Genomic DNA, 70,247 nt, shown 5'->3' with positions numbered 1-70,247 from the left:
TTAAATATTCCAGAAAAGGCCAAACTGAAAATGTTTTTAGTTTTAGGGCCACAAACAACTCAATTTCATTTTGAGTGAACTGGACCAGTAAAGTAGTGCCATAATATCATGTATACGTGATGAAAATGTCTATATTTTTACTATAAAAAAACAAACAAACAAACAAACAATTCCAAAATAAAGCATAATGAAACCCTTTTGTGCAAAATACAGTGAAATGTCCAACAAAACTCTGGAGCTGTTACATTATGCATGTTTTTACAGATTCCCCCTGACATCGCAGCATCACCGAGTTTTGTTGCATCTGCTACTCTAAAGAAATTTGTGGGGAAAACAATTGATGTTTTCTTCAAATTGTTTACTATTTGCTTTGTGGTTTGGCCGGATTGGAGTCTCTTGCGGCCCGGTTTAGCCCACAGGCCTTATGTTTGACACCTCTGGTGTCGAGTCTTTATATTCTCCATGTGCATGAATTTGAGATTTTTGGAGTTTTCTGCACGATGAGATCAAAACACTTTTACGCGAGAATCTCTTTAATATCTCAACTTTGACCATTCCACCATTAAGTATCTGTGTTATATTAATTTTCACACATTATGAATGATCCCCCCCCCCCCCCCTCCCCAATCTGCCAATTAAGCAAATCCTACAAGCATTTATTTTTCGAGCCTGTGTGAGCAAATAAATAACACTAACAACCCTCCTCGTGAAACACAACGACAGTAAGGTAATGAATTTAACAACATCACTACAAACATGCTCTGTACAACGAAAGGAGGCTGTGATAGACACACGGTTTGTGCAGTGCGGCCTGCTTAGGCATGCTCAGGTATAATTATCATAAATTAACACAGGCCTAATTATGTTTCACCTGTCAAACTCCATATGGTCCCCAATTCTCTACAAAATAATTAGGTGAATAAAACCCAATCAAACAATTACCCAGTGAAACCTCAGTAAAACAATTACCGTGTCATATCCTCACAATGATATTTGACTGCTGAGCAGAGGAGCGCTGAGGCCAGCACACAGTAATTCACAAGCATGTAGGCAAAATGTGCTACATCAAAGAAAAGGTGACCATTTCATGTCTGCCAAAGAAATACAAAGCTTTTCGTCATGCATAATTCAGCTTGTGCTCCAGAAAAGCATAAAATTGATACATCCCGCCTTCGTGTGAGGAGAATGACATCAGCGTCGGCGGAGACGTTCGAGAGCAGTGATGTTTATGCTGGAGGACAGGGGAGAGAGGGACGGAGGGGAGGAGAGAGGGATGGAGGGGAGAGCAGAGAGGGATGGAGGGGAGGAGAGAGGGCACCTGCTGGGTTGTGATGAGGTAAAATCCTCTGGGACTCAAAATGACATCATTGAAACACCATCTGAAGTGGAACAATAGCGACCCCTACTGGCCACTCTCACCACCACCTCTTTGTGACGAACACTCCACGGATGCATGTGACAGTGTGTTTACCTGTTTCACCTCTCTGTTGTCTCCTCTTTGCTTTGCATTAAAGTCCGTGAAGCTGTAGCTGTAGGGCTGGCTCTGGACAATAGAAGACCTCCTGTTGTCTGGAATAGAAAAGACAAAGCGGCGTCGATCTCAAGTCAGCATCGTTTGAACTGCATGCCAGCCCTTCTGACACAATGCTTTTAATCACAATGCCCTGTTTAACCCTTGTCTCAGGGACAAGGTTGGGGCATCAGTATGGGGCAACAGGCCACAGATCCCCGAGGCCCAGCGGTGATCAGCACAGCCCGGCAGATGGAGGGCGGTCTTCCTGCAATGGTGCACAGTGCGCCCCCACACAGAAACCGTGGAGGAGAGAATGGGGGGGGGGGGGGGGGGGGGTAGTTTTACGGATGACTGACTGCTGCAGCAAGGTTAAAGGAACCAATCTCTGACACTTGACTTTCTCCCCCATTCTGCGTCTTCCAGCAGCCGGGCCCCCTGCCTTCCTTCAGTACCTGCACCCTGCAGAGGAAAACAGCTCCTCTCACAAACCAGCAAATCTGCACACACAAGGCCACTGCAGGAAAGCAAGTATATGTAATTTTTTTAGTATGCAATTGATTGTGGGCTTTTTTTTTTCTGTATGTTCACCCATCTTTTTCACTTATATGTGTGAAAAGATATTATATGTGTGGTAAAACATGGACAGATCACCTGTCAATCCAGAGAGGTGAGCATCCACACACACATTGTTCAATTCAAATAGGGGTGTCAAACATAAGGCCCGTGGACCGAAACTGGTCCCCATGAGGTTCCAATCCTGCCAACGCTCCAAGCAAATAGTAAACATGTGAAAGAAAACCTTGATTTCTTTTAAATAAATTTCTTATCAAGTGGACACAACAAAACACTGAGACCTGAGCTGCGATATCAGCGATGCTGCCATAATATGGCAGCTTCCATGTTGCTATCAGACGAGCCTCAAAGAAATACTGTCAGGAGGAGTTTGTAAAAAAAAAAGTATTTAATTTATAGGAGAAGTTCTTTGGACATTTCACTATATTTTTTACATAATTGAAATTGGCTTTATGATGAGATTGTTGTAATTTTCTGTAGTAACTGCTCGATATTTTGTGAAAGTATAGACGTTTTTCATCAGGTATATGCCACAGCAAAGGAAAAACTCACTCAAGATGTCATTGGGATGTTTAGTATGTGGCCACTGAACTAAAGAATGTGTCTGACACCCCTGATTTAAAGTCACCTATTAATCTATTTCAACCCAGAAACTGGAGAACATGCATGCTCTATCCACTACAGCACTCTGTGTCGTACTATTTATACGTATGAAATCCATATCCACCTGACGACGCTCCTCCGGCGCTCGGTTTTGTCAAATTGTCCACTTTGCCGTGGTGGTCGGTTTTCTCTTTGACGTCCGAGACGCTCTCATTGGTGATGTGGAGAGGAGCGGGGAAGATGAAGGAGAGGAGGGAGTCACCCTGCTCACCCGTCCTGAGTGTCGGCTCCTTCAGGCTCTGGCGGAGGTCAGTGAGCGGGTCCCGGTGGGTCTCAGTGGGGTCACACGGTGGGTTATCACTGGAGGACAGCTTCTCCTGTCTGCAGAGCTCACGAGCTTTCTGAGCACATATGAAGTCAAATATTAGACTTAAAGTAAATACTGTATTGCAATAATTGTTCATTTCTAAGTAGCTACCAGTGGAATTTCTCTTCCCGGGACACAATCAGACATGGAAGTTCTGCTGAAGCTGAATATTTGTGAAGTGATGCATTCTGCTTGAAGCTGCTGCTTGACGGACACTGATTCTCCTTCACCTGTTTTTGCATAAAACCATCCGTAGAGTGACATAAACCTCCTGTCATCATATTTTTTGGAAACTTAACCAAACAGCGCACTCACCGCTGTCAGGAGGAATGAAGTCAGACTCTGATTGGCTGTCGGCAGACTGGACATCCAACCTGAGACTGGAGACAAAGGACAGATGTTTTTAAAGTTGGTCACCATGGAGGGATGTGATGAATCGAATGAAATCTCACCTTGTGTTTGGGAGATTTTTATCAGTGGAGGGTGCTGATGAAAGAGATTGAAAGCTGAAGAGATCCCCTCCATGGAAAACATCCTCTAAAGATAAACAGCCAGAAGTCCCAGGTAAGACATGAAAAATACAGCAGAGCAAGAACACAATTTCTTCATTTTACTAGTGAAGCTTAACACATTTTCATTGTAAAACCCTAACAAATAATTCCAGTTTATTAACATTTGATTTCGAGAGAACTGGGTTTTATCCCACAATCCATCAACATGTGTTTTAGATAAATAGTTACATGGACACTGTATTTTTCTTCACTTCAGAACATTCGATACTGAAAACGTGTGCAAACATGTTAAGGTTTTTTCCCCATGTTACCATTAATTCCTGCCATTATGAATTCAAAAAAGCTCACCCTCTGTTAAAAGGCCTTTCTTGAGCCGGTGGTCTTCATCCAGGCTGTGTGTGACTGAGTCTGTAGCGTCATCTGGTGTCTGCAGCAGCTCATAGCGGTCTGTCGAGCTAACAGTGGATGACTCGGTTTCACTATTGTCCTCCTCTTCCTCCTCTTCCTCCTCCTCCTCCTCCTCTTCTTCACTGCTTTGGTTCTCTCCATCAGTGAGCAGAGAGGAAATCCTCTGCAGGGTCAAAGTTCTCTCGTACACGTAGGAGTGGTCCCGTTTCAGCAGAAGCGGGTACGACGCTGAGGTGAAGGACGAGGCGGACACGGACCTCAGGTCCTCAGAAGAAGACATGAGGTCCTGACTGTCAAACTGCAGCTGCAGCAAAAACACGCAAAACTGATTATTCACAAACTGCCTCTTCATGATAGCGTCATTAAACACTATAATATTAAGTACATTATGAATAACAGGTGGCTCCTCCTCTGTGTGCTGTGTTTCCTCGGCCATGTCCACGGGAGCAGGGCTGATGGACAGATGACGCAGTGCCTGAGTCGACAGAGAAATCTCTCTGCTGTTTGGTTTTTCCTCTGCGATCTCCGGCCACACCACATGGCTGGAAACGAGCACACAAGCTCTGAAATCTCCAAAGTACAGTTCATCCACATTTAGCCACCTTGATAATGCATATCCGCTCGGTACCTCGTCACGGGACGCGGTCTCCTCACTTCCCTCGCGGCCTTTCTCACGAGTTTGACAAGGTCGTCCGAGGACAGCGCGCTCGCTTTCTGAGCCTGATACAGGCTGGCAGACAGCGGACAAGGCGGCCTCTCTGCATCACAGTCTGGGGAAAGGAGTCATAATCAATGAGTTCTCACTCCCATAGAGCACCTCGGTGCCTTTAGAAACTCAGAACTAAGTGATCATCATTATCAAGGTCACATTCATATCATGGAGTAAAACTTGGTTTCAAAACAATCTATCAATATGAATAAAAGCAAACACAGAAAACGTTTTTAGGAAAGTACCAATAGTTAAAGAGCTTTATTTTGCAATAAGATAAATAGTCTGTGATATTAAATGTCCATAAAATCCCTTATATGTTATCTATTTATGATAAACACAGTGGAAATTATGAAATTGACTAAAATCACAAAAAAAATTTCCGACCTGTAAATTCTAAATTCTGTAAATTGAACAAATCTATACCAGTGGCCTAGACCGGCCCACAAGAGGCTCCAATCCAGCAATCAAATTGTAAAAATTGCAAAGAAAACATTGAATGTTCATCACAGCTTTCACAAGAGCAGCGGCTATAATGCAACAACAAGATGTCGGCGATGCTGCCATGACGGCGAGCAACCTTGTTGCCATGAAATTATCCTCAAAAAGCCATGCTGTCATGGTGAATTTGTAAAAAACATGCATGCGAAAGGCTGCAAAATGCAACAGTCATAGATGTTTTTTGGACATTTCCCTGTAAGCGGCATAACTAACATTTGCTTTATGTTAAGATTGCAGTAATTTTTTTGTACAAACGGCTCAGATTTGCAAAAATGTTGACCTTTTCCAAATGTATACTCTGTAAATTCAAAGGTTATTATGGCACTATTTTACCGATCTGGCTGTATCTGGCCCCTGAACTGAAATGTGTTTCACATCTTTGACCTGTAGACTATCTATTACATTGTCCCACCATAAAAAACATCATTTTCCATACATATGACTTCCATATTAGATGCACGGGGTGTGTGTGTGGATTTAACAGAGAACCCTGAGCTCTGTGACTTCGGATGGAAGAAACATCAGATAATAACTAAAAATGCACGAGACCCTCATAAACCACCAGATGGCACTCCATAGTCTCGGATAATCTACTTCAGTGTACAAACAAAGATCCATCTGTGTTTCTCTGAACCAAAGTCGAATTCTCACAATTTGCAAGTGAAGTTGGGTGCAGTATCCTCACAGTGAGACCAATGAAGGGAACAACACTGATCGTCTGTAATTTTAGACATCAAATGGATGTGTCGGAAAACCAAGGAAAACTGTTTGAGGCCTTGGCTGGAATTCTCCAGATTAGAATTCAATCCAATGTGGGATGTGCTCGACAGACAAATTCGAAGTTAAAAGAAATCCACTCCTGGATCTATTTCAGTTGAAAAATGAACTGTTCTGTTTTCTCACCTGTTTTTCTCTGCAGCAATTCTTTGGTCTCAACTGTGTAGTTTTCTTTACCCTGAAAGAGATTATTGACAACATCCTAGCTTGTATTTTGTCATTCTTCACAGTGGATGTTGCTGCCTGTGGGTTTCACTCACATTGCATCCTGCAGGGATGTACTTTAAAGCCCCTGCACACAAACTAAATCCCTCACAAGCCTGGATGAAGTGCGTGGCCATGTCTTCGCTTTCTGTGTGACCTTTCTTCAACAGAGCCCAGGTTTCAGAAACACAGCTGCTGGTTGTTGGACACATGGAATGAATGAACAGGCCATGAAGGTTTTAGAAAATCTGCATTGGGTAACAAAAAGTACCTGCTCTGAAGAAACACGTCAGCACAGAGCTTGGCGTCTCCAGGGGTCTGTATTGTCGGTCTGGTCCACTGTAGGTATTTTAATGCAACGCGAGGCTGTTTCCTCTTCAGGAGAGAGTGAATGATGCAGCGATGCTGCCAGGAGAGGCAGGGAACCATCGATCTGGGACTCAGAAGGATCTCCATCGAGGCCTAATGCAATAGACAAGGATGGATGGATGGATGGATGGATGGATGGATGAAGGCAGGTTATAGCTGAACAGGTCACCAGTCCATCACAGGACAAAAACTCGCACATTCACTTTTTATAGACAATTTAACCTCAAACACCTGTTTTACGGAGGTTTTCTCACTATGAAGGAAGAATGCTAACCACTCCACCACCCTCTGGTCCTGAGAGCCCATCATTCACCCAATACATAAAACATGTTCCCCTTCTCGGATACAGACCTTGATGTGTCCATGATCAAACATCCAGAAGGCTTTGATTTGCTGGGAAAAGCTGGAGGGGATGGTGAAGGCGAGGCAGAAGGACTGGAGAAGGTCGTCTTTACACTGAAGGAAATTTGCTACGTCCAGGATAAAGTACATGAGCTGAAACGTGGGAGTTAAGAGCTATAAAACCAGGATTGACTGTGTGTGCGAGAGCGAGGACTGAGCAGCATGGTTTGCGAGGATACAATGGCCTGGACTGACGTGTTGTCGATATGAGGCACCAGCACAAGCTTCAGCAGGCCCTGCAGATTAGGTGGAGGATAACACTGATCTGCACCGTCTTCAGAAGACCAAATGCAGCCATGTTGTCTGTTGAGATGCATCACCATGCACTGTATTAGAGAGCTAAATCTCTCTTTTTCTCTCTCATCTCTACCGGGAATGGATGGGGAAGGAAGGGAATCAAGTTTAGAGAGAAAAGAAATAGCAGAATATCTAAAAAACATTCTGGATTAAATCCTGTCAGAGGTACCCATGTGATCCAAGACGAGCCTTCCGGTGGCTGTGCTCCATGTCCCTCCACATCTGGGCAATCCGCTTCACCTCCTGGGCCTCTGACCGAAACAGGAGCGAACATCATTTAGACACATGACAAACATTCCTCGTGTCAGTTCTTTGGTGTGTGTGTGTGTGTGTGTGTGATGACAATCATACCAGGAAACTTGGGTAGAAGCCCCATGATGCCCCACCACTGAACCAGCTGCCCCAGCCAGATGTGCTGCTTCAGAGTCCAGTGTGCTCGGGTCCAGCAGCCCCGTCGGGCCTCGGAGGAGCCACACGAGTCCCTGCAGGCCACACAGGGGACCCCGACTCCTGCACAGAAAACACACAACCAATCACATTCTGAAAGTAAATGGGTGTGTGGTTGGAAGAATCTTCAGAATCAGATTATTCTTTTAAACTTTACACATGTGGAGCTTCAGTGGGAGCAGTTATTAAATGATAAGCCTGATATGACAATCTTTAATGCCATCTTAAATGCCGTTTCGACCCTTTATTGTTTCATCAAAAGGAAATAAAATTCCACCTGATAATGGTGGTTTAGAGTTATTACATCCTTGACTTTACTTAAAACTATTTCAGTATGTCTTTTGCCGGTTAAAAGGAAAATAATAACTGAAATGAATGGTTCACACACACACACACACACACACACACACACACACACACACACACACACACACACACACACACACACACACACACACACACACATGCACACACACATACATGCAATGTTTTGTTTATATCTGTATTTTTTATGTTTCTGGAAAGTATTGATAATTAAAAAAAAATAATAATTTTACTGTTGCCTGTGAAATATAAAGATGTTGTCTGTCATTTCTTTACAAATAGAAATCAACTGGACAGTTAAAAAGGCTTTATCGGCTCGCGGTACCGTGCCATAGATGAGCAGAATAGAGCCGCCGTCGTGCCCACTGGGCCAATGTCAGCAGATTCCTCAGTCTTTGGAGCAACATGTGAACTCTGGTGAAAGAGTTCCGGTCAAGAAACATCCACAGACCCTGACAGCGGCTGAAGCCTGTCAGAACAAAGAAAAACACCTGTAACAAATCGTGCAACTGAAAGAGATACTGGAGTGATTCAATATATACAGGTTAGACTTTCATTTCATCCACAAATCAGTGATGTGCTCCTCCATGTCTGATTCATACTTACATAAGGTTAATAGCTCCTTTTTGGCAAACTCTGAGGTCCTCTGAACCCAGCAGCTGAACGCAGGCAGATTTCTATCCACGTGCACATCACCTAGGAGATACAACAATGAGTCCCTCCCTTGTGTGAGACCAGTACAATTATCTGGTGTGATGTTCCCTGCGGTACCTTCAGCTGTGCGGCTCTCCAGCCAGCAGATGATGGATCTGATGTCGTTGCTGGCCAAAGCCTCAGACCAACAACCTTCAGTTTCCAGCATGATGCTTGAATCAAGGAACCACTATAGAAACATTTTTTCGATTTTCTCATTAGAGGAAAGGAGCGGCGTATGTAGGCCAATGCCTTCTACAGATGTTTTAACCAGAGCACATGTAACGTCCTAATGAGGGGTTGAATAACTTGCACACTTAAGCTCAGAGAACCGCTCTTACACAAGGTTTCGTTCCTTTCGAGATCAAAGTAATGACTTGTAGCAATGACTGTGAAGCCAGTGCTGGATGTTCAGTACTTACTGGGTGCAGCGATGGTGGTTTACTTGCTGGTAGTGGTTGAAGCGTCCGTCTCAGTCTGTGCAGTGGCGAACTCCGTCTGCTCCCTGGATTTGCTGACTGGCCTGGTGGCTAAGGTAACATTCTCTTCTTACACAAGCTACTTTCGTACACGTTAATCCGATAATCTTACCCTCAGTTAACGTTTCATTGGCTGATTTGCAGCATGGCTGGGAGAGTATATTTGTGCGTGTGTTTATGTACCGGGAAGTGGAAACAGAATAGGGTCGAACCAGCAGACGACAGTAGGAGGTGAAAATGAACTTCTCAGATGACTGAGGCAGGAAATCAAGCCGGCTCATTACAATTTGAAACTCTCCGACATTTGGCATTTTTGGCTACATCCCAGTCTCTGATGTCAAGTTCATTTCTCACCGTTTGGCTCCTGCTATGTTACCGAGAAGAGTCTCTCTGCTCACAGGGGTAACTGGAGAAAGAAGGTGTGTCCGATTCTGGTCAAACTTACACCAAGAACCACAGCAGGTTAGTAAAGCCGGAGCCTGTTTGTCTTCTGAAAACATCCACACACAGACAGACTGACACCTGCCGACGCTGAGATGGTTAAAATCTTCCTCACAAATGAACCGTTTTTACATTTATTCACATCATTATAGGTTATTTTTCATCTCAAGCTGTTCTCTTACTCTACAAACCATCATGTTGAGGCATTTACTTAGGCTATATGGAGGAATTCTGGATACCCCTTTACATTTGCCCAATGACTCATTTTTTGAATGTTTCTTTGGTATCTGCAAGTTTCTGTTGACAGATAATCCTGTGTACAAATGAACAGGGTCCCCAAGAGATGCATCACAGTTGTAAAACTTCAGGGGGGAATGGTAAAAAATAAAGAAGGTATATGCAACCCTATAACATAACTCTAAGCCCATTTGCACAGCAAGGATTTCAAGTGAAAATGCAAAACATTTGTTGCATTTTGGGTGTTTGTACACACAACAGTGGTGGTCGGCGCGACTGGTAACGCAACGTTTTGAAAAATGCTCTGACTCGGTTGTGTAAATGTAAGAAACGCTGCTACTGCACATGATAACCGAAGCCAGGTTAAATAGTTGTTGCACAAATTCAGTAGATTAACAATAACAACAATGGCGGCTTCCAGAGTGTCACAAGCTCCAAGTCCATATTCTCCGGGGACTTGGTAGGTTTATATTTGACAGTCACCGTAATAAGAATCCAACTTTGTTGTCTGTCCATACGAATGTCCATGAACTACCTGTTCTCTGTATGCATGCGTGTGTGTGGTTTCAATAACCAATAGTGGCCAAACAGGAAACCGACATCATTTTCATGAGGTTATTGTGAAAACGCTACACTTTTCTGAAACAGCATTGTTTTCACTTGAAACGTCGGGAAGCATACAAAAGTTAGTCTATAAACAAATGTTGTATAATCAAAATGTTTATACCATCTTAGTGGGTTGAATTCGGAAGCATCGTCTTCACATTTCTATACTTTCTTTCTCAGAAAACCTGATATTATTATTATTATTATTATTATTATTATTATACCTGCAAGTCTCAGTCCAGTCTTAACCCACTGACACGTCTCATTTTATTGGGACTTATACATCTGAAGTTAATCTAAGAACATAACCAGTTGAATTGATAAGGCGCAAATCACTTTTACCTTTGACACAAATAAAAACACACAAATCCATAGACAGACACACACACAGACACATACACACACACAGGTCGCCTGCCGTTACTTTCACAGTGCGGCCAGATTTGCGTAGGTGGCAGAAGGTACAAATCCCTTGCAGGGCCCAGGGCTGATTAATGATTAAAAGGGATTAGGAGGAGGGTTAGGACTTGGCCACTCGGCTCACTCCGATGCTACTGCGGCTGCCTTCATGCTATCTGTGTCACCGTGACCACCCGGCTCCTCCACGAATAAATCTGAGGATGTGATAAAGTCAACAAACTGAGAGTAAGGGAAGACGAATGTTAGATGTTGAAGGTAATTCCTGTCCATGCCGAGGTGAGTACTCTCAACTGCTTGACTCCTTTTCCACTGTGCCGGCTGAGTAAATCATTATTGATCATCTATTGGTTTTAAGAATTAAGCAGCTGATTGATTTACAGTAGTCTAGGATTATTGGTTTAAAAACAAAGCGAGACTGATGCTTTCTATTTTTAAACAAAGTTGTATGTCGACGATCTTGTTTTCTTCCGTCTTATTTGTTCATTTGGCAAATCCTCCTTGAGCTCACCTGATTAGCCATCACAGTGTCACACAGTTGCTTTTCAACTTTCTTTTTCACATTCTCAACATTCTATTCTCACAGAGACGCTGCAGGACATAATGCAGCATCCACACACTATCGATCATGAGCAGCAGGCTAAGCTGCTTATAGGAAGACCTTCAGAGAGCCGCAGAGCCAGCCCCCCACACCCCCTGCAGGATAACCTGTTCCCCTCCCCTCCGCTACCTGTGTCCTACCCTTAATCCCACTCTGGACATAAAAGAAAAGGAAAAAGAAACAACATACCTGATGGCAGTATTGAAATTTAAGTTCACCAAGACCAAGAGGGACAAGTTGGCCCAGGTGCTATGGATCCTCAACTGGATCTCAGTGGTTACGGGGGTCATCCTCTTCAGCCTGGGCCTCTTCCTCAAGGTGGAGATCAACAAGCGAGAGGAGCTGATGGCCGAGAGAGACATCCAGTATGTGCCCAACATGCTCATCACCGTGGGCCTCATCGCCTGTGCCATCAACTTCCTGGGCGGGAAGATCTGCTACGACTGCGTGGACACGACCAAGTTCCTGCGCTGGAAGCTGATCATGCTGCCGTACATCATATGCACCTTCTTCTTCACCTTCTGTGTGCTGGTGGGGGCCCTGATGTGCTACAGCATGCACGGGGAGCTGGAGGAGGCCCTGAGGCTTGGGCTGACGGAGGCCATGAAGTTCTACAAGGACACTGACACACCGGGACGCTGCTTCCTCAAGCGTACCGTGGACATGCTGCAGATACAGTTCCAGTGCTGTGGGAACAGTGGCTATAGGGACTGGTTTCAGATCCAGTGGATAAGCAACCGATACCTGGATATGTCCCATAAGGAGGTGATGGAGTAAGTACACTGTTCAGTCCTCTTACATGTAAACTAATCAATATTCTATTCAATGGTTGTCACCATAAGGGGGTGAAACTGAAAGCTTCAATGTCTTACATACTCGTGGTTCACTTCTTCTCTACAAAGGTCTGATTAGATTATGATTGGGAAAGATTAAGTCTAGCATTGAAGATTTTTCTGCAAATATTGTAGTGACTTCATGCGAACCTGTTCAGATTTTGGCAGCTGTCACTTTAGGCGAATGAGGAAATCATCATATTTGATACTTTAGAGTACTCACTATAGAGTAGATACTTCCTTCGGTCATCCTTCAATCGACTCTTTTCTCATCATGGCACGTCTTGTTTAGCGGAAAGTAGGGATTTTATCCATAAAGTTAGAAGACGAGGCAGATACAGTTCCTGTGCTGTGGGAACAGTGGCTCCTTTGAACGGGCGACAGCATTGTGCTGATCCAAATTTCATTGCCGTTCATGGAGAGAAAAGGTGCATATTCAGCAGATGAGCTCCTGCTTTGGTCAATCAGTCAAGGGACTCATGATAAGACTTTTGCACCACTGAAGCACTGCCAGCAACAGAACTGCTCCACATGGCAATAACACAAGGTGGACTGCTATGGTGCACCATGATGCTGCGAGCTTACGGAGGTCAGTCATGACACCATGGTGAAAAGATGGTGAGTCAATGGAGGCTGCCTGAGGCTTCAGATACTGTTTTAGGAGAAACACCTTTGGTCAATTCTCCCATGTCGATGCTTCTTTCACACATCATGTCTACACTTTCATAGAAGCTTTGTTAGCTTTGTGGTGCTAGGTAGGACAGGCATGAAATTGTGGTTGTACAAAGACTAATAGATGTTCTCATTAGCTCAGAAAGAAAATGAAAATGGACAATAGACGAGAGTTAAGAATGAGACAGACAATCAAGAGGCAAAGTCTTCAATTCTCAAAATTAATCCCGCAAATTCTCACAAAGTCTCAGCCCAGTCAGCTCAAAACCCATGGGCACTGAATTTGTTTTGTTTTCTAGCCGATTGAGGAGTAATGTGGAGGGCAAGTACCTGATGGACGGCGTCCCGTTCAGCTGCTGTAACATCGACTCCCCGCGGCCCTGCATCCAGCAGCAGGTCACCAACAACTCTGCTCACTTCAACTACGAGCATCAGACCGAGGAGCTGAACCTGTGGATGAAGGGCTGCCGGCAGGCGCTGCTGGAGTACTACACCCACATCGTGCAGTCCATCGGCCTCACGGTGCTCATCACCTGGCTGTTTGAGGTCAGTGACTGACCAATTGACTAGTGAGGATGGAGAAGAACTCAACTATGTTTCACATTAGGACTGGATTTAGGTGTATTGGGCAGGAGAAAGAAGGTGTAAAACATTGCGGCTCAGAGACTTAAAGTCTGATACATTCCCTTACAAGGGACAGTTCACGGTGTTTGGAAACCATTTGCAATGTGAGAAACGTGGAGCATAGTGTCTTGTCCACAAGTTTGAATCCCATAGTGGACAAGTTACCACTGTGGGTCCCTGAGCAAGACCCTTGACCCCCATCAGCTCCCTGGACTGGGCCAACATGGCTGTGTTCCCACTGTCTTCCAGGAATAGGATTGGTGAATGCGGAAAAGGGATAATTAAAGTGTGATGAGTTAGTTAGTTAGTTAGTTAGTTAGTTAGTTAGTTAGTTAGTTAGTTAGTTAGTTAGTTAGTTAGTTGGATGGTTATGTGGTTGTGCAAAGAAATTATGACCTCTATTAAAACGTATGTGAAGGTGTACCTCAGGGAACCATTCTGGATCCCCTCAAGGTTTAAGTCTATATCGCTTTCTCATTTTTCTCTGGCCTTTCAAGAAATTATGTAACTTAAGTAATTGAAGCCATTATGCTGTCAGTTCACTTTCTGTACTGATACTTGAGTCTACAAAGTCATCCATGCATCAACCATTAGTATTGTTTAAACATATATTTTTTGGGGGGGAGGGGGAGGTGATCCTCTCAGTAATCTGGACTCATTGGTTGTTTCAGCTGTCGGTGTTGACGGGGGTACGCTACCTTCAGACCTCTCTGGAAAATGTGCTAATACAGGGAGACCCCAACTCTGAGTCGGAAGGCTGGCTCCTGGAAAACAGCTTCATGGAAACGGCTCGCATCAACCTGAACATCATCAAGAACCTCGGGAAGAACAACCAGATAGACACAGCCAACAACGGCGATCCCAACATCGATGTTCCCTGCACCTCCAAAGCTCAATACGGACCGGACAACGTTCCCCTCAAGCAAATAGCCGAGGGCAGTTGAGTTGAGCATCTTGAAGGACACAACTGAAAGACCTTTTTCATGTTCTGTTGGTGAGATCAAGAAACAAGCATGAAGGATGGGGGTACAATGAACGTGTGTGATGAATTAAACTACAATGATGTATCAGGACCACGGCTTAAAAATGAGTTTTGCATTTTGAGAAAATTAAGTCAAAAGTTTTTTCAGATCAAAGCCTCGGCTTTACGGAGAAAACTGGTGTAAAATTTCAGGAGTGAAGCTAAATAATGTGCCGTATAATTTATCAGTGGTTCCCAACACAGGGTGACACCAGATTAAAATCATACTGCAAGCATCATTGTCATATAAACAGACTTAAAAACTGTGGTTATAAGCGACAATCCGCTGAAGAAATCTCACACAGGCTCAGGTAAAACATGAAAACTGCCCAATAAAAGCAGGTTTAACCAGAATGAAACTTTATTTCCAGTCGTTAAAATGTGCATTTTATACAAACAGCTTGATTTCACTCATGATGTGTTCATCTTTATTGTCACAATATCATCTGTGACTGCAGAACAAAGTGAACATTTTCCAGTAACCAATTTATGTCCTGTGTCTCTGATACGTTGTTGTGGTGAAACAAATCGAGGGGATTGTTACTGATCCATTCTCCTGAACCACGGGGTACATTTTCTGCTAATGATGCCTTGTACGCAACCACAAGTGAGCCACAACCTGTCTGTATTCGATATCTCTGGTACAAACATCTTTCCTTTTTGTACACACTTAAGAACTTCACTGTCATGTACTGTTTACAAATCATTTCTTGTTGCCTGCATGTTGTGTGGTCTTGCAACAAGTGGCCTGAACAGCTCCAATACATCCGTTTATTACAGGACTTAAGTTATAGATAAGATACTTTCCGTTCAAACAAATGAATGAAATGGGTCAGAAAATTAACTTTACATCTGTGCTTATTAGTAAATCCACCTCAAGGAGAATAAAAGCAGGAATTTGCAGTGTTTATAGTTATTTTTGATTAGATTCTGGAATATTTAGAAACGTTTTCCGATTCTGAGTGTACATTTTCCTGACATGCCTCGCTGCGTCAATGATAGAAAGCATTGTGTAATTAATTGTGTTGGTTAAATTCCAAATGAGCCCAGAAAAAGAGAAAAGTGTGACTGATGGTGTAGACTGAAGGTTTTCAAAGTGTGGGAGGAGGACTCTTTTCTCTCCAAACTCTCACGCTGTTGTCATTAAGAGTGTTTGGGATCCATAGATGATAAAAAGCTTCTGCAAATCGTCTGCAACGGTCATACATGTTATATGTATGGTTCTGTCCTGAAGCTTACTTTCTATTAACACTCCTGACAAATTCAGCTTCATAAAGTGAGAAATTTAATATGATATCTAGAGGTTTTACCAAAAAAATTCATTAGGAAAAAAAAAAAAACATGGAGGAAAAGGGCATCCCCCTTGACCTTGCTACTTGAAGCTCTCGAGCTCCCCCTATGGGAGCTCCGCCCCACACTTTGAAGACCCTGCAGGAGAATATCAAAGCTCCAATGAATGTCAATGTTCCTCAGCACTGCCACCACTTCAACAGAACTCTCTCAGCTGGGACAATAAACCATTTTAAACCTTCCTGTGTTTGTCTCTTTTAACATACAAAGCCTTTGTTTTTCAGCTCCTTGTGTTGTTTTTAATTCATGATTCTAAACTAATATGTGGCTTTGCAGTCCTGCTCTGTTTCTTTAAGTCAGTGATCAAGAGTTGAAGATCTCTAAAAACACAATAGGGTCCTGGCCTTTCATGCTCGGTCTCTAATGAATAAAAAGAGAGAGTCATCCAAATGAGCAATTTGTTTTTTGTTTTTCTTAATTTACATCAAAAATTGTCTTATCATGCGCCAAAATAACACAACAGTGATGATTTATCCAGATTGTTTGTCCTCCACCATGACAGAGCAACACCGTGGGCGTGACCGTGGCTCAGGTGGTAGAGTGGTCGTCTTTCGGAGTGAGAGGTCGGAGGTTCGATCCCAGTCTACACTGGTCTATGAGTCGAAGTGTCCTTGGGCAAGACACTGAACCCTAAATTGCTCCCAGTGGTCGACTAGCGCCTTGCATGGCAGCTCTGTCCCATTGGTGTGTGAATGTGAGCGTGAATGGGTGAATGACTGATATGTGAAGCGCTTTGGGACTGCACTCAGTGTGGTTAGTTATATAAATCTAGACCATTTACCATTTTACCATTTACAAGCCCCTTTTCTCATGGCAAATCCCTGAACCACCAGAATCAGCTCTTTATATCTATAGTTCTATTTTTGTAAGTTTGACAATTGTTTAATCTCTGTACATAAATTATTCCATCATTTTACACCACAGATGGTGATACAGAAGCTTGTCTGGGTGGTGCAGGTCTTCTGTTTTTAAATGTAATCCCAGTCATAAGCGATGAATCATCTTTAAAATAATTGAAACACCATCTGAGGCTTTGTTGGCTTTTGTATTTATTTCCATGGCTGAAAATCTGCAGCAGTGTCATACAACAAACAAAGAAAAAGAAAATGGCTTAAAAATAATGAACTAAAAAGATATGCGGTTTTCTTTCATGTACATCTTTTTAAAGGAATACTGCAGCATCTTCAATGAGTTGTGTTAAAGTGAATTAACTCCAGAATGGTCCCTCCATCAGGATTTCATCAATACAGGCATACAACGGAGAAACACTTTGGCCTCATAGTAACTTCTCAAAAAAGTGGCTTTATAATAGTTTTTTACTGGAAATGCTTATATATAGAATTCAATCAATAATTCTGAAGGTCAGTGATGTCTTTTTACTATATAAATATGGATAAATTCAATATAATTTGACAAATATGGCAAATTCTCAGGGAAGTGAAACTGTTTCAATGAAAACTTAAAAATACTGTTGATCCTGTATGTTTTGTTACATAAATGCCATTATAGGAGTGAAGGGTCGGCAGGTTATGGGTCAATTATTAGGACCATTTACATAGTTATGGAGTAAAACAAAAAAAAAGTGTGAAAGAACCTGTGAGACCCCTAAAAACACAGACGACTATAACTTAACATCCTCATTTGTAGCAGAAAGAGAGAATGCAGCAAATTCACAGCATCACTGAGAACAATCTAATCCAGGAAGTGACCGAAGTAAGTAACCGAAACGTCTTCCGTTACGTTTGACTTTATTTGAACGAGTCTCTTTGCAAAGTGACATTACTGAAGGAGAAACTCATTCTCACAGCACACAATCAAATCCAAACAAGGCGACTTGTGTTTTAATCATCATCCATCGGCCTCCCTTGTTTTTCCCTCCTTCTCCATCTTTCTCTCTGCACCCCAGCAGGGATTCATCTGGGGGGGGTGGGGGGGCTCCGCTGATTGCAGGGAAGGTTGGGTGTGTGTGTGTGTGTGTGTGTGTGTGTGTGTGTGTGTGTGTGTGTGTGTGTGTGTGTGTGTGTGTGTGTGTGTGTGTGTGTGTATTGAGCACGTGTTCTGTAATAGTCAGTCAGCACAGCTGGGGCGATCATCACAACATCTGCCACTCGAAGGCGAACATGACGTTGACCACCTCCAGGCTGCGGGCGATCTCCTCCAGGATGCAGTGCTGCTGCCACAGCTGGTTCAGCTTCCTGTAGCGCTCGGGGCAGAGGTGCAGTGGATTGCCCCTTCTACCAAAAAAACAACATGAGAGAAAGAAAAAAAAACAACCCAAGAGGAGCCTGATTTATGAAACAGTTGACAGAATCCACAATGAAATCCATAATGACCACATCCTTTTACTAGCGTTAAATAAGGGACAAATAATTTTGTTGTGTAAACATGGTTGGGGGTCTGCAAAACATGTTACCGTTTAAATGAAAGCAAACACAGCTTATATACTTGTGTTTATTTTAACTGTGAAAATCTGGTTTGTGTTGCATTTTCTAAATTTGAGGAAGTACAATTTTTTTCTACATTTTTCTTTCATTTCTTTGTAAAGCACTGTGAATTGCCCAGTGTTTCAATGGTGCTCTATGAATAAACTTGCCTTGTCTTACAATGTTAACCTGCTAACGTTTTATTAAAGTTTCTATTTTAAGCCGTTTTAGCCTGGAAGGTTTTAACTGTTTTTGGTGTTTGTTTTTTTGACAGTATTGCCTGTTTTAGCTACTTTCACACATCTTCAACCATCTTAGCTGTTTTGTCCTTTTGGGCTATCTTTAGTAAACTGACAATTTAATAATGGCCAATAATGGAATACCTGCCAATAACAATCATTTTAGTCATTTTAAATGAAATAATTTCCCAATATTCCAATTAAAAAAAGTTGGGGGGGAAACGACAAAGGCAACTTATTTATCGCAACAGTAATAAGTAACCACATTCAGAAAGAGTTGCACTGTATGTGTAGGATGTACATTGGAACTGCTTCACACTTTCCTGTTTTCACATGAAATTAAAATCCGACGTGTGTTTTGGTATTATTGTTTATATTCGGTCTTGTAAAGCATTTAGCTGTATGTGAGTAATTTGACAAAGATCCAATGTGGTTTATAATTAGAAGTGTTCAAAGTGCAGATAAGTCCTTACCCCAGGTGAGGATCAGTCTCTCCATAATCATCCAAGTAAGGAGACGGATACGTGCTTCCCCGAGTCTTACTGGCCATCAGCACGATCTCACACTCTCGTATCCTGTCGACCAAGAATTAGACGTCGTCTTATATTGGACACAAACTAAACGTAATGTTCCTCCGCGCTGCGGGCGACTGACCGGAGGAACATTCCCACGCCGGCCCCGCAAGTGGCGGCGTGCGCCGTGCACGCCCCCACGTCCTCGCCGTCCAGCTGGCTGAGGCAGCAGGAGCTGTGCGAGCAGAGCATCGCGCCACAGATCAGGCACAGCGTCGGATGCTTCCGCTCGTCGTCCGCCGACCTCGGGCACCTGAGGGCAGAGGGCGGAGGGGTCAGGGCGGCGGCGCGCCGCGAGCAGAGTGAGACGCGGCGAATTCGACAAAGTTTCACCCGCTCACTGGAAGTGGCTGGCTTGATTGAGGAGCACGCTGTAATCCTCGGGGAGATCAATCAACCGATTCCTTCTCCTGGGGTATCTGTGGGACCAGAGGGGTTATTAACCCTTCACAGGTCAACCACAAACTGAAAATACTATTTCATAAGATATAGGAAATGTTCTAATGCTCTTCAGATGAGCTCCAGATTCCAAAATGGGACGTCACTCAAGTTCATAGGCAGGCGAAGGCAGCTGAGCAAATACTTATATACATATATATATATATATATAACAGATATAAACTATTCAAATACTGTGTGAGCTGTACCGGACAGCTTGTGTTTTTCCTTTCAGGACTTTGGTTACAGCGGGGCTCCCACACCACCTGAAGGAGGAACAACAGTTACAGTTACAGTTACAGTTACAGTTACAGTTACAGTTACAGTTACAGCTCCACGGTGAAGAACAAGAGGAGACTCCAGGATTTGCAGCACCTCTGCAGCAGTGGAGTCACAGTGTTTCTGTGCTCCTGGAAGAGCTGGAACAGGTTGGAGGGAAGTGCCAAATAACTGCATAGTGCCTCCGTCTGTCCGTGAGAGGTAACTGCAACAGACAGGAAGCTTCAGCACCTTAAGCTGTATTTATACACAAACACACTCGATGGTTTGACGTACCAGAAGAGGTGGAGAGCTCCTCGGGAGGTTGCACTCCGGTAAGGCAATTAAAAAAAAGAACAGCACAGCGAAGGAACGGTTGGATTCCCGTTTTCACTCTTTCTGACACAGAGCTGCCGCTCACCTCTGGAACCAGCCTGACGAGCAAACAACAGCAACATCTGTTAGATCGGCTGGAAATGTGTCTATGTCAACACGCACACGCACACACACACACACACACACACACACACACACACAATTTGCCTTTATCACAAGTTAATGTGATTTTAAAAGAGGTTCACACATTCTCCGATTCATTCTTCATGGATTAAACTATTGGCAGTAGTAATAAATAATAAATAAGTAAATAACCTACAAAAGACTGGAAATTCAGTTTTTGCATTAGTTAACTCCTGAATAACATTATCTGGACACTGGAACATTTAAAACTTGTCATGTCAATGTGCTCGAAGTTAACTGGTGTCTCAAACTGCAGATATGAGTGAGTGAGTGTTTGATCTGTGACAGTCTGGTGAGCTGGACTCAATCAGGGATTCAAGCTGGATTCAATCATCGTACCTTCCAGTGTGTTGTGACACCATCGCGTACAACTCTGCAGCCGCTCTCGCCTCCTCCGTCTCCTCTCCACCTCCCGCTGCTGGGAAATCTGCACACAGCACGTGCAAACCCACTTTATTACCCGTCAAAGTGGCGAGTTTCTGGGCGTTGAGCTTTTAAATCAGATCGTCCATCAAGGTTTTTACCTGGAGAAGACAAAAGGAGCTGCACCACGTGAGCCATGGTGACCAGGTGTAAAATGTGCAGGTGGTTGTAGGCGGAGCTGACGGCGGACGGATGCAAGTCCACAGCCTCCTCCTGATACAGTGAAGGGATGGACAGCACCAGTCCCACCTGACAAGACACAAAGGCAGCACACACACTAGAACTACATCTCACTGAGCTTTAACGTCTTCAGCTGGAGCAGTGATTCCCAATGGAGATGCCTTCATTTAAGGCATTGGTGATAAACGTAAGGCCTGTGGGCCAAAACCGGCACCGAGATGAAAACAACTCGCTCCCTCATTGCTATCAAACGAGCCTCAAAGTCGTGCCGTCAGGCGGAATTTGTAAAAACATTTATAATGCAACAGCTATAGGTGTTTTTTGGGCATTTCAATGTATTTCGTACCAGAAGGTTTCACTAAAATTGCCGTTGTGTTAAGCTTTGAGTCCATTTTGAAAAAGTATCGACATTCTCATCGAGTAAACTCTGCATCAAAACAAAGAAAATCTTTAAAGTTTAAATTTAAAGGTAATTATGGCACTATTTTACCAGTCCAGCCCACTTGAGATAAAACTGGGTTGTTTGTGGGCCCTGAACTAAAATGTGTTTGACTCCCCCTTTTGTTTAAGTCCTTCAAAAGAAGTGATTTTGCCCTGAATTGATTTATGGAACCAAACCTTTACATTTAAGCATTGGAATGTAAGCAGCGGGGGGGGGGGGGGGGGTATTTGAAGCGGATCCAGTCCACCAAACACCCGAGACGGAGTGTCAACCCAAAGAGTTCATCCTCGGGGGGGAAAAGGAACTCATCGTTATTGGATATACCAAAGAATTGGGATTTCACAGATTCTGTGTTTGTTGAAGTTCTTGAATTTTCTTCCCCGCAAGAAAAGGGTTGGGAACCACTGCTCAAGAGGACAATTTTTGTTTTCATTAATTCTGAGTCTGACCGACCATAAGATGGAAGAAGTCCACGTCCAGAAGAGACGGCGTGTTCTTCCTGCTCATGACGGGCAGCAACACTGAAGAGAGACGTCACAGGCATGACAACAAGAAATGAAGCAGCTGACACATTCAGGGGCAGTTCGGTTGGACTACGTACCCCCCAGCAAGTGTGTGAAGTGCCTTTGGATCACCCCCTGCGAGCTCTTCAGTCTCTGTGACGCTGAAAACTGAACTATGGCCTTCAGACCTGCCAGCTGAAGCGCCGACATCAAGGCAGGTTAGTCACAAAGACAAACATTCGTCGTTTATGTTGTTTACTGGTGAGCGGCGTCGTACCTGTCTGTTCTGTAGGGAACCAAACAGCGGCTTGTCCTCCTCCTGCAGGATGTTTTCTGTCAAGATTTGCAAACGTGCTTTAAAAGCTGCGACAGGAAGACGTGACGGATAAACCTCGAGGCGAGTCGGGCCGTACCTATGGCCTGAATAGTGAAGGCACATGTGTCCCAGGCCATGAGGGGCACGAGGGGGGACAGCTCGTTGGGGGCCGTCTTGAGCCCCACCCGGTGAACCGTGACGGCGCACACAACCAGCATCTCCGCGATGCTGTCCGAGAACTTCCTCCTGACGGGGAACAAAACGCAGAAGCGGATCGTTGTTCCGGGTGACTGTTGATTAGAAAACCACCAAGTCCCAGGAGAATAGCCACTGGGAGTCATGACACTCTGTAGGCAAATGGTTCAATATTTGAGAATTTCCAGAAAATGTCATTTCCGCCCGTTCACATGAAGACAGTTACTGTACTTTCAAAAATTTCCGTTTTCCGTCGTCTTGTAACAGACAGGCAAAACCAAAGTTTTGTGTTTTCACTTGGAAACGTTGCCAGGTACGCGGGCCCTCAGACATGTGACGTCCTTCAACAACGAGACACGAGTTATCCTGGAGGAGTGACACCAAGCTCATACATCAGACATGTGATCCCATTTCCAAAAACTCCTTAATGACTGATTTCATGGATGATTTTCCATTCCGAGCATATTTGATCCACGTATCAATTGAAATCAACCTAATTTACTTCATTACTGTTTAAAAAGAATCTTAAACGCACACCCTCAGTCTAGTTCTGATGATGTTTTTCCAACATTATTATTTTTTGTTTATCATATCGACTTAGTAAAATGTGACCTATAAGGTTGTTGAACGTTCCTCTGTGGTCAAACTGAATGTTCACCACAACTTCCTCCCACATGAGATACATAAAGAACCTCCAACCTCGTTTTAACAGTTTGACTCACGGTTCTTGTACGCCGTAGCTCAGAATGGATCTGAAGTCCGGTTGGCCTTCTCCACACAGCCCAGTGTGACCTTCAGCACTCCCACTCTCTGAGTTGCATTCTGTCAGACAGACAAGTTGATATTTTATTGCCGAGTAACAACATTCGGAAAATATGACAAACGACCAACTGGGAGGGATGATTAAAAAAAAAAAGGAGAAAAAAGTAAGTGAACCAAATATTCAATACTGGATCAAGAGCTGCCACTGTTTGTTTCAGTGAATGTCACGATGGCTGCAGTACACCAATCAGCCACAATTCAGGAAAAGCAGAGAAAAGCCCTACAGCAGACGTGGGCATCATGAGGCCGGGGGCCACATGTGGCCCTTCAGCTCTGCTTGACCGGCTTTCAGGGAATCACTGGGAAATCCTCCGTCAAATGAAACTGACAATTTTTGGCTTTATTACATCTAAAATGATCAGAATGTTCATGTCATTGACTATTATTACATCCCTTGTTTTGTCCAGCACCTTGGCGAGCAGAACTGGCATTCGGCCTGGTATCTCGTGAAATTGGTGTTGCACAGTGGAACATAAAGGCTGTCAATGGGAAAATATAGTTTGTATTTACTCAACTCAAAAATTTTGAGTTGTAATCATGATGTCCAGACAAAGACTGGGAAAGACAAAGTGACGCAGAGCAACAGTGGCTCCTAAAAGTCATGTTACCGGTATAAGAACTGCTTTTATCAAGAGATTCTTATTGAGCAAAACTCAAGTCAACTTAAGTCTCAGCCTTCAATATTATGGAGAATTGTTTATGTCTACATGGCTGAAAAGCAGAATGGAAATTAGAAAACCCCTCAGGAGTTGTTCGGACATGTTCGATTATTATACATCTTGGTTTTTAATATGATTTAAAACATGGCCAGAGAGTTGTCAATGACATAACAGCACCATGTTATAATAGTCTATATATTTTCTAACATACTGAAAATATACTACCACAATCAAATCTGAATGTTGTGATTTTTGCCCTCTGCTATTCACACTTTCTCACCGTTATCCTGAGTGACTGACTTGAGTCCTTTAACCCTGGCTGACAGGATCTGGATCCAGCGAGTCAGTGTCAAATGCTGTCCAATTATTTCTGCATTTTCACTACAGACGGGGGGGAAAAAAAGAAGCTCAGATTAGTTTCTTAACCGCAGTACAATAAACAGGATGATTTAAGGTTTGCCAGAGTGACTTACTAGTTAAACGTCAGTGGTTCTAGCGGGATGAGTGGGACCACCGTGTTGCACAGAGACTTGCAGAGGGGACACAGGTACTCTCCATTCTCCAGGTCGATGATCAGCTCAGTATGGAGCCGGTTCCTGGTCGAGTTTTGGACAGCCTCGAAATATCTGGAAGAAAAAAAGAATTTATATTATCTGAACGTTAAAACTGCTGATTGTGCATACGACCATTACGAGTACCATCAAAATGATCATTAATCTAACTGGCGCTCCTTTGTGACTTACTTCTGCCAACATGTGGCGTGCATTACGTGTCCACAGCTGCCAGTGTGCGTCCCCACGGCCAATTCGGGAGGCATGAAGAGAGGATAAAACGCCAGTGGATCTTTAACGGATGGACATAACAAAACAAGTCAGACGTTGAGCTTTGAACAGAATTCTGGGACAAATTAGACGTTGCGATCGGGGATTGAAGGCTCACCATCTGCTTTGCTGGCTGGCATCTTCCCCCTGCACTGCGTCAACACCGTGGACCTTTGGACACAGGCGGTCAGAACCATCGCCGGAGCCTGAGCCGCCACCTCCTGCTCCTCCTGACACAGGATGCAGGTCAGCACCTCCCTCTCAGCCGGCGTGGAGCCCCGGTGAGGACCCACGGCGATGCACAGCTCCCTCTGCTCATTGGCGCTACTGCAAAAACAAAACAAAACACCACTCCTTTCAAATCGACCAAAATAACACTTTTTCTCAAGTTCCTGTAGCAGACTGACAGGTATACCTCTCGGTACACATCGCGGGCTCTCCCTGCGTCCCGCTCTCGGGCATGTTGTCGTACAGCATCTTGTTGGACTCGATGAAGTTCTTCTGCATTGCCGACATCTGAGCCATGATCTTCTGTCGGTGGAGTTTGGCTGCTTCGGCCTTTCTTTTCCGCTCGGCTTTCTCTTTGTCCTGAACGCTCTGGGTCGAGTAGAAAAAGATAAATTGGTTGGATCAGTCTGTATCCACGAGGGACAAGTTAGGAGGTGTTCAAGTGTGAGGATTTACCTCTTCCGGCTTATTTGTTTCCATGTTCATGGACGCTGTTGGGGTGGACTTCTCTCTGAGGCACTTCACAATCTCAAACATCTGCAAGAAAAACATGAACATAAGAGTCAGTAGAAAATAAACATACAAGTCTGTTTAGTGAACAGAGCAGCTCACCTGCAGGACCCATTTGATCATGTCTTTCTGGGCTTCAAGGGAAGGCAGAGCCTTGATCTTGGACAGCAGGAGAAACACCGACTTGCCTTGTTCTGAACCCGTCACTGAAACAGCAAAAAAGACCATTATCTCAAAAAAAAAAAAAAAAAAAGGGCAATGCATAGATTTATCGAATGTCTTCCACTTACTGCGCGCCTTCAGGCTGAAATCAAAGGTGACTTCCTCCACAGTGCTGTCCTCCAGTTGGGTTTTCTCCTCCAGCAGTGCTTGACCAATCAGGTGCAAGGCCTGTTCAACAGAGGTTTGATTTTCCTGGTTGCATTAGAAATGATCGGGATGGATCCATCAAAGAACACCGTCAATACAACACGCACCCTCTGGATCATGGCTTCTGTCCAACAGGTGGGCCGGTCCTCCGCTGCTCTCTGCAGGACGTGTCTCAGGACGTGGATGAGGATGTCACAGCAGAGGAGATTCACAATGCTGGAGAAAGCCGGGCAGAAGGCGGGAGGCAGCGGAGGACGCAGAGCTGACAAAGAGCAGAAGTTCAGTGCTGCTTACTGATGAGCAAACACAGTAGAGAAGACAGTGACAGTCACCTTTATCGCTTCCATCCTGAGATCTCCTCTTCTTCTGAGACTCCTCCGCCTGTAACAAGTCCGAAAATAAGCAATTAATTTGAGGGAACTCAAACCAAACCGTTAAGTTCCTTTAAGAAACTGAACTACCTTGCTGTGCTGGGACCGTGAGTAATGGTAGAAAAAAGGGTTGAATTCTACCAGACGCTCTTTTTTCACTTCATATAATCCATGTCCCGACACTCCTGGTTTCCTAAAAGAAACAGGTTAAACTGTCAGACATTTCAACTTACGAAAACATGGTTTTTACGAGTATCTAAAACTATTTTAGGAAGGAAGTCAAGCTGGATTCTTCCAGAGAATTAAATGTGATTCAAATGATAAATAATGCACATAATGAAATAAATACAAGACTAGTATCACTTGATGAAGGACCGAAGTCGTGCAACAAACACACAAATATATATATATTAAAGCAAAATGGGAAAATGAGATTCAAGTGTTGAATTGGTTCAATATGTTGGAAACACACCAATCCACCATCCATCTCACTAATCTGGAGGAAATTCTCCTGGAAGACTCCAGTTCGCTTCTTTTAATATTATAAAAGAAAATACTGAATTACAAACAATGAGCAATGTATTAACCTGTCTGTAAGAACAGAGTAACATGACGGTATTTCTCAAGAGACTTTGGTTCTTTAGCTTTTTTATGTATGAAAATGTGTTTTCTAATGAAGATTTGTGAAGAAAAAAAAACCCAGAAGTGGCTTTTCTACTCACTTGAAAGTGGAAACTTTGGTGATTACGCCCTCGAGGCCTGTTTCATGGCTTTCCTATAATGAAAAAAGAAAAGAAGAAGTGTAAAAGTTTCCTCCTTGCTGAGTGACAGGAAAGTGTATTTAGGAGTTTAGAAACGTGGCGTTGTGAAGCGTACATTCTCTGGCAGGCCTCTGGCCAGGCTACTATGAGCCATGGGCTCAATGCACAGCAGGTGAATCACCTCCCTCATCGTCACGTCCTCTTTGGTCACCCGACTGACTCCGGGGACGTAACGTTCGCCTTCAGACGAAGCAAGAAGTTGGAGACTTTCAGAGTCAGGTAAGAACAGATTACCCCCCTCCTCCCCCAGGAGAAGCTCATCCTACATTTTAAAAACTACTGATTATTAGATCATTCAAAAAGCTGATTGATAAAGGCTGATACTGTACCGATAATGACGATCAGCAGATAAAGCATCTCTTCAGTCAAACGATTCCACTGCACCAGCTCATCCTGCAAATGAATTTTTTTTTTAATAATGCCAGAAGTCATTTGAATAGTAGTCCTTCATGAAAGACTAACTTAGTTTTTACCTGGTCTTTGCTTGAACAGCTTCCATTAAAGTAGTCAAAGAGCTCAAATCTCAACAAGATGAGCATGAGGAAGTGGTTGGGCTCCATTTTGGAAGCAGCGATCTGTAAAACAACACGAAGGGGGTGGGTCATTTTCGTTTTCACAAAGCAGGCTGAGACACGACTGACGTTTGATTGACACCAACCTGGAGCATGAGAATGTCCTTATCGTACATTTCTTCCCTGCATTTCACATCCGTGTAATAGTACACCTGAAGGAGAGAAAGAAACATGCATCTCGTGAAAAGGGCGAATAAATACTGTACAAGAACAAACACAAACACCTTGTGGATCCGAACGTTACCTGGCTGACCATCGAAAGTCCATTTCTTCGCCACATCTCAGCAGAGACCTGAGCTGCCAGGACCACACAGCGCAGAGGAAGTTCAGCCAGCAGGGTCAGGTTGTAGCTCTCCTGCAAGACAAATAAGGGGAAAAAAAAGCAAGTGACGCTCACTTGGTTCAGATAGTAGCTAAAACATAGCACAAAACAAACATTTGCTTGTAGATTTACACAAGAGCTTCATTTTTCTGTCTCTGGAATTAAAATTCGTGCCGTTTTAGCTGAAGTGGGCGAAGCAGATCAGCTTTAGCTATAATTAGGGCCGTCAAAATAAACGTCTTAATATGGTAATCTATCATTGTGATTACTCTAGTTACAATTTTTTTTATGTACTGTGGCATGAAAAGGTGTTCGCCCCCTTCCTGATTTATTACATTTTTGCACATTTTCCACACTTAAATGTTGGCAGATCAAACAAATGACTAACAAACATTAGTCAAAGACAACACAAGTTGTCAGTTTTTAAATGAAGGGTTTTATTAATGAGGAAGAAAGAAATCCAAAGCTTCGTGGCCCTGTGTGGAAAAAGTGTTTGCCTGTTTCCTGTTAAAACGTCACCGTGGTTTATCACACCTGAGTTCAATTTCTGTAGCCCAGTCCTGATTACTGCACACCTGTTTGTTGTGAAAGAGTTTTTAGTTAACGAGAACTGTTAAGGTGTTTAATAAATGTGTTTGTATTCCTTTCCTTCTTCAGTGGGTTTGCTCATGCAAAATGAAATGTGATTAATATAAATCAAAAATGATCATTTGTGATTAATTGAAATGAATCCACATCAAGCCGAAAATGCTGGAATTATGCTACATAGTTGCTCCTACACAGATAAACATTAGGAAAATAAATCACATTGGGAAGAATAAATACCGTTTCTCTCATTGTACTTACAGGATTATCAAGACGTTCGATCATCCCAGTCGAACACAGAAGCACGTACAGACCTACAAATCAAAGAAGACATGGTAATAAGGTCGTAGCTTTCAAAACAATATTAATGTGACTTTGACTTATTAGTCCTCCTACCAGCCAACATCCGGGAAATGGGCAGATGTATGCTGACGGGCTCCTGTGACACTTTGTACGGACGGACGTAGAGAATGTGCTTGCACATGTAGAAGTCGGTGGCCTCCCTGTGGAAGGGCTGGTTGTTACACTGCATCAGGGCCGTGTGGCACTCCTGAAACGCCAGCAGCAGGATCGCTTCCTGAGGGGCCAGAAACGAGCAGCAACTGAGCACTGCCATGCACATCATTTACACATGCTCTGGCTGCTCCGAGTCCCGGAAATCTACATTTGTACACTGAAGTTTGAAATTACAAGTGGCGTAATAAAGGACAAATGTACTCGTGAAAGTTAACTCACATCAGACGAACACCAGTCCTGAAACATAGCCAGGATGTGGCGCAGCTGGATCTGCAGAGTGAAGCCGGCTTCCCATTCTGGCTCCACTGCAATGTGCTGGCCGAGCTGCCGCTTCACCTCCTCCATGCCCTGAGAGAGAAAAACAAGAGACCACTTGAAAGGTTCGTCTACCATTTGGTTTGCTCAGTTACATAACTCACATTGATCGCATTATTTTGTACCTGCATGCATTTCAGAAGCCCAAGAAAGACTTTGAAACCCTCTAGAAACTGCTCCCGCAGCTCCTGAGTCCAAACCGAGGGTTTACTGATCAGAATGTACCTGAGAGTGACGGGAGAGTCGCAGGTTAGACAAAAGTCAACTGTCAGAGAAGGAGGATTGCTGAGTCGAGGGCGTTTCCTCTCTTCGTCACCTGAGGTCATGGAAGATGACCTGGATGCGGGAGAACTCGTCTGAGTTGTAGCCCAGGAAGAAGAAGCGGTTGTTGTCATCCAGATGTTCACACAGCAGTTCCATGACCGTGTCCACGATGACTTTAATGACATTGCCCTCCTCGATCAGCTGCCTGGCCTATAGGGGGAAATATGACAAACGACGGATGACATATTCTCGTGTGAGGCTGCATTAACTACTACACAGATGGAGGCGCCGGCTCATGTTGAGAGATGAATTAATTGTTCTCGTCGATATTTAATCATGTTTATTGGCTCAATGAGAGACACATAGAGGACCTCTTTTGTGGTATATAAACAAACACAACCTAATGAGTTTTTAAATTGTTTGCATGCAAAGGGAAAGCCATTAATGGCATCTACTGAAGCCAAAAATTAAAACCAGACATAAACAAACTACTCCAAATGTTGAAACAAACCTGACAATAGAGAGAAAAAAATCTTTTTCAGTGTCAACAAAACTACCAGCAGATGTGACCAGTAGAAATACTGTAAGACGAAGAAAAATGCATTTTTAAGGTAGCCGTAGTTCATCATAGCTTTGTAGTATATTAATAATCTGCAATCATAAGTACAAAATGTTTTTTGTTTATATCTCATCGATCTTTCTATTTGAGAAAGAGGTTATATCATGGATGTTTCGATCGGGTTTTACGATTCTGATACGGATCATTCATGAGTGCTGATCACTGCCAATCACCAACACCAACCACATGGATCACAGACTGTCAATTTTTCGATATAGTTATGATGAAGCAGCTAAGTTAGTATTTGTACTTTAAACAAGCAGTAACGGTGCACTCCTACTTTGATGAATCACATTTTTCTAAATTGTAAATCGCAGGAGTCTGTGTTGAGAAAATAAGTGCTGGTAACAGTTCGTTGTGCGAATAAGACACAGCGGCAGCACCGGATTCAAATAAAAGAGGCATGGGGGGGGGGGGGGGTCATCATTTTAGCTGCCTGATCCACAGATAGGAGGAACAAGGTTTTTCAACTACAAATTACACTTTATTTAGTCTAATATCTTGATTTAATCCGTTATATATGTATTTACGGGTACTGCGAAGTAATAATCACTGTTTTCACTCACAAAGGATTATGAACTATTCTTTCTCATCTTCAGGCAAGTTTGTCAATGATTAGATCAAAACATCAGATCCGATTTAATGTAAATTCAAATGGTTCACACCCATCTTCCTTTCCACCGTACAAACACTACGAGTAACTCACGAGTGTGGGGACGGTGAAGATCTGAACAGACAGGGCCGTGATGGATATACTCCTCTCATGGTCATCGCTGATGAAGTCCTTCTGCAGCTGCTTGTAGTGCTGAGAGTGTTAAGATAGAAAGTATATTAAGTGGGTGGAAAAAAAAAGCCACATGCCAAAAGTATTATAATCATTTATGTTTGATTACCTTCGTAAACTCGATGGCAAAAAGTCTCTTGAATTCGGTTTCCATCAGCAGGCTGCAGAAAATCAGCTCATGCACGATCTTGCGAGCTCCTTGAGGAGATAAAAAGGTTTTCTTCATGTTAGCGACATGTGCGCCAAACTCAGCTCCGATATGACAGAGGCAAGGTTTAATGGGCTTGCCTTTGAACATCCTGGCATCGTGCAACATGAGCCTGCTGATGAGACACGGCCGATCTCTGTCGGGGTTCGGCTCCAGTGCCACCTGGCAGAAGGCCTGCCTGAAGCCCACTGCACTCCACACAGCGCACACACCACTCAGCACAATTTAAATATGTACAAATACACAAATATACTCACTGGCCAATTTATTAACCACACCTGTTTAACTACTGGGCGCTAATCAAACAAACATGGTTGATTTACTCATGTGGATGAAGCTGAGCTGCTGGAGTTCTCAAAAGGGGGAAAAGCTGGTGTGAAAAGGTGAAAATCTTCAGTGAGCATCAGTTCTCTGGGTTAAAAAAAATGTCTTTTGGTGTAAACAACTGGTGATATGTCTGGATATTCACATAATGGGCGTTTCAATCTGCAGCAAACATATGATGTTATGTTAATATGAGTCAAAATCTGAGAAATGTTTCCAACAACTTGTTGAATGAATGCCACAAAGATTTATGCAGTTCTTAAACCAAAAGCAGGTCCGACCCTGTACTGGCAAGGTGTAGCGAACAAAGTGGCCAGTGAGTGTGAAGTTAGTAATGGCAGCAGCACCTGAGTAGCCAATGATCTTCTGGAACCAGGAGCCAAGGCGGAGCACAAAGCTTTGATGAGCCATCACAGCATAATGAAGAATCTCCACACGCAGCGGCTGAAGTGAAATGTGCTCCGAGTTGGACTGTGAAGCAGCAGAAGGAAATCATTTTCGAAAGTTTTCTTTTGAAACGCAAATGAAAAACTGAACAAAGCTGTAGGAGCCGTTTCATGTTTTATTGTTTATTTTTGTTCCTGTGTTCGCCTGTAAACTGACTTTATGTGCAAGGCTTCTGTTCCTCCACTAGGGGGAGCTTGGGATATGCAAGTCGGTTATAACACCTCCAGGTAACTGATGCCAGGACTTTGAGAGCAATCAGTTTCTAGACCATGGGTATGGCCAAAATGTCCCTCCTATCTCCTTATCTATCGACTTTTCCTTAACCCCGGAAGCATTTTGCGTGGCGTCCATGATAATGACTGTCTGAATTCTAACTAAACAAAGGAAAGGAGGCTCGTTGCTTCCTTCAGAGCCTTTTTTAGCATAGGAACCACCGATGCATCCTTTCGCAAAGGAGACGAGCTCATGCTGCCCCACAATTCCTTGCGGCGACAAAATTTAAAGGGACCCGCTCATCCAGGCGTTCGGGGAAACTCATAATGTTGGAAAAAGGATCACGTGAGTAAACAAAGCAGTAATCTGCACTGAACAACTTTAAATCATCTAAAACCCAAATGCGCTTTGTGTAGTCCATTTTGGGAAACTTGTAGTTCTTTTCCCCACCATCGCCACCGTCGCATTGTTATGATGTCACTCAGTGAAAGTGCGGTCCGACGTCATCGCCTTTCACTAACTCCTTTAGGAAGTGTCCCAACACCCGTCATTAACCCCTTGACATCATCCGCAGGGTTCCGGTAAAGTCGATAGATAACGAGAAAGGCGGGACTTTTCAGACGTACCCCGAGTCAAGGAGGCGGGTTTTGGTTATGAGGAAATGTTAGGAACTAATTTTAGGCAGCAACTGTTGGACTGTGGATATCAATACATTGATATATCCAAGGACAAATGACACTTTGGGCCTTGATCATTGATGTCCCAGTTCAAGCGTCGGGGCCAGTCGAGCCGTCGTCACCAGAGCAGCACAGTAAATAGGTTAAGGCGCCGCTACAAAGGCAGTGGCAGTGAATTTAGTCTCTATTATGAAATTACCATTAAACCAGGTGTAAAAGCAGAAGCTGGTGTTTACCTTGATGAGATCTTTAGCCTCTTGGCAGGAACGAAGGGTTCCTCTCTTCACTGCCCTCCGACCCTTGGGCACAACGAGCAATAATCACACGCGGTGACAACGCAATTGAGGTTTGTTTACACAGGTTATTCAACGGGGAACACACAAAAGCAGCTGGATAGAGGAAATACCTCCTTGTCGATAACCGCGGTGTGCGTCTGCGCTTCAGCCTGATCGCAGTAAACAGATCTCTGCAGCGTGTAGATGACGTGGTCGTACGAGTGGTGCTCGTCGTTGTATAGCACGCAGTAGTACGCGTTGTCTTTCGTCCTGCGCGGGGGGGGGGGGGGGGGGGGGGGGGGATACAGTGTCAAAGCCGGGTTGAGTGCTTTATGTACCGAGTGTGTTCACATATGTAGAGACGGGCCGTACCGAGGCAGCAGCTCTTCTGACAGCTCGAAGGTTTCCTCCCAAACCAAGAAGTCGGTGACGTAGCGCAGCAGGGTCCGGAAGAGCTTCTCAGCGCGGTTGTAGAGCTCCGGCTCCAGGATGCACTCGTCCTGCACGGGGACAATAATGGAGGATTCCCGTGTCACGCCAATGAGACATTACCTCAACACAGTAGCTCTCTAACTTTTCTACTATGGACACGGAAGAACCTATTTATTCCTCATTACTTATTGATCCTTTTTTGCCAGAAACAGCCACACTGCAGAAAACAGGAGCATGATAACAGGTACTTAAAACTCATCCGAACAAGCTCCAGCATTTTATTATCTCTTATGAACACAGCAAGCCAGAGAATGAAGAATAATGATTGTCTTTCATCATATATAGTATGTTTTTTATTTCAAATGTTATTATCTATTCACATTCGATAAAGGCAGGGGACACTTTAAACAGGTGAACAACCAGACTGGTCAGACCCACTCACCGTTACATCTTCGGGAAAATAATAGTTATCAATTAAACCTCAAAGGCTTGTTTTTGGACTGTTGGGTGGGGGTGGGGGTGGGGGGGGGGGGGGGGGGGGGGGGGGGGGGGGGTGGACCATTGAACTCATGCACGGACAGTGAGAACAGGCCCAGACTCAAACCCATAACTTTCTTTCTATCTCACACTACATCACTGTAGAACCAGACATTTATAAGGTATAAGTCATTATCGAATTATGTTTCTCCTTGGAGTAAAAATCTATTTTGTTTTTGTATTCAGGTGGAAGAAAACAGGCACAAAAAACATGCCTGCTTGGTAATGGTAAAATTACCTGCACGAAAATACAGTATATTATACAGACAATGGACAACAAACGAATCAATGTGCCTCAATTGGTTGTTTTCTTTTTACAGTTTTCATTTCACGTGGAGGAGAATTGTAACATGATTCCTTGTAGTTGGTCTGGTTCGGGTTCAAACGCTGTTAAATAATGGAGTGTCATGTTTACATCTCTACTGGGCCCCACATTTATGTGGATACCAGCAGCTCCATCAGTAAATAAACCCTGAATGAAACACTAAAAACAATCTATAAATTATTCACTTCACAAAAGCTGAAGATAGTTTCCATTATAAATTCTCTTCCTGGATCATCATGTGTCCAGCTCCCCTGAGAGCAAACATTCCACAGCAACACAATACTTCATACAAATGTCCGACAACTAATACACAATCCATAATAAAACACACACACACACACGGATCTCCACATCACACCCCTCAGTGAGAGCAGTTGTTGGAATCCACCAGAGTCTAAACAACCAGAGGCCTCAAACCACAAGATTTAAAAGTACAGGAAAATATTTAGAATAAACCCAAAATCAAAGAAAACAACAGCCATGATTGATTATAAACGCTACTGTATATGTCAACCTATCTCGCTACCCGCAGCCTTTCCAGTGTTGTAAATCCAGCATATGGTGCAGGGTTGTTAAACATAAGAAACCTAGGCCACAGTACATATTTACCGGATTATTGACCAGACAATGAGCGGCTGTTTTTATTTACTTCCTGCGGATGGCAATGTCGTCGGCAGAGGAGTGGCCTTAGCACGATCACCTGATCATATAGTTACAGCATTTATTGACTTTATTGAAGCAGCATAAGCATTAAAAGACACACAGCGAGGGTGAATTTGTAAATAAATACATGTGAAATGCTGCAAAATACAGGAAAAAAAACATGATTTCAGGACACTTTACTGTAGTTTTAACCAGGAGGCATCATTATATTAAAAACTCTATTTTGCTATTTTCTATAAATTTTTTTAAAACTTATTCAGCTTTTGTAATAAGATATTTAACACCCCGCCCCCAAAAAAATGCACTCATCCCCATTCATACTGAAACAAGGGAAAACATATGGAAATGCTTTGTTTCTGCTATTATTTCACCATTTCATTGCATTTACAATCAGACTTGTCGTTATACCCTTTAAATTTAGACTTTAAAAGGTTGTTTTTCCTCCAGTATTGGTAACGAAAATTATATTTTCCCAAAACCAAACAATTTGCACGGAAAATGACTACAACCACTACATAAAGTCAATTTTAACAAAACCTTCTAATACAAAATACGGGTAAATGTCCAAAAAATGTCTGTATTTTTTGCATTCTGCACGCTTTTACAAACTCACCTTGACAGTGCGGCTTTAAGGCTCGTTTGATAGCAACGAGATAGTTAGCTTTTATGGGACTATCACGGATATTTCAGCTCGGGTCTGTGTTGTGTCCCCCATTCTTAAGAATTTGTTTAAAAATAATGTTTTCTTTTAATTTTTTACAATTTGCTTGGTGGTTTGGCCGGATTGGAGCCTTGTGCAGGTTGATTTTGACCCATGGGCCTCATGTTCCACACCCATAACCCATAACTAAAAGGAGCACAACTCACTTACTGCCACCTAATGAACAAGCGTGACATAAAATCGGCGATGTGACGTGTGAGTGGCTGTTGAGCGGTGTTATGGGGGGGGCGGGGGGGGGGGGGGGGGGGGCTGAGCACACTGCGATCAGTGTGGACCGTGTCGATCAAAGCACCTGCTGCTTATGGAAAAAAAGGGCAGAGAGCTGTCGGGCTTCACGTGTGCGCACAGCCTGCGGGATCTTATCAGAGGTGAACACAAACACTGATCAGCAATGAAAGGCCAGCTGAAAAATCAGAGAAACCCTGATCAAAACACCACACGGCTCAGCAGAGCTCAAAGGTACAATATGGATTGTTCCTAAATTGCCAATCTTTCTAAAATACCAGAAACTGAGGAAACCACAAACTCGGAGTTGTGCTGCAAAGGAGCTGAAGCTACGTAGATTTGGCACCTTGAAACAGGAATATTAGCTCAACGCGAGTGTCGCCCACAAATGTTTTCCACCGTGGCATTGGCACTCAAGTCAACCGCACGATCACCTAACCCAGATTCTGCTCTTTGAGCTGATGCAGGTCGACAAAGTGCCATTCTGTCTTACTTCCGGAGCCAAAGCTGCAGCCAAGAGAGCAGCTTCCCGGACTAAGATGGGAAAAATAAGCATCGCGGGGTTCACTGACACAGAATGGGACATGCACGCTCCTCCCACGTCCCTCTTTCCGCTGGGTTACATAACTCACCGTTACCATGGCAGTGGCTGCCCCTGGGTCGTGTTTGGAGCAATAAGGCCCGATCTTCCAGGCCTCCACGTCTCCGCAGTCACAGAAGCCGCCGCCCGATGACGCATGCATCTGGGAAAGAAACGCACACACTGGATGTCACCCAGGGCGGGTGATGGATACACACAACAATAATTAAGCTGGACATCGTTTCCTTTTTTTGCATGTGGGAAAGTATGACAGTGTGGCGCGAGTGAATGACAGCACATCACATTTTGAAGGCTTTGGGATTTTTAATGGGAGATGAGAAGTTGGTTTATGGTCTGATTAACAGAATTTGTTGGAAAAATGTGAGGACACCAACCTTGTAACGATGGCCTTTGTGCACACTCTCCTGGAAGCAGTCCATGCACAAAACACACGTGGGGTCTATTGCACAATCCCTGTCGTAGAATGAACAACATCAGAGTTTTAAACGACGTGATCTCTCCTGCTCCGCGCTATTCTTTAGAACGATATTTGACGGCATTCACTAAAACTTCTTTTCTTTGTGACGTTGCACTTATTTAGATGGAATACCATCAATTCCCATCGCGCAAACATTTTCAAAACATAACTTTAGAGAGTGAAACTGATAGTGAAACACTAACTCGCACAACGTAAACACTCCAGAAACCTGATCACGCCAGCTAAACTAAAACTCCGTCACGGTCAAACTTTTCTCACTACATAGCCCGAAAATGTGTTTATTTGAGCTGAACTGGGCTGTATTTGCTGGGTTTTTTGTTTTTTTATGTTCACATGTCACGGTTTGACTTCTGTCCTGTTTCCACCAGGTCTGACGTAATGTTGATGCAATGAACTGACTCAATCTCAGGCAGTAGGACTCCATCCACATCCAAATATGTTCACAGACATGGAAACAGTAACGCTGCAGGTCAGTCCTTCTTTTACCATGTGTATGTTATATAATATGACATTGTAATTATAACTAATTTGCAATACATCGCGCAGCCCAAGAAGCTGAAGAAGCGTATTCCACCTCAGCTAACAGCACAATAAGGTAACTGCAGAGGAGCAGAAGGTCTGTTCAGACCTGCAGGAGTAGACGGTCTCGCCGGACTTGAAGACGCGTCCACAGAGCTGGGATGAGGTGCTGCCCTGCTGGAGCTTCTCCAGCCCCTTCTGAGGCTCCTCTCCGAACAGGAAGTACTCCAAAGGGTGGAGGAGGCGGTTCTGCAGGAGCTCCTCTTCCTCCTGGGGGCTGAACTCCTTCTTCTGACAGAAGATCTGGGGCACCTGCTCCCTCAGGTAGCGGAGGATCTCGGCTCGGCTGTCGGCAGCCTCCTGCCATTGCTGGAGGAACAAACAGACGGCAGAGAGTGACTCCCCGACGCCCGTTTCCAAACTGACGACACAAAACTGCAGGGATACCCACAGTATACACTCCAGCTTTCAATCTTCCAAGAAAAACTGTAATGTTTTGATTAAAGCAGAACAGTCCGCAATTTCTCTCGTCTTTCAGAAGATACGAAGTGGCACAAAGTGCCTTGAAAGTGATTGACAGCCAACATTAAACGGACAAAATAAAAGAACCTTTTTGACTTATACAAAGTGAACAATGTATTATAATCGGCATATTAGCAATACTAGTAATAACTAATAGTTATTAAGAAGGACACTATTATTTCATGTTGACTGAAAAAGAGCATCACAATTTAAAGGTAAAGTAAAAAAAAAAGAGTATATGCAAACTTGTTTCGATTCCCTGATACATGACAATGTTTCCAGAAAAGGTTTGCATTTCCATATCAGCGTTTTAATAAGAAATAATAACAATAATAATAATGCATTGGTTTTATACCGCGCTTTTCTCGACACTCAGACACTTTACATTGCATTATTCATTCACTCCATATTCAATGGTGGTAAACTATGTATGTAACCACAGCTGCCCCGGGGCAGACTGACAGAAGACGGCCATCCGCCCCCTCTGACCACCACCAACCTCTCACTCTCACACTGCATTCACACAGACAGTTTTTGGGATTCAGTGTCTTGTCCAAGGACACTTCAGCATGTGGGCAGGCAGAGATGGGGAAACAACAGTCATCATCACAGAAGAGAAGAATTCTGTTGATACATCAAAACAAGAAAAGTTGCCTTAATGCTGTCTGAATAAAAAGGCTTTTGACCAAAAGCTGTTATAGTTTTCTACTTTTGGCAACTTCCTGTGAACATGTAACACCTGTATTAGACATCAAGAGGATGAGAGTACAAACAGATTATCCTCATATAACTAGAGTCACAGCAAACAGATTCTTTAAGAAAAATAATTGTAATTAATATATAAATGTGTCCCACAGTCTCTTGAGACACACAAAGCAACACAACCAGCCGTCCTCACTCTGAGGAAAGTTTCACTTCTGGAAGATCTTTGCAATTTAGAGAATTATGAAAATTTGGAACATACCTCACAACAACAAATACTGTTGTGTTTTGCCTCTTTGCTTTGACAAAGCACCTCTCACAACCACAGTTCCCCTTAGGCGATTTCATTGAAACCACAACTGCATGCTTCAACATTTACACAGCAGACGTTTAAAAAGAAAAAACGTGTGCGAGAGATAACTTGTCTTTGTAAAAAATATCCATCTGGTGAGTCATTCAGGGTGTATAACGTTTAGACCTAGTAAAAAGTCAAAAAAAAAAAAAAAAAAAACTATCGAAACCTCGATCCAAGCTAGAAGAAACCAGTCTAAAACCTGTACAAACTCCAAAAATATCAATTAAAAGCTGGTGCAAATCACAGAAAGCCCATTTTAAATACATCCCAACCAGTCACCAATTACCAATTTAAACCCCGTCCAAACTCTGGAAAATTTATCGAAACAGAGTCCAGCGTACAGGAAACCAGCATAAAACTTTAAAAAAATACAATTTTATATCTAGTTCAATAACAGAAAACCAATTTTAACCAGGTCCAAACTCCCAAAAATGTAATCTGAATCCAGGCCACATCACAGGAAAGCAGTGTAAACCAGGGCTGTGTGATATCAGCTAGATAGACAAATGCAATAAATCAAGTCAAGGAAATAACAAGATGATCTGCAATCTTTGCTCTTTGATATCTGTTGTTCAAAACAACGGTGCTCTTTCTCTTGCCCCTATTTTCCACCAGCTGTGGTTTTTTTTGTTTTTTTCCATGTTGTCCATCTGCACTTTTCACCAACAGCGTTTGATAAGCGAAGTTGGTTGTTGACTTTGTTTGGTCATTTGTCCTCGTTTTTTGTGCTTCTGGCTTCTGTCATGTGGCCAACAGAGACTAAATAAAGAGGGCCATTAATTGATTCAAATGATTCAGTTGCCAATTACATATTTTCTTTAATTAATTGAAAACAATCAGACTTTTCTTTGCTATGAATATGTCATTTTCTAATGTACCTGTATGTATTCAATGTGCACTATTGCTGCTCTGTGTTGTTACTATATTGAATGGAGTGGTTCTCCGACTGTCTGCTTTTTCAACACTCGATCTGCTGGCTAGAGTTTACTACTGTGAGCCACAGCTTGACAATAATGACAGAAAGGGAAATCAGTGTTATACAAAGATGTGATTTGGTTAAAGGGTGTAAATAAACAGATTGGAGCGGTCTCAAATGGAAGGTGGACAACTACCAACTGTGTCAAAAAGAGATGGGAGAAAGAAATGAAGGAGAAAATATGGAACTGAGAGTTGGGGGTTATGTGAAACTGTTCTCCGAGTCCTGCTCGATGTACTGACGTGAATTTGGCTGCAATAATGTGTGCTTGTTTATATCTCTACCTGCTGCTGGATGTAACCTTGTTTATTTACAAACAGATTTTTGGTTGATTTGTTGCAACCTGATGTGAATTTAGTTCCCCAGCTGCAACCAGGATTTGGATGAAGATATAAGTGTTTGTTTTTATGTTCACGTTCTGTAACTTTATTGTTTCAGTTTGGACTCATATTCCAATTAAACTAAACATTAAAAAAAGGACAGGGAGCCCGCAGCATATAAATGTCGTAAATAATAAAGATCAATTCAAGAAAAAGAAAGAAAAAGCTCACAAGTTGAACTAACACCAAATACGAAAGCTGTCAAGCCACTTCTCTAAATTGGAGCTCAGCAGAAATCCCAGTTTCACTTTCACATAGTAAACACCACAGAGGTCTATAGCGCTCGTAAATCGATGAAGTTTGAAATCTAAATACCGATGTATCCCCGATTCATCTGAACTCGGAGCAACTCGCATCGAATCGCATCAGGAAAAAAAAAAATCAACGGTCGTCAAGATATCTGTGCAATAATATGCCAATTCAATACGGGTTTTCTAACACTGCGGGGTGTATTGATATAAGCCGTGAGGTCAGATCGTCCCTGTCATGTCTGGAGTGAGAAAGTAAACATCTCGGATCTCCCTCAGGGGCATTTTGGATCGTTTTCACGCTCGTTGTGGAGCTAGCAGCTAGCCTGCTAACACCGCTCGCTCAGTCACAGTCCGGTTTCCTCTCTCCCGCGGCGTCAAACCGAAAAGTCACTGGCAAACCCCGCCGCTCCGCTCTGTTCCCGACACCCACATCCCACTGTCAGGGCCCGCTGAGCTCGAAACATCGTACACATCGTTACCTTGCTGAGCTCCAGACCGTCTGGGGATTTCTCTCTCGCCGCCATGTTCCATTAGCCGTAAAGGAGGAGCTGTCGCTAGGAGACGGCGGAGTTCTGCGCTGTCGTGACGCCGGAGGCGGGCCGCCAGGGGGCAATGTTGTTTACGACTAAAATAACGTAAACCCTCACAAACACATTAATAGTACACCGCCCTATCCAGAACGATTTTGGATAGGGCCAGATTCCGATTTGGGCCTCGACATAAGCAAAGGAAGTCTGGAATTTACCCCCCCCCCCAAAAAAAAAAAAAAAAAACAGTAAATACTAATTACAGGAAGGAGTTACTGAGTCTTATAGTCATAAGAGGCTCAGCTGGTGAGACACTGGCGCCGAGGCACTGTTTCTATCAGAATCTGATTTACAATGACTGGCCCCCAGCAGAGTAAATTATTGACATGTTCATCAACAGCAGTTAAGGGTTATGTTTCAGATCTCATGTCAGTATTCTTTCCACCACAAACCCATAGAAGACCTTCAACATATTGCGGCAGAAGTTGAAGAACTTGAGCAGCCTCAAACAAAAGAGACGACTTTGGCCCATATACAGCTTCAGTGCTTCAGCACCTGGCCCAGTTTATTCTTTATGCACACCCCCAGATATTTGTACTCTATCACAATGTCCACATTGGCCCCCTGAATGAAACCAGGGGACACGGACAACACTCCAAAGAATTTTCCTCGGGGATTAATTAAGTATTTCTACTCTATTCCATTCTATTCTGTGTTCACAATAATCTGTTATCACGTTTGAAAAACTGTGGACAGTAACAACCAGAGGAGGCGCTAATGTAACGCAGACGAAGTTTACGGCTGTTTACTCGAAGAAGAAGAAGAAAGAGGCGGGGCCACAGGTCAGAGGTCAATGTTTGACAGAAGCTGATGATGGATTCCATATTTCACGAGAAAGTAAGTCAAAACATTTCATCTAGATTAATCCGCCCTCTAAATGGATTCCGCCGGCGTTTAGACTCGTCTCGCTGCTCGTTTCGTTGCCCTCACGGAGCCGGTTGCTGGGAGATCTGGAGTGTTGTGTGTCTGTTTTGTTGTTCACAAAGCTAACATGCTAACTCGGCTGCTAACCAGACATGGAGAAAAGTTTATTTATTGACAAGAGCGAGTACGCTGAGACGTTTTTAGGGGCTGCAGGCGCGCAGTTTTGTCTTTTTTGTCAAGAGAAGGTCCGTGTGTTGTCAAAGAAAATACATGAAACTAGTTTGTGTTGTTTACGTAGTTTAGCTCGCTGCTTGTAGCTCTTAGCGACTGAGTGATGAACCAGCTGGAGAGTTCACCACAGATGGAGCTTATCTTAAATATCTCAACAAACCCAGAACCGGAAATGTTTTGATGTATAGTTGACTGATGACTGCGTGACCTTATGCTCAGGGAGACATGTTTTAATTAATTCCACCTTTATTTTAGCAGGCAGTGTCCATTAAGAACCAGTTATACTTTGACTTGCTGGCCAAGAGACACAAAGATAAACATAGAAACAAATATATACAATAAAACTGACACGCAATCTTAAAATAAAGGGAACAGTATTTATAGCCCTATAAAGTGCAGTGATCTTTCATTATGGTTGTATGGTATTTGTGTAATAAATACAGGAAGTTTTAAAGTATGTTGAGATGATTTCAGTCATTTGTAACAGAAAACTGAAATGATGAGCAAGGAAAGGCAGTACGGGCTTAAAGGATGACCAGATTGATAAATCTACTCGAATGTAGACTGCGATTTGTGTCGTGAACATTGAGACGGCACTAGATAATGTCGAGGAGTTTTGTAAATTAAATTAAATCAGTGAGTTTGTCTGTCTGTCCAGTTTATCATGGAATACTGGGAGCAATGGTCAGTCCTGAATGGAGCTCCAGTCAAGAAGCAGATAGCAGCTTGGGAAATGCAATTTGTTTTGGTAAAGAAAAGTAATGCAGGATTTGAGTTTTGTGAGTAGCACATTTTTGTGGGTTTCAAATGCAAGTTTCCTGTCAAACCACATACCGAGATACATAGCTTTCAACATACACAACCCTACATGTGCATATTTGTGTTAGAAACCATGCATTAAGTTTTATTTGTGGCTCAAACTCAATGGAAACTATGAAAAAGCAAGATGGATAAAATTGAAGCTGGCCTGTAATGAAGACGTTGCAGTAGTTGGGGAGGGACGAGGTATCATAATGGCGTCACCAGTATAGATGCACATGAGTCACTTGCACCAAGGACAATGTTATTGACATTAAACACCCGGATGCCAAATGTATGCGACGTAATGAAATTATACACAAAGCACAAGCTGTAACCTGTAAAACTATTACTTCAGAAAACAAGTCTTGCTCAGTTATGTAGGCTGAAGTATGCTATCCTTAGACATTACTTTGTGTACAATGGCATATTTTCATCAGAAGTCATGAAGCTCGTCACTGAGAGGCTGTACATTTGTGAGGACATGATGATGTGGCACACACGGTAGCTCATGAATTCATACCTCATGTAAAAATATCACAGGAAGTCGAGGAGTTTGAGGATGTTTCAAAGTAGGAAAATCATTTATCTTCTGGTCCACTTTTCAAAATCAAGAGTCACAAAGCCCCTTACGCTAAATTTAATACAAAATAATGAGAGGAATTTGTGGACACTGCACTGTGATGTTCAGCGTGACGGTACAAGATGTATAAACTAATTCCAACCGTCTCCATGCACCCAGATTGACAAGATATTTTAAGATATTCTACAATAGGTCCAGTAAACTGTGTTTGTGTTTATCTGCCATCTCAAACATAACTAGTCTGGTCTGCCACAGAACCACTTTCATGCAACAAATATTGAACACAAAATGAACCATCCAGCTTTGTACTGCTCCTCTCCTGCTATTTTTGTTGTGGCAGAGTAAATCCTCTCAACCAGTGATTCCCAACCAGGGGGCACCCACCCCCATAGGAGGGCGCCAACGATGGGATACAACAGTCGCATCCCTCAAGTAAATAGTTGGGGAACATTGATCTAAACTTTAGTCACTTATTAAACAGCCGCAACATTTCTGTTTGCAGCAAGAGGGCTCCCTCTGCGCTCAGCACTGCCTCAACAACCTCCTGCAGGGCGAGTACTTCACTCCCGTGGATCTATCCTCCATTGCACATCAGCTTGATGAAGAGGAGAGGATGAGGATGGCAGAGGGAGGCATGGCCAGCGAGGAGTACAGGACCTTTTTACAGGTGAGGACTCTTTAAGCACTAATGTCGCTCCAGCACGATACTTAATGTGTGATCGGACCATTTACTCTTTCTTTTGTTTTGTTTTGTTTTCATCTGAATGTGTTTACAGCAACCATCTGGGAACATGGACGACAGTGGCTTCTTCTCAATACAAGTGAGTTTGAGATATTTGTAGAGACCTGTAAACACACTGTTACAATACTCTAGAACACTGAAATATACATTTTTTTTAAATCCTTTCCTTTTTTGTTGTTTTTTCTAGGTAATTAGCAATGCTCTGCGAGTGTGGGGCTTGGAGCTGATCCTCTTCAACAGTCGGGAGTACCAAAGCCTGATGATCAATCCAATGTGGGGTTTCCTCTAAGTGTTTCTTTCGTGGTAGTTCAACGACATGCATGCTGATAGTTTAAGCTGATGGCGACTTTCATGTTTCAGAAATGAAAAGGCCTTCATCTGCAACTACAAAGAGCACTGGTTCACTATACGCAAGCTAGGACAACAGGTAAGAAATGAACTCCTCTCTTCTTGAAATGTAATGATGCTCCCTGATGGACTTAAGGCACTTTCGTTTTCACTGCAGTGGTTTAACTTGAATTCTCTGCTGACGGGACCCGAACTGATATCGGACACGTATCTAGCGCTATTCCTGGCACAGTTACAACAAGAAGGTACTGTATACAAATGCACTGTTGGAGATGTTTTACTGAGGAAAAGCCTTTAAAAGTTGTCATGTTTGTAGGCTACTCTATATTTGTGATCCGTGGAAACCTTCCCGAGTGTGAAGCTGAGCAGATCCTGGCCATCATGAGGGTTCAGCAGCAGCAGCGGCCGAGGCTCATCGGAGAGGAGGAGGCTCAGACAAGTGCAGGGTGTGTGTGCGTGTGTGAGAGTGATGTGGAAGTATCATATTTTATGTTGTGTCTCCTCACTGACTGAAGCTGTTTGCTCCGAGCAGCAGGTCAGCAGCTCTGGGCCACACGGAGGTGGGCTTTGGCGTAGAGGAGGAGGTGGTGGATGAAGATGAAGAGCTGAAGAAAGCTCTGGCTCTCAGCAGACAGGACATCGATGTCGAAGACGAGGAGGCCGACCTCCGCAGAGCCATTCAGCTCAGCATGCAAGGTTGAGGACGAGCCATTCTGAAAGAATTCATGTGGCACTCAGTGTAAATAATGGCTAATATTGTAAAAATTGGCTTCTTTTTTTTTTTTTTATTGTGTCACAGGAGCAGTGATGAGCAATAAAGCTTCAGAGTGTGTGGTGAGGAATGTGAAATCTGGGGGGCCGGCAGCCGGAGGACAAAGGGAGAGTCAGAATGAAACTCTTACAGCCGAGGAGCTGAGGAAGAGGAGACAAGCCTACTTTGATCGGTAAGTTGAGATGGAACACAATGACACTGAAGTATTCATGTGAGCACAATACATTGCACCACCTCCTCCTATTATTTCACATTTATTAAACATACACTGGTTTTATTTATAGGTGCTTGAAACGTTTCAGTTTATTATGGTTGAATACATGTCATTTCAAACATGTGAAAAGAGCCTAGTTCGTTAAATCTTTATAAATTTGACATCCACCTACATCTGGTATTCATAGTACCGTAACTGAATTATGTACCATTTTATATGCACCAACAGTGTTTTTAATGTGTCATTACATTCGTTACCCTCCGACATCAGCTGCTATTTTCTCCAACAGTTGCAGTCGATGATCAGTTGTTTTGAGACGCATCCGTGTCGGTTGAATAGAACATTCAGAATTCAGATCTCCTCTGTGTGTTTAGGCAGCAACAACAAGCTCAGCCAAGCATTCCTCAACACGACGCACAATCGACAGGCGGCCCAGGTGAGCAAAGGAAGCGGTTTCCGACATGAAGTCGGGTCTCGCGGGTGCGATCCCAGCGTGTTGACATGAGAACACTTTCCTCCCGTCCAGGCTCGGCCAACACCGGCCCCACGGAGAACCAACAACAGAAGCCGGGCCAGTGAAGCAGCGGAAGGTTTCCTCGCGCTGTTAAACAGCGGCCCCGGATCCACGACCCCGTACAGCGGTAGCTTTTTGCTCCCTCTTCTAACCTTTTGCACACGCGAGGACAGTCGGGAGGGCGGACGCGTTTCCCCTGGTTAGTTCGCTGACAGGCTGCAGAGGAAGAGAACGAACGGCGAGAAAGAAACGGCAGCACTTAGTCTCACGAGGACTCGGTGAAGCTCTCAGGCTGGGATAAAGGGGCGACCACAGGACGTAAGATGCAGTTTATCCAAGTTTGCTATTGCCTTTTTACCATGGCGCCTTCTATTTCTATTGTAAACTCTTTTTCTATTCACTTTTTTTTTTTTTTTTTTTCTTTCTTTTGCTGGAAAACACAGGAGATAACATTGAAAGTGTGTGTTTAAATGCTTGGAGGGGACACACCCACACACACTCACACTCACACACTCCCATACACTCTGCTATGGGTGTTCTACGAAAAGCCATATGAGACCACAGACGAAAGCTTTAAAGGTAATAAAGGCCTCCCAACTTGGTATTGGACTTGGGTTTGTAGACCGCCGTGTAATCAAGACCAGCGTGCAGTTTTCCCTTTTTGCGACGTACCGACTCCTCGTTCCCCCAGCAGCACTGTAACACACGCAGCGGCGTTCGCCGCCGCTAACTGTTCGTCGTTTGACTTGAATGTTCACAAGTGGTCCCGCTTTCTGTATTTCAAGCAGCACATTTGTGACGATGAGTTTTTCGCTTTGTTAGGCATAATGACATATCAGATTAGATTGGCTCGCACATTACGTTTGTCCGTTTCGGACGAACCGTGAGCAAAAAAAAAAAAAAAAAAAAAGCAAATCTGACGAAGACGTGCTGATGTTTAGCTGCTAGCTGATCGTGCATATTTCCTTAGCTCATCCAGAACACGCCGCCAGGTAACAGGGAACAATTTATAAACTGGGCTCCTCAGCGCAGCGTTGATTTTACCACCACAGTGTAATCCGATCTGAAGTATACAGCCAGTCATCCCAGTATTGATTTTTTTTTTTTTTTATCCGTATTCATCACAAAGCAAACAGGGGTGATTTTAAATAGTTATTTGAATGAATCCAGACGCCCCCGAGCTGCTCCTTTAATTGCACTTATCAGACTTGTCTTCGAATAAAGATCAGAGCAGTATAATAGAATAAATAATTTGACGATTTCCAGAGATGTTAAACAACAACAAAAACGATTAAACTGATATTTTACTTAGACTTCAAAGTCACAACAAAACACCTTAAAGAGTCGTATGTAAATAAACTCTGACTCTTCACCTCTGAAATCCAGCTCAGCTTCTTGGTGACCCAGATCAACGCACTCAGAGTTTGTTTACTTTTTATGTTGTTGTTGTTTTTTTCGTGTCGATTCAACTTGACCTCCACAAACATTGTTAAACTTCATGCAGTTTGATTCATTCGGCAGGATGAGCTTTTGTTTTCTCTGTATTTTTTTATCTTAACTGCACTTGTAAAGGAGTGTGACATGTTGGTAGTTGGGTTTTGTTTTTTTGATCATTACGTAATTTACATTCACTACATTCTTACAATAAATACTAATTCATCTTTTCTTTTTCCATCTTAGCACAACACATCTTTTTAATGTATTGATTTGTGTTCCAGGATTAAAGTGAAATTCAATCCTCCACCCAACGTCTCTTGTCTTGTTCTCTGTTTCTGTTTAAAGATGGTTTCATGCAGGGTGAGTCATCTTTGTGGAAAAACTATTTATTTTAGTCAAGTTCTACTTAATTCTGCACATTTGACAAGACATTTTATAACCCCATTCAATCACAAAGTGCTTTACAAGAAATACATTAATATTCACATGAGATCTAGTAATATACTGTGTTAAATAACATATAGTTTTAAATGAGACTTTTTCATTCTCCTTTACATTTGTTTTAGGTTCATTTTTAAGCACTTTGTCACTTTAACTGTGTTGTGAATTCCTTGAAGCTGTTTTTCCTGCAGGAAATAAACAATATTCTGGAACTATAACATTGAAGGATCAAACTCCCTCCTTCCATCTTCAGTGTATTTTATCCAACTCAGGATCACTGGGAGCCAATCTCAGCGGGCTGCATGAAGGTGGGATACACTTTTATATGGACTCCTCTTCATCAATAAACATTTTTATATTTCTATAATAGAAATAAAATATAGATATATTTATATATATATATATATAATAATACAAGACATTCAACTGAACCACAACATAGAATTAATGAGCTCCTGTTCGAACAACATTTGATTGAGTAATTAAAAAAGTTTAGAACATCTTCTATAGTATTAATGAATTTATACATAAACGTGCACATTTGTAAAGTGCTAATAGATGAAAATCCTCGAAGTTTAAACTTTCTGAACAGAGATGCAGTTGGCTATTGAACATGAGATCATTCTTACCAATGATGACTATGAAATTCTCACTATGAGCTGGGAGTACAAACCATTGCAACACATGAAAAGTCCCCTTGGATTGCTTGCGCTCTGACAGTGGAGACATATCACCCAAAATAAAATAGAGAATATAGACTAAATATATTACTCAAATCGAATCAAAATAAGAAAATGGGCAAGAGAGACATGCAGTGTAACTTCAGAATAAGGTGTGATTGTGACTGGATATGGAATGCATATAAGACCTTGTTTGGATCGGACGATCAGGGCTGAAGTAAATCCATCAGTATGGTGAAGGGTGACATAGTGGTGAAGCGGTTTAACACTCTCGCCTCAAACAGAGGATATCAGTGGATCAACTCCAGCATGCTATGACCCTGTGTTTAGTGAAACGTGATAGAAAAGAGAAGTTAAGCCGCAGTAATTAGTCTTGATTTCACTGAGTGGACCTCAGATATTCAGCAAGCGACACATTCTTTCACAAACCTCCGTAGAAATAGATCTGCATCCCGAGGTGTTTGATTTCATACGCATGTGGCCAACTGAAGTGATTGGAACACTTGATATCACTGATGCGGATAACTCAGCTTTTGGCTTAATAAAAGGTTCAAATGTAAACGTCGTGTTTCTGCATCGGTCAAGTTCTTGTTATATCTGATAATATCGATTCAAACCCACAAACATGGACACACTGGACAATAGTGGCCGACCAGTCATGTGCACTGGTTTGTTCTTGAGTCAGAATTGGCCATCAGTTCCTCGTGGGCCGGCCGGAGAAGGTCAATGGGCCAGCGTGTGAGACAGCCCCACTGGAAGAGAGGCCCAGAGTACAAACAGGCATGACTCTCTCTGTATGTCGTGGTTAATCTGTAACAAGCAGAGCACACTTGCACTTTGTTTCCCCAAATAAAAGATGGAGTTTTCCAACACAAGTTTGCTCAGGCTGAAAGGTAAGTGTGGTGAAAACTTTCGCTCAGACGCGACAATCAAAACTCTAATTTCGTCTCACTTTCTTACTTTCTTACCTTCGGACTTCTTCTGGTTTCAGGTGGTGCTCCCACGGCTCTACGGATTCAAACTATGTTGGTGACAAACGCCAAGATGGGATTTTCTCTCATCCTCGCTTACCTGTGCTTCCTCGCTCCTCTCCAGGCAGAGCGTCCAAATGCCACCATTTCAGACCTCTCGCTCAAGAATATGGACTTCGCCATGAACCTTTACAGGAAAATCGCCAGCTACCACGACAAGAACATCTTCCTGTCCCCTCTGAGCATCTCCACCAGCTTCACCGCCCTCCTGATGGCTTCTGACGGCGTCACGCACGAGGAGATCCTGGCCGGATTAAACCTGGAGCAGCTGGAGGAGGCCGACCGGCCCGAACTGATCCCCGAGCTCTTCCAGCTCCTCCACCAGAACATCACACGGAACGGCTCGCTGATGCTGGAGCAGAGCATGGCCATCTTCCTGCGCCAGCACTTTCAGATCGAGAAGAAGTTCGAGGAAGACGTGAAGAAGTTTTTCCATGCCGAGATCAAAAGTGTAGATTTCACCAAGACGGAGAAGAGCGTCGGCTTCATCAACGACTACGTCAAACAGAAGACCGCCGACAAAGTCACAGACATGATTTCCAACCTGGACGAGCTGACACAACTCTTGTTGGTCAACACGATCTTCTTCCAGGGTAAGTGTGGTAGCAGTAATCTGGTGTACATATGGTTCTAACTGTATGATGAGAAGAAAGAGAAATATCCCCCCCTGGTTCTGCAGGCGGCTGGCAGAAGCCCTTCAATTCCGACCTGACCCAAAACACTCCCTTCCACATTGACAACTACAACATCGTGCAAGTACCGACGATGTTTCTGGAGGACAAGTTCTACACGATGGACGACGTCACGCTGGGGGCCAGAGCCCTGAAGCTGCCGTACCAGGAAGGTGTCGCCATGCTTGTCCTGCTGCCCGACAAAGGCAGGGACTACACCGAGATCGATGACGAGATCAGCGCTAGCAAGTTCCAGAGCTGGATCAGAAAGCTGTACAAAACGTAAGTGCACTGTCCAGTTTTCAAGTTTTTATATGAGTCCCCGCTGGCGGCCGCCACAGGAGTCGTGGCCTCTGATCTGTATTGTGCAGTGATGAACATCCAGCATTAAAAGAGAGTAAATAATGAGCCAAAAAATGTTTTCTCCTCCACAGAAAGCTGGAGGTCAACATGCCCAAATTCAAGATGGAGCAGTCCTATTCCCTGCAAAACATCCTCCCAGACATGGGCATGTCCAGCGTCTTCACTAATGCAGCCAACCTGACCAGGCTGAGTAAAGACAGAGGCCTGAAGGTGTCAGAGGTCAGTTTTCATTCTGTAATTTCATTCTACAACCTCAAAGTGTCCAGCTGAAGACAGCCTATCTGTTCAGGTGCTGCACAAAGCCGTTATCGAGGTGGACGAGACCGGGACCACCGCGGCCGCTGCCACCACAATCGGCATCATTCCGTACTCTCTACCGAGGACCTTCACCGTCAACCGGCCATTCTTCTTCTTCATCTACCACGAGGACACCAACTGCCTGCTGTTCATGGGCAGAGTGATCGACCCCACCAAATATTAAGTGTCTGGTCAGAGATCGGATGAAGAGAGAGGGAGATTTGTTTTGTGTATAGTCGGGCTTTTTTAATCTCAGATTGGTGTGAAATGTTTGTTTTTGTTTGTTCTGTTAAAGTCTGCCGGCGAGGGGTCGAAACAATAGCAATAAAATAAAATAAAAACATATTTGGGTTTAGTTTGGAATTTGTCTATCAAATTTGTGATTATGAGCTTAAAAGCCTCACTGAATACAATCAGTGTGCAATAATAATGCAAAAATACCACAGTCATTTGCCCAGTTTGTCAAATAGACAGTAACTGTAATTACTAGAGCATCTGACATCAAAATATACGTTAATAGAACCACCTCACTTCCCAGTTTGTTTGTTTTTTTCCACAGAGATTTCAATAATAATCTATAAATGTGTTTCTTAACCAACCTACAGCAGTTCAGACTGAAAACATCTAGAATAAATTTTAGTTTGTCAAGCTGTAAATGATGAACGTGTCATGTGTTTATTTCACTACAGAAACATCTACTGGATGTTTTTCATTCATAGCATTTCAGCGAGATTGTTGGTGATCACTATTTGAAACACACGCGCACACACACACACACACACACACACACACACACACACACACACACACACACACACACACACACACACACACACACACACACACACACACACACACACACACACACACACATTTTCATTAAATTTTTTTGGACTGATAAGATCTTGAACTGAAAAGCTGAATCCTTTTTACCAGTATAATGATTTATTTTTAACTAATGACTCACTCGCAATACATTTCTATCCATTCAACCTTTATACCTACTTTAATTATACTAGAGCGACATCTTGTATCATTGTGAAAATGTCATGCGGATACATTGTGACTGACAATCTCCATCACAGTTTGATTTACTGACAAAATAGTAGTTAGAAACCTACGAATACAGTAGCCTTTGAGGAATACCCATTGACAACTGATTAAACTCATCCTCCCCCTGATACAACCCATAAAGTCAATGATTCTTTTGAGTTTTGGGAAATGAGCTTGTGGGCTGAAAGTATCAGTATTGTTTTTCATTGTCAATGTTAAATTTGAGAAAATGAATCATTTAGAGAATTTTACCAGTATTATCTATGAGATGCATCGCAGACAAAATTCTCATCTCGAATTAATTTTTGTTGGAAAAGTTAGATATACTGTACCTACAGTTCCACGGTGGCGTGTTGACTGTTTGTGTTCGCCGGTCAATAAAGTTTTTGCAAACCATGTGACCGGAACTGTCATGGCGGCGCACTGCGCTCATGTGTGGTTGTCATCGGACGGGATAACATTTGGATAGTTTTAAAACACTCAGTCGAGATAAGACGTTTTTTGTGTGTGTATTTGCGGATATTATCATTATTCGTGAACCTTATTCGTTGTTTTATGTTTATACAACGAAGCTTTTGTATTTTACTGCTGGTTAACTTTACACATTGAAGGCACACGTGCGTCTTCCATCTCTGCGTTGGCAGCTGTTTCATTGCGTCCTGGTCGAGCTGGGTTTGCATTTTCTTCATTCGGAGACAAAAATGAAAACGAAGAATGGCAAAGCGAAGAAGAGGTTTGTGTGCCCCAGAGAGCTGAAGTCAGACAAACGGGGCATCAACGTTAAAGGGAAATGGAAAGCGGTGGAGCTCGACCCCAGCCTCTTCTCCGAGGAGGGTCTGGAGGGTTTGGTGTGTTTTGAGGAGCTGACAAACTACAGTCTGATTGACACGGAAAAGGCAGCAGCCAAAGCTGAAAAGGCCTTGAAGCAGGAGGAGAAAAAGGCAAAGAAGAGAAAAGCCAGTGGAGGAGAGGAGGCTGGAGATGAGGGCACAGCTGAGCCAGCAAAGAAGAAACCCAAGAAGAAAAAGAAGAAGAAACCAACTGCAAGTCAGTCGGATAATGTGTCACCTGAAGAGGAAAAGCAGGAGATTAAAGCTTCAGATGAGGTTGTCAATGATGATACACCTAAAGATTCAACCCCAGTGTCTGATCTGAACGTCAAATCAAAAAAGAAAAACAAAAAGAAGAAAAAGAAACCAAAGCAACAGACGGAAAAGAGTGCAGAGCCAGAAAAGCAGGTAAATGTCGAACCTTCATCGGAGCGGGTAACTGTGGAGCCTCCATCAGAGCAGGTGACTCCAGATGGTGATAACTCAAGTCGAGATGACCTTTCCAAACTCCCCATGAAGCAAGTGAAAAACTGGACAAATGCAGCTCTTTGTGGCTCCAATGACAAAAACGCTGATGTGAGTGCGTGGAAGGAGTTGTTTGTCCCCCCGTCGGTCTTAAAGGCGCTAAGTAGTCTTGGATTTGCTTCGCCCACGCCGATTCAAGCCCTGGCTCTGCCGTCTGCCATCAGAGATCGTATGGACATATTGGGCGCAGCAGAAACGGGTGAGATATAGTGCTGTTTCTCTCACATTTGTTTATTGGACTCCACAACATTTTGTCACCCGATTTTCCTTTTTTTCAGGAAGTGGAAAGACTCTGGCTTTTGGCATTCCTATGATCCACAGCATCCTTGAGTGGAAGAATTGCCCGGAAAAAACCGTCGATGGCGACAGTGAGCCTCCAGTTGAGGTGGAGAGTTTGTATTTGCCTTCTGTAAACCAGCCCACTGGAGACACAGAGCAGGAGCATGAGATGGAGGCTTCAGAAGAAGAGGATGGAAATGCTAGCGATCAGATTCAAGAAGACGTGGAGGAAGAAAGAGACGACGATGTGCAGCTTGGTTCTGCAAATGCAGACTTTGGTCTCAAGGAGAAAGATGCCGGCGACCAGACTCGGCCTCTTCTTGGACTTGTTCTCACTCCCACCAGAGAGCTGGCTGTTCAGGTCAAACACCACATCGACGCCATCGCAAAGTTCACAGGTGAGTCAACGTCAGTCAGTCGGGCGGGTTGGGTAAACTGATCATGTCTTGGCGCCTTCACGGATGTCGAGGTATTCGATGTGTTGTGCAGGGATCAAAACAGCCATCGTGGTGGGAGGAATGGCACAGCAGAAGCAGAGGAGGATGCTGAAGCGCAGGCCAGAGATCATTATTGCTACTCCGGGACGTCTGTGGGATTTAATCAAAGAGAGAGATCCACATCTGGTCAACCTCAGACATCTCAGGTAAGTCACAGATGTCGGTGTAGTGAAGATAGAGACTCCATCATCTAAATTCAGATGCTTCTAATGTCATAAATTAGAGCAAATTTTTAAAAAAAATGGATAAAATGGCCAAAATTAGATGAGATGATGTCCGACTGTCCTGCATCATTATGTCAAAAGAAGCTAATGTGCCGTCAGGCTCATTAATATTTGACACAGTTTTCAGACTTTCAGCTCTGGAACTCGTCACGCTGGATCTGAAATGAAATGACTCAGATTTTTCATAGAGCTGAAACTAAAAATACAAATTAGGCTCGATTGTTTACCTTGGTACAGCAGTAAATGGCTTGAAATCAATGGAAATTATTAAAGAATTGCCAACTGCAGGTAGATTGTTGTTTCCAAGTGGGAGACCTGTGTAATTGTTTTAAAAGAAAGTAAAGTAAATGGAGAAGCACAATCAGAACTTTTGGCCTTGTGACAGTGAATGTCAGCAAAAGCAGAGACTTTCCCAGTCTGATACTTAGATTTTTTTTTTTTGATATACTGATCTGCAAAGAGGTTGTATGGTGTCCATTATAACTTCAACTTGTTCTTTGTTTATTCCTGAATTGTTCCTCTCCTGGATTTCCTGTTTCACAGCTCCGCTGTACGACACGTGAAAATAGCATGCATGAAACCCTGGATTCAACTGGAACGTGTCTCATGTGGTGCAGCGAAGCTCAACAGAGACAAACGTCGAGTCTCGCGAGCCGGGTCTCATTCTAACCACGCTTGTGTTCAAAGGTGCCTGGTCATCGACGAGGCCGACCGCATGGTGGAGCGAGGACACTTTGCGGAGCTGGAGAATCTGCTGGAGATGCTGAACAGCACGCACTTCAACCCCACCAGGCAGATGTTCGTGTTCTCCGCCACGCTGATGATGACTCACAGCCTGCCGTCACGCCTGCTGAAGAAGAAGAGGAGCGTGGACCAGAGGAACAAGCTGGAGGTCCTCATGGAGAAGGTGGGCATCAAATCCAAGCCCAAAGTCATCGACCTCACCAGGAAGGAGGCCACCGTGGAGACGCTGACGGAGACGCAGATCCACTGCCAGAAGGAGGAGAAGGACTTCTACCTGTACTACTTCCTGCTGCAGTACCCGGGGCGCACCATGGTGTTCGCCAACAGCATCGACTGCATCAAGAGACTCAACTCCCTGCTGGTGATCCTGGACTGCACGCCGCTGCCGCTGCACGCCAACATGCACCAGAAGCAGCGCCTCAAAAACCTGGAGCGCTTCGCCGAGAGGGAGAGGTGAGTTGTAGCACACATTCACAGGCGCCCCGTGCTCATGATGATGATGCCACAAGTGTTGAACCAACAGCTGAGGGCTTAATTTTCTGTTGGTAAAGGGAGATGTCTGCCCCAGCTTTTTCAATTTCAATGTTTTAACATCAGACCTGTTGGGTTTAATAATGTGGGGTTTGTAAAGCATTGCTTTTATGTTTGAATATTTTGGTTTGTATCTTGAATTTTGTAAAAAAAAAAGAGAAGAATCTCTATGGGTTAAATCTAAAAGTTGATATGCTCAGTCCTTCAGTTCATTGTTTTTCATAATCAGGGTTTGATACAAAATGAAACACTTGATGTTTTCCTCTGGTTGTTTCCTGTGAGATGTTGGTTTTAGCAAAGATTTTTACGAAAGAAGGCAGAATTTAGGAAATTCCATTTAATACCAAATACTCGGCACAACCGCTGATTTGACTAACTTTTCCTTTCATTCACAGTTGTGTCCTTCTGACCACCGACGTGGCAGCGCGAGGTCTGGACATCCCCGACGTTCAGCACGTCATTCACTACCAGGTAAAGCCTCTGAAAGCTGATGGCAGCTCCTCCCGGTGTCACACGGAGCCCAAAACTGACATTGTTGAGAACTATTCAGAGAGAAGACGTCGGTTTTATTGCGTTGTGTGTGAAGTCCATAACTCCCATTACATCACAAAACTGGCTCTGGCTGCACATTGCACTTTTGTGCATCACATTTATTTATTCCCAGCATCAACAGTTGTAGAAACCTGCTGATGCAACACAAATGTGCTGTTCTTACAAGACACACAGTGGAATAGAAATGTTTAAAAAAAATCTATGATTTAGGGAAATTTCAATTTGAATTAAGTTGTTTTAAAATGAGCTTTTGTTTTGTGGGTTCCCCCCAAACTTTTTCCGTAAATCCCTCCGCCTCTGCTCACAGGTCCCTCGAACGTCCGAGACGTACGTCCACCGGAGCGGCCGGACGGCCCGAGCCGCCAAGGAGGGGCTCAGTCTGCTGCTCATCGGCCCCGACGACATGATGAACTTCCAGAAGATCTACAAGACGCTGGGAAAAGACCAGGAGCTGCCCATGTTCCCCGTGGAGACCAAGTGCATGAAGGCCATCGAGGTGAGGCCCACGTCCACCACGACCTGCTGTCAGGGTGGCGTCTGATTAATGTGGCCGGCGTTCCCGCTGCAGGAGCGAGTGAAACTGGCCCACAGCATCGAGAAGATGGAATACTTCAACAGCAGGGAGAAGAAGCACAACTCGTGGTTCAAGCGCGCGGCCGAGGCGCTGGAGCTCGACCTGGATGACGATCTTTTACTCGGTGAGAGAAACATTGTCACGACCAGTAAAAACACAAATCTCGTCATATCAACACACGCATACACACACTGTGTGGGCGGGGCTTTGCCTCTTTATGCCTTGATTTACATACCCCCACACACACCACCGACATGCTTTAATTTTGAATAAATTCATGTTTTGATCTCTGGATCCTCGTCTCCTCTGCAGCCTGGAGGAGGAAAAAGGATTTGTTTGGTTTATTTTTTGTTGAGGCTGAGTGCGTTAAACCGCTGCCTCTTTAATTGCACAGAGAGACCAAAGGGTACGTCCGAAATCTCTCTATTGACTTTCACTGAACCCCGGAAGTGTTTTGTGTCGTGGCCAATAAAACACAACAAAAACCCTCAAAGCAAGCAGAAAATAGAGAAAAGTGTATTTAATATGAAAACTGAACACCCTCCATTTCTTGGCACGCATGTGGTTGTGTAGTACTCGTGTGTGTAATGTACGGAGGAAAAGTAAAGGCAGCGCTATGTCTTCGGTGCCGGCGTGTATCATGTCTGCCGGTTCTATCCTCAAACGCTGTAACAGTTAAAACAAAATAAAGGAATGTGGAACTGAACATATAGGTAGTGGTCTTTGTAATGTTTTTCTTTTCATATGTTTACTGTTTCATAAGTTTGAAATAGAAGTCTGACCTTTGTGGTTTATAATGAATCCATTTCCCCCCAGTAGGAATCTTTCTTTATCTCCTACATGTTCATTTCATACTATGAAAGTCTTTATTTCTGACGGGCCTTTTTTGCAAATTCAATGTTTTGACGTTTTTGTTTTTTTTTCATTGTTCTGTGAAGCACTTTGGATTTTATTAACCCGTGTTGAAAGGTATAAGTCAAGTTTGTTTGTGTGCAGGCGGAGAAAAGGACGAGGACAACGACAGGGAGCAGCAGAGGAAAGTCAAAGGGATGAAGAAGCATTTGAAGCATTTGATCTCACAGCCCATCTTCAAGAACGTGCTAAAGACCAAGTACCCCACTCAGATGGGGAAGCTCCAGCTGCCCAGCATCCCTCTGTCCAAGAAGGAAAGCGCTCTGACCAGCGTTTTAAAGGAAGGGAAGAAAAAGAAGTTCAAGAAAAGCGTTAAACCACAGCAGAAGAGAGAAAAGCAGCAGTGATAAAGTTTGTAAAAAAAAAAAAAAATATTTTTAATTCTTCTAAATACTGAACATATAGTGTGCCCCTGTGCTTTCCATGTTGAGCTGCTGTAAACTGTTAAGATTTTATAAAAAGCTGTTCCCACAAGTGTCTCGGTGAATTCACGTTCCTGAGTGGAGGTCAGAGCCGCGGGTACAGGATGTTATAATGCGACGTCTGGTAGAGGAGGTGAAGCGACGGTTCGTCTCCCTCTGGAATGATGTGATGAGCCAGCTGCTGCTCGTCGCCCTCCATTGAGACGATGTGGATGCAAACGCCCAGAGCCTGCGACAGAGCCAGGATGTCCACGTGGTCGCACTCCATCGCCATGGCCTCCACTTCCTGAGTGGAGAGAGAGAGAGAGAGAGCACAGAGCTCACGCGTCACCCGACGGGCGTTTGTCACCGAGGCTTAGGCGGCCGCACGCTCTCCTGCCGACCTGACGGCAGTAGGCCCGGAGGTCCGGGGCCTCCACGAAGCTGGCGAAGAAGTCCGCGTGCTCCTGCAGGTGTGCCGACGTGAGCAGCCGGAGGTACTGCACCACGCCGTCCGACGTCGGCTGGCGGTTGAAGAGCCTCAGCAGCGTGTTGTCGTGCTCGTCGGCCTGACACTCGTCCACGACGCTCAGCACCTTCGGGACAGCGGAGTGTTTACAGTCTGCTCCCACTCAGGAGAACAGGCGGAGTCCGAGTGACTCCGTCTCAACAATTACTGGTGCACAAGAGCCGATCCCAAAACAATGTCGACCATTTAAATTCAAGTGTTTATCAAAGAAGCCTGCATGTTCAGGTTGAAGATGATTAAATACTTGTTGACTTTCCAAACTTCAACTTAAATAGTGTTTTGTATAGAAGTCACTTACGGTGTTCAGGTGGTGCTTGAAGGAGTTTTCATCAAACCCTGCAGAGAGCAACGCCTCACCGCTCGCGATCATCTTCTCCTTGAATCTGAAGGTGAGAACCAGTGAGACGAGACGATAAAACATGTAACCAACACGCTTCTATTTTCTGTGGCCTCAGTGGAGCGTGCTGATGACCGACCTCTGCAAAGCTCTGACGTTATGCAGGACGGACTCCAAGTGTGCGAAGCAGAAAGCTCTGTAGAAGCAGTTTCCATCACCGCGCACTCTCCTCACTGCACAGAACTGGCTGCCTAATTCCTTAAAAAAAGATTACAAATCTGGTTATTTTGCAGGTGGGGGAAAAATATTTTACATATCTACTCAAGAATTACGATTGCATTGTTTAAATGTATACATAATCTTTTGTTCCGATGATATTTACTTTTTAATCATTAAAACTTCTCCATTCAAACCAGATTTCTCAGTCAAATAGGAAAGAAATGTAGATACAAGTCGGAAACAAATGAAAACATTGGCTACAAAATAGCAGATTAAAAAAATTGATTATTTGAAGTTGTGGGCATCGTACATGTGACATTTTTCCTCAGTATATAATCTGAGTATAACTGAAATTTTATTTTCTACCTCTGAAATCCTAAATTGCTCCCATATCTGGCCACAATTTGAATGAATAATGAAACTTTTTCATCTGCATTCTGGAGGCATTTATTTATTCATTATTAACACTTTATATATCTTCATTGATTTAAAAAAAAACAACTCATGGTGTCATTTTATACAGTTTGTCTGGGGAATGTGCCAGTGAATGTACAAATTGCCCATAATGCAACAGTTATAGAAGTTTGTTGGACATTTCAGTGTAATTTGCACCAGAAGGATTCATTTAAATTAGCTTTGTTTAGATCTTAGTCATTTTACATAGTAATTGTGAAAACATGGAGTTTCTCGTCAAATTGACGCTGCGCTGCAACAAGGAAAAACTCTAAACTTTTACACGTAAAGGTTAATAAAGCACTTTTTTTGTTTTGTTTATCAGTCCCAGGCCACTCGAGGCGAAACTGGGCCTTGAACCAAAATGTGTTTCACCGCCCTGCTTTTCAGTGATCCTAATGAAAGCGCCCTGAAATACAGGTTCCACGCTGTAACGCAGGGAGTAACTGTAATTAGTTACTGCCATGGATCACCCGGCTTACTTTGTGTTTGGTGCTGGTGGTTTCCTCAGTGAAGAGTGAAGAAATGTCCTCTGAGCAGTGAACACAGCAGCCGCCTTCAGGCTCCATCTGTCAGGGAACCAGAGTGAGAACCAGCTGGGCTGGAGCCCCCCTGTGACCCCCCCTCCCTTACAGCCCCGACACCCCCAACGAGAAAGGCACGAGCCCCCCTATTACCCCACCCTTACCCGCACAAACGTTCCTCCACACACCTGAAACATCTTACGTGTAATAAACTCATCTGCCTCAAAGACGTGCGTCAAAACATTGCAGCAACATTGTTTCCGTTTTCTGTTACCCGGATGTTTGGCAACATCACGTGGTTGCGTTAAAGGGCCAGTGTGTTTTCTTGCTTTCTTGCTTTCTTTCTTTCTTTCTTTCTTTCTTTCTTTCTTTCTTTCTTTCTTTCTTTCTTTCTTTCTTTCTTTCTTTGGGTTTTTGCATTAGTTTTGGTTTAATAAACAAATGATAATTCTGTCACTTCTATATACGTACTTTTTTGGTTCAAAAGAAACAAATAATGTAAATAGATGTAATGTATTTTTCTTGAATTTATAACATCAATTTTACTTACAATTATAATTATAATTGCAATACCAAAACGGGCACTCTGTAGAGTCATAGAGCTCATATGAATGCTAACTAGGTAGTTACTGTGTCAAACACTGATCTCCATGAGGAGTGTTTTGGGGTTTATTCGGAAATGGTTAGCCATTAACGTCCCACAATCAAACCCAATGTGTCTTTGGATGTTGACAAGTCATCCCTGAAAATTTCATGCAATTCGGGTGAGTTTTTTTTGTAAAAAAGCTGGTAAAATACATACATACATACATACATACATACATACATACAAACCAATAAATAACATGAATATTAGGATTTAAGCAGACAGTAATATTAATCTTATGATGTGAGACCATGTCAGTAACAGCAACAAAGTATTTCAGCAAGAATAATTGAACAATCACGAAAGGTCACAACTTCATGTTAAATACTTTTATTTATTTGGGTCATTTAATGTTCTTTTTCCAAAATGAAACAGCAAACACATCACCGTTCACGCAGTTTCACTTAATTATGACCATTTTAACATTCAACAAGGATTACACACTTCTGACACCTAATAAACATGGTATTTGTCATGAAGTCTTTAGCATGTACAGTATGACAATGAAGCTGACGTCACTGAAGCTACTGTAAATACATAGCATGTTGGTACTTCTACAGATAATTTTTCAGTTCTGTAACATTATTCATACTTTACAAAATCCGATTTTGAAATTTTGGGTCTGCAACTTTTTAATATGCATTTCTGTATCTATCAAGCCCATAACTGAGTAAATTCTTGGATTTATTTTAAAATATGTTAGCAATGCAGTGGTCTGTTTTGTTTTTCTCAATGAGAAATGTACTTTAAATACAAATGCTGGAACTTGAAATATCTGTTTTTGACATGCAATACCCAATGGTTTAAGTAACTAATATGCCCAGTAGTCCCTGAGAAGGATGCTATTAATTGTACATGATAAATATGACCTTGATTAATATTTCTTTACAAACACATAATGGAGCTCTCAAATTTCCCAGTTACCCACGAACACATCACAACCTCAGCCTCAACTCAACGCCTCACTCTTTTTGCTCACTTTACTTGAGCTTTTGATTTGCGTTTTGCTTCCGAGGCTTTTCACCGACGCCTTCCTTGTGGCCTTTTCTGCAGCAGCCGCCATGGCTGACCCCGCCACCATCAACCTCCTCACTCTCCTCTCGGTGTCCACCTTGTCTAAGATGTACTCCTAAAATGAAACAGAATAAATAAATGAATACAAATCTGGGTAAACTTGGGTTGTGGATTGCTGTCGGAAGGCTCATCCCTCAGGATATTCACCTTCACCATGTCCATCATTGTCATTACGTTCATGTCCTCCAGCGGTCCGTATCCAGGCAGGTAACACTGCTCTGCCAGGTTGTTGACAGCCAGGAGCAGCCTTCCCTCCTCCTCCACCTGAGACACGAGAGGATGATTGGAAATCCTTCCACTTGAGAGTCACGTCTTTAGATTCCCAGCACTTACCCTCTCTCTGGAGAGTCTTTGTTCCTTCTCCAAGTTCACCTCCGCCTGCTTGTTCTTCTCTTCCAGGGTTTCTAACTCAGTCTGCAGTTCAGACAGCTCTTTTATGGACATCTGCAGCACGACACAAGGAGCACCTGAGCACAGACTATTAACTGAGTGCGACAGACGACAATATCTTCTTTGAGTGCAGCACTGACTCAACATTAGATAAATGAAATGCCTTATTCCACTGTGTGTGGCAGAGGTCTGCAACCTGCGGCTCTGTTGCTTATTCTGCAGTGGCTGATTGAAGCTGAAGAAGACTTTTATCTTGTTTTCATTTTATTCCTGCACACAAAGTCATTATCAAAGGACTTGCAACCCTTGGCTGAAAAGGCAGAATTAAAAATGGCTTAAATGGAGGAAAATCGCTAAAACCCACAAAACATGTTTCTCAAAAAAGGTTTGTTAAACACTAAAAATGTCAAAATTATTCTTTTTTTTTTTAATGCTGAAAAAGAAGGTTGAAACCACTAAAATCAGGTACAAAAACAGCTGAAAATGTAATGAAATGTTTGCCTTCCCCAATAAGAATCGAAAGTTCATAAATGCAATATATGACACAGTTTATGTTCATATATCAAAACTATATATGAAACTTTAAAAACTGCGTTAGCCTCATTTTAAAGCTTTGACGTGTGCCCGACAAATTATATTTTTGGAGAAAATTGTCAAAAACAGCTCTTGTGGTCATAAAGGTTGCAGAGCCCAGGTCTGTAGGAATGTGATGGTGGCGGTTGCAGGGCGACATTTATGCATACAAGCAAGTTTGTTGTTACGGTTCACGATTGTTTTGCTGGCGGAAGGGTGAAAAGAAAATTGACAATAAACACGCCGTGACAGTCAATATGTGGACGTGCGGCGCCGACCCGTGTCCTGGTGCTGTGCTCCTGGGTCAGGCTGTGCAGACGCCGGTGGCCGAGCTCCTCCTCCTCCTCCGTATGCCTGAGACGCTGCAGCAGCTGCCGCTGGGTGATGGAGAGGCTCTCGTGGTGCTGAATGATGGGCATGACCAAAAATTCAGAGCAATTATCAAGGTCGTCTAGAAAAAAGAAAAAAAAAATATTCAGGTTTTCCATTTGACAGTCCTGCAACAGAAGGAGGTTTTCCACATCCAGCAAGGCAACAACGATCACATTTAAACTTACTACGAGGGAAGAAATCCAGTGTTTTCAGTAAATAGTCTTCATAGATTTTATACTTTTCCACTCTCTTCTTTAAAACTTGCTTTCTGTAAGGAGAGATGATGGATATCAAGCTAGAAGATGGGTAATATTCTGTTTATCTTGAGTTAAAGTGTGTAGTTTGTACCTGGCTCCCAGCTGTTGGAGCTTCTCTGTCAAGTCTTTTATCTCATTGCATTTCACAATGTTCTCTTCCCGCGTGGCTTCACACTTCTTCAGCGCTCTGTGTCGCTTAGATTCATTTTCGGCCACGAACTTCTCAAATTTCATGACCCTTTCTGTAGTCTGGTGGGAAGCACAAGCCAGGAGGACTTCCTTATTAGGACAGTGTCAGCCGTGGTGTCATACAAAGGTCGACGACCAGCTATTTCCCCATTTAACTCGCCTGTTTGTGTTTTTCTTCCAGTTCCGACCTCCTCTGATTGAGAATCTCCACGCGGCTCTTGAACTCTTGTCGTTTGAGTGCCAGTCGTTTGTCCACCTCGTCCAAGTCTGCCTGCTTGTTCACAACCTGGGTCTTTTGGAAAGTGTTCACCCCTCCCTCCCAGGCTCTGCCTGAAGTCTAAATGTGAAACAAAATAAATGCATGAGATGCTTTCAGTTTGTTGAATTATGAATAATTTTTTTGTAAACCTTCTTTTAAAGCAGCAGAGTTTAACTCATTTCAGTCCCGGTGCTGCCGAACACAAGTGATGTAACACTCTTTAAACATAAATAACAACAACTTGACCAGCTGATGAACTACCTGAAGTGAAACTTCTTTGCCGCAGTGACTCACTGAATACGGAATTGACCCACATCGGTTGCAGCCACACAGAGCAGCGCTCAAGGGGAGCTGGGGGGAACTGAGGGTCTTGCTCAGGGACCCCCAGTGCATGTTTTGTTTTTTTGTTTTTTTTGGGGGGGGGGGGTGGACCAGGAGGAAAACCCACGCACACACAGGGAGAACATACAAACTCCACCGTGCCCCAACGGTCTTCATTCCTCTTTTCTTTGGTCTTCAATTACAAGGATGCAATGTAAACTTCAGTTTTGGCTTAGGATGTGTTGGAAAAATACAATTTGAAAATTAATTTTGAAAGTCAGATAAGTGTGGGTTTTTTTTTATATAAATATGCTACATTTGATTAGTAGAAGGAAAATGTGTCTCAAGTGTAAAAGGTGCAAACATCTGGACTAGTGAGTTCAGTTTATCTGCAGAATGTTTATCATTAGAAGATACTATTACATCACATTAGCTTCTGTTGGTTCCCGCAAACATCCCACTTTCCAAGTGGGAAGTTCCCAGTTTGACAGCATGTACTGTATTAGTATTTCTCCCATGGTTGCACCATGGGAAATTAACAGATAACCCGAACAGAATATAAATGGAATATGCAGGATTAGTTTTCACAAACAAGACACGTGCAAAGTCAGAGAGGAAATTGGCTTTGGAATAAAACAAAACAAATATAACATATTGCTCTTACCTTGACAGATATGTAGTTAACATTCCCGTCTTTTTTATATCTAAACAGGACAAACAAGAGATAATAACAATCAAACACAGTTCAAACTTTTTAATGGCTTTTAACGACATTTAAAGGAACAGGACTACCTGCTGTCCTCCGACTGAGTCACAAACACGTTTCTTGTTGAGTTGTAGGGCTGAGGAAGAGGAGGGCCGCTGTTTAACAGAGGAAGATAAAAAGTGGTCATTGTTTATGTTGGTGTTGCGTTCAGGTGCTCTGCCCCGTATCTCGATCAAACGTCCTCTGCTCCGGATGTGTCCCTGGATTTGTGTCACTGTTGCCTGGCAACCGCGAGCGTGTCAACGGATCGTTTCTCTGTTGTCATGGTGACTAAAGAGGGGGCGGAGTTTTTGTTTGAATGAGAAGCTGAGGGACAAAGATCGTCTGACATGGGGAACTGAAAGAGGGCCCACTCTGACCTGATTCTCCAAAATGGGAAACTTTATCTGAACTCAGGGGCCACGAACAACAATATTATTTCAGCTATTGTGGGGTTTCAGTATTTACAACCCAGGTACCATTAAAGTATTCAGAGGATACAGAAAAATCTCATAATGTTGGAGGCAAGGCTGGAAATCAACTCTGAATGGCTGTGACCTTTGACCCCCCTGGGAACAGCATTACAAACCCACTTCATGGTATAAAGGATGCTACATAGGTTCGTGAACACTTAAAATAGTTTAACAAAAGTTTATTAAATTCATTTGGTCTTTATTTATATAGCAGTCCATCTGAGGCACTTTTACAGAGAAAAACCCAGTTCCACATGAGCAAGCATAAGATACAGTGGAATGGAAAAACTACCCTTTAAAAGAAAAAAAAACCCCTGCAGAACCAGGTTGAGAGGAGGAGACTTTCTACTGTTCCAGTAGGATTCAGAGGATGGAAGTTAAGACTCTTTTATGCAAAGTGAAAGCCACATATTAATAACATCCCAAAATGCTACGAATGTCTCTGGGGGACCGAGCTCATCTGAGATGGACTGAACATTACAAAATAAGGTACAAATCACAACATTGCTCTTTACATTTGAGCAATTTTACCTCTGGAAACATTGAACTGATGCATTTTTTTGACATCTTGATGAAAATTTGCACATACGTCAGAAGTGTGTTACAATGTTACTACTGTTTTCACAGTAGTAACATCTACTATGAGCAATACATTTAACACACCTCACCTATGTCCAAGACATTTGGGAGACATATGCAGCATCCGTTTGTCACATTTTCACAATCTTCCACCAAATACAATATTTCTGGAACCGCAAAGCATGTCAATCTTTTCCCAAAATTATTCTCCAAAAAAGATTACATACTCAAAATTGGTGTTGGATTCATGACATGATTTAGTCATGTTTTATCACTTTATTTTGCTTTTGTAACCACCACCATCATTATTCCTATTTTCCCCCCCCCGATAGATTTATCCAGCATTTGCCATTTTAATTATTTTAGCCATTTTAACTGTTTGAGCTATTTATTGCCGCTGTGGATTTCCTGTTACAGTAGCTTTAGCCATGTCAGCAATTTTAACTGTTTTTTGTGACTTTACCATCATCATCTCAGTAGTGTTTCCTGTATTCCTTTTTTTTTGTTTGTTTGTTTTTCTTTTTAAAGTAATTTGCGTTATTCTGTCCGTTTTTTTGCAAGCAAAGCTGTTTTAGCTATTTTGTCTTAATTAGCTATTTTTTTTAGCAAGGACATTAGACATTTTCTGAAAAAATAGTTTGGTATGTGTATAGAATGAAAAATTTACATAAAATTATCATTTTCAAGGGGGCACTATAAAACAAACTGTCTCCTCTTTACCCTTTCTGTAAGAGTAAAGGGTAAAGCGTTTATCTTCAGAAATGCACCTCGGAGCTATTGTTACTCAACAATCCCGTTCCCCCGGCTGTAAATAGACATGTGAAAGCAGCTCGTTTGTTTCTGAGAAAAACCAGAGACCACTTCCAGTCTAGATTTAGGAAGAATTTCACAAACACGTCTGACAAAGTGATTGCGACAGAGAAATCGGCTGTCACTGCTGCATTTCTTCAAGTACATCTTCACACGTCACCACGTCACAGTAAGAAGTGACACAGCAGTGGAGTGCAGCGTCCTGTGGTAAACATGCTTGTTATGTTAAAGAACCTTCTGTGAGGACGAGCGACTCTGTCATGTGGTGAGTCTTTGAAATGGAAAAACAAAGCTTCCAGAGACTATTAATTATCCAGATGGATCTTTACTGCTTGTCTGTGTTGTTGTTAATGATGGGAACACAGTGATTTCTTCCTCCGAGAATAGGCTGCAACTTCAGCTTGATGTGACACCGTGACTAGATCTGAACTGAAACATTACACATCAACTTTGGCTTTGGAGCAGCAGAATCAAGGGGAACCAAACACAGTTGAACATGCCCTTAAAAGGCATCTGGTCTCATTGCCTGAGCTCAAGCACTCTCCTATCTGCTGGTGCAAGTTTCAGCTTTCATAACTTTGCAGTATGTGTGTATTATGAGGTGTTTGTTCGGGTTTTAAGAACTGTTAACTCACCTTTTTATTTTATTTATTTATTTATTTTTTTTATTTGCTGCTGTTAATTGTTGTGTTTTATCAACCCCCTCTCTCTCCTCTGGATGAAGACAGCTGTTGGATCTCTTGGTCTTCAGACTGGACAAATCTCCTTCGGTGATGCCCGCCGTCAGCAGATCCAGGTCTCTCTACCAGAGGCTGCACAGCGACGTCAAACGCAGCCTGTCTGTGTTCTCAGTGGCTCTACACACATCAGCCAACGCCACAATAGGCTCGCTCAGGTGAGAAAATATGACTCCGCTCAGTCGGCGGCACGACTAACAAACTGCATTGCAGTGCATGATGATGCTGTTGCTATTAGGTGTGTATTAAACAGACCATAAGACATTTATGGGATGTGCTGGAATCTTTGATGGTGTTTCACCTCTCATCCGACAGTCTTCAGCTATAAACACTCTTCAGGATATTGGTGACGTTATACTGTGAGGTGAAGTCAGTGTCTGTTTTCAGAAAATGTTTAAATCTGATATTCAAAAGCTGGGATGACATCCGATCTGAGATTTCTTCTTTTGCTCAACAAGATGCTCAAAATGAAAAACAACAATAAATACAAAGCGTTTTAGCCTGTGAAGCATATTTGTGATGAAATGTGATTGTGAAAAGAAGAGAACAACCATCAGCATCATTAGAGGAAATATAAATCAATAGTCCATAGTGTGTTTTTATAATATAGAAGGGAATAAGGGAAGGGTTTTAATGTTTTTACTCTGGTTGTCAATTCAATTCAAGCATATTTCTATAGTGCCAAATGCAACACAGTCATTGCAAGGTATGTTTACAGAGAGAGAAAAAAAACCCCAACAATTCCTTATCAGTAAGCAGAGGTGCCACTGTAAAGGTTTCAAACTTTCGTTTCAACAGGAAGAAACCTGCAGAATCAGAATCAGAGAAAGAAACTTTCTGCTGTTCTGTTTGGAGCTGAGATGATAGAAAGAGATATATTTTATATGTGACATTTATATACCACTTACTCCCTCCACATGCCAAAAAAAAAAAGTAGAGTGTAATCTCATTTGACTGGCGATCAAGTGCCCAAAAAGGCTCAGTCATTCCACCTGGCACTTGATAAATAATCAAAATAAACAAACTTCCATTTCCACTGTTTCATATTTGAGCTGAAGTGTTGTAGAAGTACTGACTAAAACCTTGAAAGCGCACAAAGAAAGTGCAGCTGGTGCTTGAATGCATACAGTATAAATCCAGATATTGCCTGCAGGTGGCCGGCCGCCACAAGTTGGAAGTGTCTGTCAGTCACAAGACGCCTCCCTCTGGTGGAGATGCCGCAGCTTGCCAAGTGTGAATCAGTGAGATGTGAATAAGTCACAAGCCAATGTGAGGTGATTTTCATCCAACAATGTGAGACAGATTAAGCTAATGAGGGCGACTCAGAGGTCACGGACATGAGTAATGGAGTCTCTGTGGTCCTGCCACTCGGCAGCGTCGGCCCTCTGCTCTCCCTCCAGTCTTCTTATGACAAACTCTTTTAGTGACACTATCAGACAGAAAACAACACTGGCATCCAGGAATAAACAGCTGGAGTGAAAGTTAGAAACCTTTCCAGATTGCATTAACATTTGATCCGGTGTGAGTTTCTGCACACCGTGATGAAGGGAGCAGAAATCATTTAGTTAAGTGACACTGTATTATTATTTTTTTTGTGTAATAACTGTTAATAAAAAGGATCAAGATTCTACTTTTTATTAAGAAACTTGGGATTAGTCACATTTTGGTATAAATGAATGAATGAATGAATAAATAAATAAATAAATAAATAAATAAATAAATAAATAAATAAATAAATAAATAAATAAATAAATAAAGGCACAGTTTAATAAATACAAGATATTGCTCAGCATCGTTCAAATCGAACTCAGTTACAAGTAAAAATGTTGTTGACAAAGTATCCAGGTATGAACACAAAGTACTTTTCTCAGAAGCTACTCTAAAGAATGTGTTACCTTTAATCACATTGTCAGGAGAAGATGTTTGTCGAATTTTACATACTTACGTTTTCTATGTTCAAAGGTCCTGTTTTCCAATTCATGATTTATTTATTTTTTTATATATACGAATGACACATTGGTAATTTGTTTGTTTTAAAAAGATATATTAAATCTCGCAAATTATGCAATTTTCTCTTCGAAAACAAAAAAAAAATACCCAAACTCTGGTCAGAGCGCGACACTGACTCACTACTGCCACCTATAGCCCTCAAGAGGGATTGTTTGTTT

At 43.0% G+C, this 70,247-nt stretch overlaps 7 protein-coding genes across 11 annotated transcripts; 4 read left to right on the top strand and 3 right to left on the bottom strand.

The window, feature by feature from the left end:
• Positions 1-11,672: 11,672 nt before the first annotated feature.
• Positions 11,673-14,553, top strand: LOC308142643 (photoreceptor outer segment membrane glycoprotein 2-like; the record flags this gene model as incomplete). The annotated part of the gene is made up of 3 exons (XM_080513154.1): positions 11,673-12,253; positions 13,285-13,531; positions 14,281-14,553. 3 exons carry the CDS (start codon positions 11,673-11,675, stop codon positions 14,551-14,553), a joined length of 1,101 nt encoding a protein of 366 aa, XP_080369280.1.
• A 2,470-nt stretch (positions 14,554-17,023) lies between these two features.
• ubr1 (ubiquitin protein ligase E3 component n-recognin 1) lies at positions 17,024-41,421 on the bottom strand (the record flags this gene model as incomplete). Of its 2 annotated transcripts, none has more annotated exons than XM_080512538.1 (47): positions 17,024-18,214; positions 19,116-19,217; positions 19,297-19,467; positions 19,556-19,633; positions 19,862-19,918; positions 20,028-20,136; positions 20,208-20,344; positions 20,769-20,856; positions 20,954-21,101; positions 21,928-21,995; positions 22,076-22,172; positions 22,255-22,310; positions 22,391-22,539; positions 23,211-23,310; positions 24,250-24,350; positions 24,443-24,595; positions 24,713-24,812; positions 24,909-25,117; positions 25,206-25,387; positions 25,475-25,555; positions 25,631-25,734; positions 25,819-25,918; positions 26,005-26,159; positions 26,230-26,278; positions 26,359-26,461; positions 26,991-27,043; positions 27,145-27,269; positions 27,419-27,482; positions 27,563-27,664; positions 27,748-27,813; positions 27,906-28,016; positions 28,830-28,882; positions 28,965-29,145; positions 29,304-29,432; positions 29,525-29,624; positions 29,716-29,873; positions 30,989-31,087; positions 31,176-31,264; positions 31,355-31,462; positions 31,946-32,069; positions 33,172-33,234; positions 33,342-33,480; positions 33,583-33,710; positions 36,746-36,856; positions 37,089-37,167; positions 37,821-38,080; positions 41,377-41,421. In XM_080512538.1, the coding sequence occupies 47 exons, from the start codon at positions 41,419-41,421 to the stop codon at positions 18,073-18,075; spliced, it is 5,226 nt and encodes a 1,741-aa protein (XP_080368664.1). In that variant the 3' UTR covers positions 17,024-18,072. The 2 variants fall into 2 exon arrangements, with proteins under 2 accessions (XP_080368664.1, XP_080368663.1); XM_080512537.1 differs by having other exon boundaries at positions 27,211-27,269.
• Positions 41,422-42,277: 856 nt separating this feature from the next.
• Positions 42,278-48,263, top strand: atxn3 (ataxin 3). 2 transcript variants are annotated; one of them, XM_080513370.1, is made up of 11 exons: positions 42,278-42,321; positions 44,463-44,627; positions 44,737-44,781; positions 44,890-44,975; positions 45,063-45,129; positions 45,208-45,295; positions 45,367-45,496; positions 45,583-45,746; positions 45,850-45,994; positions 46,411-46,472; positions 46,563-48,263. In XM_080513370.1, the coding sequence occupies exons 1-11, from the start codon at positions 42,295-42,297 to the stop codon at positions 46,613-46,615; spliced, it is 1,032 nt and encodes a 343-aa protein (XP_080369496.1). In that variant the 5' UTR covers positions 42,278-42,294; the 3' UTR covers positions 46,616-48,263. The 2 variants fall into 2 exon arrangements, with proteins under 2 accessions (XP_080369496.1, XP_080369497.1); XM_080513371.1 differs by lacking the exon at positions 42,278-42,321 and adding an exon at positions 44,292-44,392.
• A 1,701-nt stretch (positions 48,264-49,964) lies between these two features.
• Positions 49,965-51,654, top strand: serpina10b (serpin peptidase inhibitor, clade A (alpha-1 antiproteinase, antitrypsin), member 10b; the record flags this gene model as incomplete). The annotated part of the gene is made up of 5 exons (XM_080512677.1): positions 49,965-50,001; positions 50,100-50,732; positions 50,819-51,092; positions 51,245-51,392; positions 51,463-51,654. 5 exons carry the CDS (start codon positions 49,965-49,967, stop codon positions 51,652-51,654), a joined length of 1,284 nt encoding a protein of 427 aa, XP_080368803.1.
• Positions 51,655-52,987: 1,333 nt separating this feature from the next.
• Positions 52,988-58,538, top strand: ddx24 (DEAD (Asp-Glu-Ala-Asp) box helicase 24; the record flags this gene model as incomplete). Its single annotated transcript, XM_080513225.1, has 8 exons — positions 52,988-54,077; positions 54,157-54,555; positions 54,647-54,800; positions 55,566-56,075; positions 56,549-56,624; positions 57,013-57,201; positions 57,274-57,403; positions 58,276-58,538. Exons 1-8 carry the CDS (start codon positions 53,225-53,227, stop codon positions 58,536-58,538), a joined length of 2,574 nt encoding a protein of 857 aa, XP_080369351.1. The 5' UTR covers positions 52,988-53,224.
• A 157-nt stretch (positions 58,539-58,695) lies between these two features.
• Positions 58,696-60,915, bottom strand: LOC308142702 (ubiquitin thioesterase OTUB2-like). Of its 3 annotated transcripts, none has more exons than XM_080513227.1 (6): positions 60,857-60,915; positions 60,613-60,699; positions 59,598-59,716; positions 59,420-59,504; positions 58,997-59,188; positions 58,696-58,899 (listed from the first exon to the last, which is right to left on the bottom strand). In XM_080513227.1, exons 1-6 carry the CDS (start codon positions 60,869-60,871, stop codon positions 58,699-58,701), a joined length of 699 nt encoding a protein of 232 aa, XP_080369353.1. In that variant the 5' UTR covers positions 60,872-60,915; the 3' UTR covers positions 58,696-58,698. The 3 variants fall into 3 exon arrangements, with proteins under 3 accessions (XP_080369353.1, XP_080369352.1, XP_080369354.1); XM_080513226.1 differs by having other exon boundaries at positions 60,819-60,911; XM_080513228.1 differs by having other exon boundaries at positions 60,843-60,897.
• Positions 60,916-62,249: 1,334 nt separating this feature from the next.
• Positions 62,250-65,253, bottom strand: ccdc197 (coiled-coil domain containing 197; the record flags this gene model as incomplete). Its single annotated transcript, XM_080512676.1, has 8 exons — positions 62,250-62,429; positions 62,522-62,638; positions 62,708-62,818; positions 63,616-63,788; positions 63,895-63,977; positions 64,058-64,215; positions 64,316-64,492; positions 65,197-65,253. The coding sequence occupies 8 exons, from the start codon at positions 65,251-65,253 to the stop codon at positions 62,250-62,252; spliced, it is 1,056 nt and encodes a 351-aa protein (XP_080368802.1).
• Between the last annotated feature and the right edge of the window lie 4,994 nt (positions 65,254-70,247).

This window comes from Blennius ocellaris (genome assembly GCF_963422515.1).
Source record: "Blennius ocellaris genome assembly, chromosome: 17".
Taxonomy (NCBI): domain Eukaryota; kingdom Metazoa; phylum Chordata; class Actinopteri; order Blenniiformes; family Blenniidae; genus Blennius; species Blennius ocellaris.
The sequence above is the reverse complement of the archived record's forward strand: the minus strand, read 5'-3'. Positions and strand labels throughout refer to the sequence as shown.

Coding starts and splice junctions, on each gene's coding strand:
- atxn3 (XM_080513370.1), top strand. CDS start 42,295: ATGATGGATTCCATATTTCACGAGAAA. Junction 42,322..44,462: donor ATTCCATATTTCACGAGAAA/GTAAGTCAAAAC, acceptor TTCTGTTTGCAG/CAAGAGGGCTCCCTCTGCGC. Junction 44,628..44,736: donor AGTACAGGACCTTTTTACAG/GTGAGGACTCTT, acceptor ATGTGTTTACAG/CAACCATCTGGGAACATGGA.
- LOC308142702 (XM_080513226.1), bottom strand. CDS start 60,851: ATGTTTCAGGTGTGTGGAGGAACGTTTGTGCGG. Junction 59,717..60,612: donor CCACCAGCACCAAACACAAA/GTAAGCCGGGTG, acceptor TCTTTTTTTAAG/GAATTAGGCAGCCAGTTCTG. Junction 59,189..59,419: donor TCAAGCACCACCTGAACACC/GTAAGTGACTTC, acceptor GCTGTCCCGAAG/GTGCTGAGCGTCGTGGACGA.